Source organism: Misgurnus anguillicaudatus, unplaced genomic scaffold (assembly GCF_027580225.2).
Source record: "Misgurnus anguillicaudatus unplaced genomic scaffold, ASM2758022v2 HiC_scaffold_26, whole genome shotgun sequence".
Lineage (NCBI taxonomy): Eukaryota > Metazoa > Chordata > Actinopteri > Cypriniformes > Cobitidae > Misgurnus > Misgurnus anguillicaudatus.
In genome coordinates, this window is record NW_027395276.1 from 4,023,396 (window position 1) to 4,082,318 (window position 58,923).

The 58,923-nt window shown below is 37.8% G+C and overlaps 2 protein-coding genes across 3 annotated transcripts in view; both read left to right on the forward strand.

Annotated features, from left to right (window-relative positions):
* Positions 1-12,605: 12,605 nt before the first annotated feature.
* On the forward strand, positions 12,606-46,394 carry LOC129443208 (rho GTPase-activating protein 45). 2 transcript variants are annotated; one of them, XM_055203664.2, is made up of 23 exons: positions 12,606-12,872; positions 14,166-14,544; positions 21,464-21,610; positions 22,851-22,935; positions 27,474-27,546; positions 29,785-29,860; positions 30,041-30,175; positions 30,475-30,536; positions 30,808-30,918; positions 32,510-32,590; positions 32,683-32,862; positions 33,009-33,146; positions 33,370-33,560; positions 33,756-33,871; positions 34,121-34,222; positions 36,636-36,734; positions 36,821-36,984; positions 37,237-37,425; positions 37,559-37,696; positions 41,212-41,447; positions 41,930-42,143; positions 43,057-43,108; positions 44,740-46,394. In XM_055203664.2, the coding sequence occupies exons 1-23, from the start codon at positions 12,780-12,782 to the stop codon at positions 44,997-44,999; spliced, it is 3,321 nt and encodes a 1,106-aa protein (XP_055059639.2). In that variant the 5' UTR covers positions 12,606-12,779; the 3' UTR covers positions 45,000-46,394. The 2 variants fall into 2 exon arrangements, with proteins under 2 accessions (XP_055059639.2, XP_055059640.2); XM_055203665.2 differs by having other exon boundaries at positions 12,607-12,872; positions 30,044-30,175.
* A 3,070-nt stretch (positions 46,395-49,464) lies between these two features.
* Positions 49,465-58,923, forward strand: part of LOC141362386 (phospholipid hydroperoxide glutathione peroxidase-like) — a 10,078-nt gene continuing 619 nt past the window's right edge. The window contains exons 1-6 of the mRNA XM_073864383.1: positions 49,465-49,622; positions 53,187-53,281; positions 54,895-55,039; positions 56,575-56,726; positions 56,817-56,841; positions 58,316-58,375. Coding sequence (XP_073720484.1) covers positions 49,557-49,622; positions 53,187-53,281; positions 54,895-55,039; positions 56,575-56,726; positions 56,817-56,841; positions 58,316-58,375 — 543 coding nt within the window. The 5' untranslated portion in view covers positions 49,465-49,556. The remainder of the gene's footprint in view (positions 49,623-53,186; positions 53,282-54,894; positions 55,040-56,574; positions 56,727-56,816; positions 56,842-58,315; positions 58,376-58,923) is intronic.

Below are 58,923 nucleotides of genomic sequence, written 5' to 3' on the forward strand. Positions count from 1 at the left end.
TTTATTACTCCAAAAAGAAAATACTTACAGAATGGGAATCAGGAATCTGCACTCTGCTGGAGACAATGTAATTACTCTATGGCTGATTACTTTCACATATTTTGGAAATGTCCAGCTATTCAATCCTATTGGTTAGAAATAATCACTGAAATAAAATTGATATTGGGTTTTGAAATTGAGAACAGCTTTGGTACTATATTTAGGAAACATACCACCTGATTTTAACACTCAAGACAAGTACCTACTTAAAATATTACTGGTTGCTAGCAAAAAGGCAATAACTAAGAAATGGTTGGATGTGAACCCACCAACAAAAAAAGAATGGATAATGATTGTAAAAAATATGTATGATATGGAGAATCTCACCTTTTCTCTAAGATTAAGCATGGATAAATTTTACAAGTACTGGTCAAAATGGTTAACGTATAGGAGTGTGGATCGAACATAATGAGAGGTTGTAAATGTCTTGCAATGTCTGTGCTTTTTGTTTTATGAGAGGACCTTGAACCTTTTATTTTTTTTTAGACATATAAGGTGCGTTCCATTCGACCGTAAGTGGACTGCGAAGTGGACTTCACAGGGTATTCCGCCATCTTAAGTGAGATTCCAATCCGAAGGGAGCGAACATGTTCAGTTCGAAGGGGACTGCGCACAGCATAGGGAATCAGGGAACATCGATACATCACTTCACAGGAAGTGGAGAGCGATAATCACCCAACTGTCATTGCGCGCATCACGTGATCGCCAATCAGAACGGTCAGACCGATATGCAATTATATGACAATCGTTTAAAAACACATAAATACCACTCCTGTCAAGTATCCCGTTTTGGCCGGGAAAGTCCCGTATTTTACCCTTCTTTCCCGCCGTCCTCCCGTATTAGTATTTTCCCGTAAATCTCCCGTATTTTAACCTGCGTTATTACAAAAATAATAATTCCCGGGCGGAGTAATAAAAAAACATTCCCAATCCCAGATCGCTAAAGATCCACTGATCCCGCTAATCCACTTCGTGTTTTCCCACCCGCTCCGCAGCATCTCTGTGTGCACTCTCTGCCTGGAGAACGAAGACGACAGTTTCTGTCTGAAGTTTGTTGCATTAACAGGTAGATTTATTACATTATATCAGTTGTTAAACCGCAGAATTACTCATTTGGAAGTTTGTTTACGTATTTCTTCGGTAAATGATTTACTGTAGGTGTTCTAAAAGTGCTAACAAGTTAGCAAGCAAACAGCAACAAAATATCCACATTATTATCGTTTCAATGCTTGTCTAATGAATTAAATGTTCCCGGTCAGATCTAAGCTAACATAAACACTAAATTTGCTGTTGTTGGCACACTTTGTAGACAAAAAATACAAAAAACACCAATGCCTTCACAAAATAAAGACAGAGAACAGAAAGGGAGGCTGGTAAAGGCAGTTCAACATTGCAAACATTGATTTAAAGCTCCATCAAGCCAGCAGATAAATCATATTGAATATCTATTGTCACACTTTAATTCTTGTTATTATATTTTCCCATTATAATCACTTGTAACCACTTGTCTAAGTGCCCTTTTTGGTTTGGGCCACTGCCCCATCTAGCATTTTCATTTTCTAAATGACTGTTCTCATTACAAAGAAAAGTGAATGGTTTATAAATAATTTTGGCATTAAGGTATAATGCAAAAGAAGTTAAAATAAGGCTTTTCAGCCTAAGGCCATTGGGTTTTGTACAGATGCAAATTTGTGTGTATAGTATGTACACAGTGTGAGTGTGACTTATGAAATGTAGTTTTTACAGAGCTGTGTGTTTCACTAGTTTTCTTGCTAATGAATTAGTTTGTTTAGTTAATTTTAACACAATTATCAGCACTTAGGTTTAAAAAATATTATCCGGCCCTCACCAGTCTTAAAATGTAAGGAATACTGGAGCTTGTTTGGGTTGGTGGTGGGACTGTTCGCGGTGGGCGCCGGAAAATTTCCCTTATTTTCAAATCCAAAACTTGACAGGTATGATAAATACACATAGTTAACCAAATAAAAGTTTACTTTCATATTTGCATGACAGTTACAGCAGGGCTTCAATTCTGTTAATAGTAATAGCAGCAATAGTCAATTTAAGTGTATAATAAACATACGTTTTTCATTACGTAGTACTCAATGTTTTTTATTATTGTACAGTGTACATATGTGACAGTAAATAAAAATGAATGTAGTCCTATATATATTTATGTTATATCAATCTGCGCGATCCCGTCGTTGACTTTCTTTGATGACGTTTGAAGGCCGTTCCAAATAAGCGGTTATTGTCTGTGAAGTCCACTTCAACTGATATACCGTGCTCAGGGAGTAGGGAGCAGTGAACACTCCGTAGGGACCCTGTCGAATGGAACGCACCTATATTCTCCTGGTGGATGTTTTCATTTTCATTTATTTATATATATATATATATATATATATATATATATATATATATATATATATATATATATATATATATATATATATATATATATATATATATATATATATATATATATATATATATATATTTTTTTTTTTTTTTTTAATTTAAATTCTTTCTTTTTTTTCATTCTCTCTCTTCCGATATTATTTGGAGAGCAACCCCTGACATAAAGTTAATTGTACATGAACATCTTATCTGTATGTGATACCCCAGTGACCTGTCTGTTCTGTTCGTTGGTATGTGTTGCAAAAAAATAAAAAGTATAAATAAAGATATCCCTCAGAATGTCATCACATCGAAAAAGATCCCAGTTCTTTCTTATTACCTGCTGTATGCGTACAGCCTCTGTACTATAACGTGAAGAAAAGTATACCCTCTCTTTCTTCAAAACAGCAGGCTTTCTTTGTAGTAGAGATCTACGCTCAAGAGAAGTGGTTCTTTCAAGTGCCCTATCCAGCGTAATCGCCTGATAACCTCTCTCACTGAAACGACCATACATCTCCTTACTTTTCTTGTTGAATTCTTGATCATCATCACATATTCTCCTTAATCTCTGGAATTGACCAAAAGGAATATTTTTAATCAATGTAGAAGAATGAAAGCTTTTAGCATGAAGTAAAGTGTTTTTATGTGACTCTTTCCTAAATATTGTGGTATGCAAAAAACCTTCTTCATCTTTGTAAATTTCGAAGTCCAGAAAATTGATTTTATGTACATCATATTCAAGAGATAACCTCACATTGGGATTAGCCGCATTCAAATACTCATGGAAACTCTTCAGTTCTTCCTCCGTACCATTCCACCATAAAATCACATCATCAATGTACCTCGCCCACCAGATGATCTTATCTCTGAACACATTCGTATCATTAAAAACAAAGTCCTCCTCCTATTTGCCCATAAAAAGACCTGCATAAGATGGACTAAAGCAAGCCCCCATGGCACAACCCTTGACTTGTTTAAAAATCTTGTCCTGAAATAGAAAAACATTATTATTAAGTGCCCATTCAGTTAGTTTAACAAGAAAATCTGTGGGGGGAAAGGAGTTTGATGGAAGAGGACGTTTGTCCAAAAAATGTCTCAGTGCATCAAGGCCTTGTGTATGTTCAATACTGGTCCAAAAAAATTGGTGTTCATCAATTTTGTAAGCGCTAGGAATGGGTTTTATTATTCTCAACACCTTTTTTGGTCACTTACGGTAATTAAAGCACCTGGTGGTGGCGGAAGAGGTAAAGCATATCATCTGTTCACCTGTGTAGTTCACGAGGGGAGAGAGGGGGTGACTGGGGAAGTTTTATTTTTGTTGACCGCTATACAAACGCAATCTAATGCTGTTCGGGCACGATTTCATATGCAAGTGAAATAATTATGGAATGTATTGGATACATAACCTTGTTTGTTTCTCACGCAAATAAATCTATACAACTAAATCTTTGGATTCATTATCATTGAAGATCAGGAAGCGCGTCTGGCAATAGTTTCCCCTGCTCAGCCTCTCGGCCGACAAATTTGGATTTCGGATTGTCGCCCACATTTGTCAACAAAAACTTTACGATAAACTTGGAAAAGAAACCTCTACTCAATGAGAAACTGGATCATCGGACACACACACGGATCTGGAAGAGAATGGTCTACGAGAAGCATCGCACAAACTGTGGTGGTATGTAACCTTCGTTTTACTGTGTTATGGCTTGTTTTGGAAGATAGTTTTGAACGGGTTACTGCCACTTGTTGAAGTATTGTGTTGCGGTTTGAAGCGGGTGAATCGCCGCTGATCGGTTGTGTGTTTGGAGCAGACAGCTGACTTATGTGTGTGCGGTGTGGTTTCAATGCGTTGGTTATTGTATCGTGCCTGCGTGTAATTGCTGTGGCTATTGCTGTTGTTGGCTTTACGTTGGATTCATACTGCGATGTTCAGTTGCGTTTGACTGTATGTACAAAATGAGTGGATTAACGGTTGATTCAACTTCATCTAATATGGAGAAAAGGAAAATTACGTTGACTGAAGGCTCTGGCAAACAGGATTGAGTCGAATCAAAAGCAACGTAAAAAGGAAGTAAGCAACTTAAAGAGTCAGATATTGTCTCTCAAAAGGCTCATGAGAGATGATCAAAATGCTTCACAATTTGAAGCACAGTTTGATGTTGTGCTGCGATTGTTTGAAAATGCCACTACATTACACAAATCGTTGATGCCTTTAATCCCTCCTGATGAACAAGAGAGACAAAATGCATGGTTCACAAGCATCATTGAATACAGTGAAGGCTTTATTGAGGATGCCAAAATGTGGATTTCAGAAATTAAAATGCCTCGTTCAGAGTTAACTCATAACATTGAGTGTCATCATCAGGAAGTTTTGTCAGGGGATGAAATTGTGATTCAGATTCATGAAGACGCAAAACCGAAACTCCATCCATCTTTTCAACATGATGACATATTGCCATGTGACAGTATATCAAACCTAAGCAGTAGAAAACAAGGTTCAAAATCAAATGTTTCTACTACTTCATCTGCACGTCTAAGAGCAGAGGCTGAAATGGCTGCTCTGCTTGCCCGTCAAAGTTTGCTGAAAGAAAAACATTCTCTTGAGGTGCAGGAAGAGAAACTAAGACAACAAAAGGAACAACTTCAGCTTAAAGCCGATATAGCTGCATCAGTGGCTAAAGTGAATGTCTTAAGGACCTCTGGATCTGGTGTGCGAAGTGCTGTTTCTCATCGGTCTAATGCCATGGAGTCATATTTTGAGAAGAGGGGAGGAACAGTTGAAGCTCTTAACATTGATGCAGAGACTTTTGTTCCACAACTTGGAAGGGATGATTTACGGTGTGGAAGGCCAAGACAGAAAAGGGAAGACAATACCATCCATTGCCCGCAGAGGCCCTCAGAGCTTATGAGACGGAGCACGGTACCACATACAACAACGCCTCCAGTGTCTCATCCTGGAGATGTCCATGCATCATTTCTCACAAACATTAATAGTGACCAGAACCATATGTTGTCTATAATGAAAAAACAGAATGAGATAACATCAATGTTGGTACAACAGCAATGTCTTTTATCGCTTCCTAAAAGAAATATCCAAATATTTGATGGTGACCCTCTACAGTACCATGCTTTCATGCGGTCTTTTGAACAAGTAATTGAGGTAAAGACTGATAATGCTGAAGATAGACTGCATTTTCTGGAACAGTACACCAGGGGGCAACCACAACAGCTTGTTAGGAGCTGTCAACATTTAACTGACGGTTCAGGCTATGTAAAAGCAAAGACTTTACTGCATGAACATTTTGGAAACGAGCATATGATAGCATCTGCCTATTTGGATAAGGTCTCTTCATGGCCAGTGATTAAGCCAGAAGATGGAAAAGCTTTACATGCATACAGTTTGTTCTTGCGTGGATGTTGCAATGCCATGGAAGAGGTTCATAGTCTGTGTGAATTGAATACACCTGCCATTATGATTACTGTGATTAAAAGATTACCCTACAAGCTGAGGGATAAATGGCGAACAGTATCGTGTAACATCCAGGAAACACATCGTCGGAGAGCTATGTTTGCTGATATTGTGACTTTTATGGAGCGGCAAGTGAAGATCATGACAGATCCTTTGTTTGGAAATCTACAGGAAGTACCAGTGTTGGTGGCAAATAAAGAAGGCAGCAGGATAAAATCACTACGTTCAGGGGCTAAAGGAAGTAGCTTTGCCACTACTGCTACTACAGTCGAAAAGACACTAACAGAACATAAGGTTAAAGATGTACATTTACCTGAAAGGACTTGTTTGTACTGTAAAGGTAAACACATGCTGGAGTTTTGTACTCAGCTTGAGAAGAAAGCCCAAAGTGAGAAGATTGAAATCCTGAAAAGGCTGGGAGTTTGTTTTGGCTGTTTGTGTATTGGTCACATCAGTAAGGAGTGCAGGAAACGTCTTTCTTGCAAAACATGTGGCTTAAGTCACCCTAGTATGCTTCATATCCATCGCAAAGATAAGGAAGCAGAAGAAGGAAAGGGTAGGAACAACACAGAGAGTGCAGTGGGCAGTTCTTTGGTTGCAGTCCAAACCAGTGGTCTTACTGGGGCCGGCGAACAAGATTTTAAGCTTGCCATTGTTCCAGTAAAAGTTAAATCAAAGAGTGGGCAAAGGATAGTGGAGACCTATGCCTTTTTGGATCAGGGCAGTTCAGCATCCTTCTGCACAATGGGTTTGATGGATAGATTGAATCTCTCTGGGAGGAAAACAAAAATTCTTTTGCGCACCATGGGCCAGTTGTATTGTGTCGAACTTGGAAGTGGCTGGATTAGATAGTGATTGGTACTGTGAAATGCCAGATATCTTCACACAACCTAAGATGCCTGTGAATAGGAGTAACATCCCACGGCAGGAAGATTTGCATAAATGGCCTCATTTGAAACATGTGTACTTGCCTGAGATAAATACAGATGTGGAGCTTCTGATAGGCATGAATGTGCCCAGAGCTTTGGAACCACTTGAAATCATCCGGAGTGTGGACGAAGGGCCATATGCCATCAAGACAATGCTTGGTTGGACTGTAAATGGACCTCTTGGTGGAGAATGTTGTGATGGATCTGATATGTTTGAGTCTACATTTACCATCAACAGAATTTCTGCTGTAACACTTGATGAACTCTGGAAACAACAGTTCAAGACAGACTTTCCAGAATGCAGTCAGGAGGAACAGCTAGGACTTTCAAGGGATGACTGTAGGTTCTTAGAAATGGCTAACGATACTGTGAAATTAGTTGATGGTCATTACAATATTGCTTTACCTCTGAAGGACAGAAAGATAAGCATGCCTAACAACCGTAACATTGCAGAACAACGCATCCTTAACCTGAAGAAAAGGTTTATCAGAGATGCATTATTCCATAAGGACTATACTGCTTTCATGAATAACCTTATATCCAGTGGCTATGCAGAGAGAGTTCCAACCACAGATCTGGACCGCAGTGATGGTAAGGTTTGGTATATCCCACATCATGGGGTATACCATCCGAAGAAAGGAAAGATCAGAGTTGTCTTTGATTGTGCAGCATCATTTCAAGGCATATCACTCAACGCACAACTACTGAATGGTCCGGATTTGACTAGTTCATTGACTGGAGTCCTGACCAGGTTTAGGAAAGAGCCTGTTGTTTTGATGTCTGATATCGAGGCAATGTTTCATCAGGTTCAAGTACCTGAGGAGGATGCAGACCTGTTGAGATTTCTTTGGTGGTCCAGTGGAGACTTCAGTCAACGTTTGGAGGAGTACAGGATGGTTGTCCATTTGTTTGGGGCAACGTCTTCTCCAAGCTGCGCTAACTTTGCTTTACGGAGGTGTGCAGAAGACAATAAAGACTTCTTCAGCCAGCAAGTGATTGAGACCATTATGTATAGCTTCTATGTGGATGACTGCCTTGCTTCTGTAGTCTCAGAACAGGAAGCTATATCCCTCTATAAAGGCCTTAAATCCATCTGTGCCAGGGGTGGCTTTCATCTAACGAAATGGATAAGCAACAGTCGCAGTGTGTTGGCCTCAATACCTGAGGAGGAGAGAGCAAAAGAAGTTAAAGATTTGGATCTGGACCATGACTCACTACCTGTTGAAAGAGCACTGGGTGTGCGTTGGTGCATCCAGTCTGACACCTTTAAGTTCAGCATAACTATTCAGGAGAGACCATTGACTCGCAGAGGGATCCTTTCAACTGTCAGCTCTTTCTACGACCCTCTGGGGATCCTAGCGCCTGTGGTTTTTACAGCTAAAAGAATTCTTCAGGACCTTTGTCGGAGCAAGCTAGGATGGGATGACTTCATACCAGTAGCAGTTGCCCAGGAATGGATAGACTGGTTGAAGGAGCTTCATCACTTGGAAGGCTTCAGCATCAGACGATGTTTAAAACCTTTGAACTTTGGAAAAGCTGCCACCGCTCAGTTGCATCATTTTGCCGATGCAAGTGAGGAAGGATATGGTACTGTCACCTATTTGCTGCTGCGTAATGAACACTCTCAGATACACAGTGCTTTCATAATGGGAAAATCCAGGGTGGCACCTTTAAAGCCTGTTACTATCCCACGTATGGAGTTGATAGCTGCTGTTGTAGCAGCTCGTATGGATAAACTGTGGAGAAAGGAGCTGAGACTACAGCTTCAAGATTCAGTTTTTTGGACAGATAGCACCTCTGTATTAAAATACATTAAGAATGAAACTTCAAGATTTCGTATCTTTGTGGCAAACAGGGTCTCAGAGATTCTCAAGGTTTCTAATGCATCTCAATGGAGATTTGTGAACACCACACACAATCCAGCAGATCTTGCCTCTAGAGGTGCAAGGGTGGAACCATTCCTAAACAATGAAACTTGGATTTCTGGTCCCTCATTTCTCTTGCAGTCAGAAGAAGACTGGCCTGTTAACCCAGATGAATTACAAGACCTTCCACCTGGAGACCCTGAGGTCAAGGTATCATCTGCAATTGGAGTTTCCGCAATAAAGGATGAAAATGATGCTGTGACTTGTTTGATCAATCGCACCTCATCTTGGACACGCCTAACAAGAGTGATGGGCTGGGTCCGAAGATTCAAGGCTTTGTTTTTGAATCTTAGGAGAATGAAGAAGACCACTGAACATCCCACTCCGCCTGTGTCAGATGCAATTCAACGGGAAGATGCTCTCACCAAGTATGCGTGTGATTTCAAGAATAAGCTCTGTAGTGGTTATCTCTCATTGGGAGAAATTAGAGAAGCTGAAATTGAAATAATTAGGTTTTGTCAGGAGAGAAGGTACTCAGAAGAGTTCTCCCTGCTCCAAAAGGGAAGTAGTGTTAAAGGAAACAGTCATCTATATAAGCTCAATCCAATATTGGAAGATGGTGTGCTAAGAGTTGGAGGACGGTTGAGTAAAGCTGCCATGCCTGAAGAGTCGAAACACCCTGCCATATTAGCTAAAGACCTTCATATATCTGACCTCATTCTACGACATATTCATCAAGAGGTTGGTCATGGAGGTAGAAATTATATGTTGTCAAGACTACGCCAGAAATATTGGATCCCTGGCGTTAGTGGTTCCATAAGGAAAATTTTGGCAAAATGTGTGGTGTGTCGGCGGCTACATGGAGCTGCAGGGCAACAGCAGATGGCAGACTTACCTAAAGACAGACTTTCTCCAGAAGAACCTCCCTTCAGCCATGTTGGAGTCGACTACTTTGGTCCGTTTGAGGTCAAGCGTGGTAGGAGTCTTGTAAAAAGATACGGAGTTATCTTCACATGTTTAGTGATAAGAGCAGTACACATTGAAGTTGCCTCATCACTGGACACAGATTCTTGCATTAATGCATTGCGACGCTTTATCGCAAGAAGAGGACAGGTCAAAGAGTTGAGATCAGACAATGGCACCAACTTTGTCGGCGCAGAGCGTGAGTTGAGACGATCCATTGAAGGATGGAACTTGGAACAGATCAATAATGCACTCTCTTTAAAAGGAATAAAATGGACCTTCAACCCTCCCACAGGATCACATCATGGAGGAGCATGGGAGAGGTTGATTCGTTCTGTCAGAAAGGTCCTTAACTCTACCTTGAGGACACAAAGTCTGGATGAGGAAGCACTTCACACAGTGCTCTGCGAAGTGGAATCAATTCTCAACAGTAGACCCATAACCAAGGAATCCACAGATCCAAATGACCTGGAGGCACTAACTCCGAACCACCTTCTGCTTCTTAAAACTAATCCATGTTTACCTATTGGGCTATTTCAGAAAGAGGACATGTATGCACGGCGAAGATGGAAGCAAGTTCAATACATGGCGGACTTGTTTTGGAAAAGGTGGACTAAGGAATATCTACCACAACTGCAGGTACGACAAAAATGGACAAAGATCAAGCGGAATTTCATTCCTGGAGACATCATTCTTGTAGTAGATGATTCCGCGCCCCGCAACTCCTGGGTCATTGGAAGGATAACTGAAGTGGTGCCAGACAGAAGAGGACTCGTGAGACAAGTCTGGATAAAGACCCAAACTAGCCGTATATGCAGGCCCGTAACCAAGATCTGCCTTCTTCAGGAGTCAGCTGAATTCTGATTGTTGTACTTGATTTTGACTGAATTGATTGGACTATTTTTTTTGCATTGATTGGACTACACTTTTTTTTTCTTTCGAGAGGAGGACCAAGGATCAATTAACTTTATATGATGGACTATAAATAATTTAACCTGTTTTTCTTCCCCTGCATAGGTAATGTATGTGTAATTATTACCATGTATAACTGTAATAATTAGGGGCCGGAATGTAAGCGCTAGGAATGGGTTTTATTATTCTCAACACCTTTTTTGGTCACTTACGGTAATTAAAGCACCTGGTGGTGGCGGAAGAGGTAAAGCATATCATCTGTTCACCTGTGTAGTTCACGAGGGGAGAGAGGGGGTGACTGGGTAAGTTTTATTTTTGTTGACCGCTATACAAACGCAATCTAATGCTGTTCGGGCACGATTTCATATGCAAGTGAAATAATTATGGAATGTATTGGATACATAACCTTGTTTGTTTCTCACGCAAATAAATCTATACAACTAAATCTTTGGATTCATTATCATTGAAGATCAGGAAGCGCGTCTGGCAATAGTTTCCCCTGCTCAGCCTCTCGGCCGACAAATTTGGATTTCGGATTGTCGCCCACAAATTTTACACAAGACATCAGTGGTGTCCTGTATATAAGCCGGTAAAGTTGGAAGTAATGGCTTAATAAAATAGTCCACATATTTAGAGATCGGTTCCATGAGTGTCTCATTGCCCGAAATCACAGGCCGTCCAGGTGGATTAATCATGTCCTTATGTACTTTGGGTAAAAGGTAAAATGTCGCCATCCGAGGGTCAGGTTTAAATAAAAAATCAAATTCTTGTGTAGAAATCAAATGAAGAGTTTCGTTGCAAAACGAGATAACCACCGTTTTTTTAATTGTTCAGAAATCTCGTTTTTTGGTCGTGCATTCCAATTAATTTCAATGCAACTGCAGTTGGTTTGTTTTGATTTAAACCTTCATACCTTAAAAAATACAGCTTAGTAGCACCATAAAACAAAATAATAACATGATAACATAATATTAAACATGTTTTAACAAAAATGTTAAAAAATGGATTTATCTCGTTTTGCAACGAAACTCCTCAAATTATTCTCTACGGCTTGAAGAAGCATTTTGTGAACATCCTGTGTTAATGTTTGTATAGGGTTGCTGGTCAGAGGCATATAAAATGTAGTATCTCCCAGCTGTTTGAAAGCTTCTTGAGTATATTGGTCATAACCCCACACAACTGTAGCACCCCCTCTGTCTGCCTTTTTAATTACAAAGTCCTTCTTATTTGAAAGGTCTTGTAAAATCTTTCTCTCCTCTTTTGTCAAATTCTGATGATGTGTATTCTTCTGTGACAAAATGTTTTCTATTTCATAGTTAACTTAAGGGTAAGTGTAGTGTTTTGTATCATAGGACAAAAGGCAGATTTAGATTTAAATGGGGTACATTGTGATCAATGTTTGCATTTCATCAGCGCATTTGTATTTTAAAGGACACACCCAGAAACAGTAAATTTTTGCTTGCACCTACAATTTTAACTTGCTATAATAAATGATCTGTGGGGTATTTTGAGCTAAAACCTCACATATGTACTCTGGGGATACCAAAGATTTATCTTAATCAAATTTAATGATATGACCCCTTTAACACTTTTGTAAGTCAAAGAAACTCTGGCCTAGTGTTAAATATTTAACTCTGTAGCCTACTGTGTTAAACTAGTACTACCTAAATAGTTAAACCTAACTCTGAACAGTGTGGAATTTCTGAATTTAGTGTTATTTTAACTTTATTATTTATCAAAGACGAAGTTTGTCCTAAACATTTTCTTAAAATCTATAATACTGTTTTCAAGTAACTTACTGTATTTAAAATCTATAATATCGTAAAAGTGTTCATTTAACTCTGACACTGTAAGTGTGGAGCTATAAAGTGTTGAAATCAACTCCGAGAGTTCATTTAACACTGGACTTTCTGCTGTGCATTGTTCTGGTTCGTGTAGTGAATCTCACAGTTAATATGAAGGTTTTTGTGGCGTATAAAAAGTTTCTTTGTTGTGTGATGTTTGTATTGTGATTCTCCGGCAGGTGCCAGCAGCGCTGTGTGCACACAGACTGCGCGTGAATGATAGAAGAGCAGGAAGAGAGCGCGCAACTGAACTCTCATGATGGGGAAGTAAGTGTGTCGCAGAAAAGCGTTAGAAAATTCTGTAAGCCACTGTCTGCCACATTTATAAAGATTATTTCTGCTGGAGTAAACAGCGTGAACAATGTTTTCTCGCAAGAGAAAGGACTTGATAACCAAAGCGCCTTCAGTCTCCAAAAAGAGTAACGCAGGAAACGCCGGAGCGCAAAACCCTTCGGTAAGACGAACTCTTCTTCCTCAGAAAACACACACACACACACACACACACACACACACACACACTGTACTAGTTGAGTTAATACTGAGGGATGCAAACATATAGCGAATGCGTTTAACAACTAGTAACTTGTTTAACCGGCCGTGCGTAAAAGTGTCTCTTCAGTTTTGTGTTTGTTATGTAGCGCGTGCAGGATTATTAGGTTCACGTGCTCGCTCTGGCTCGGTTTTCTGTTTGCATTAAACATCATTCCATGTTTATCATAAACACTGAAGTGTGTGGGAGAAAACATCAGGGAATTAGATTAGATTCTGTGGATTGCACAAAACGTTATATTGCATTTTTTTCAAGTTAACAACATATTTATACGTTTCCACTCATTATAATTGTTTATAATAATATTTAGTCAAATACAATTGATACCAAATGTAGTTTATGATGGTTTTATTACACTTGGACAGTTGACAGATTCATTCTGTACAGTTTGCGAGTCAGTTTTACCGAATCATTTAAAAGAACCGACTCAAACAATGATTCCCATTTGTGTGTGTGTTTATGGGATTTAAAGTAATGTCGTATCTATTCATCATCAGTGTTAAAACAGTTAGTAAATAAAAGCCTTTGTTTCAGTGTTGCTCAGATATGAGTCAGAATGAGGATTAGTTCAGTCTGAATCAGATGAGACAAAAATGAGGAAGGTGTGATGGTTTGAATAAGATCAGATGAGTCAGTCCGCGAAACTGTCCAGTTTATATCCATCATGTCTTCATTTACATCTTCGCAACATGAAATGTGAATTGCAGCATCCATTAGTGAATCAGAACCAAAACTCCACAATGTCTTTAGTCGCACATTCCCAAATGTCATTACACTGGACAACAAAGTCTAAGCATGTGTTCATTTTTAAAAATGTTAGCACTTTTCATAAAACATTTACCACAGTGAAGACAAGATGTTTTGGGACAGTTTGTGTTTAATAAAAAAATAAGTCCTTGTGGTTTGTGCAGTAAGGAGATTTCTGTGTAAACTTAAGGGGAACTAACTTCATACATCTATTATAAAATAAAAAGTCTCAGAAAAGTGAAGTTAGTTCTGAGAAGAGCTCTGTGTGTCTAGAGATGAATGCTGATTTGACCATCTAATGCATTTAAACTTCAAAGTAAAGAAATATTTCTTACTAATGTAAGTTTTTTATATTTATATTGTAAGACTAACATGTAATCGTCTTAATGTTAATTAATTATTTTCTATACAAATTCATTCATTTATTTATTTTCTTTTTCTTGAACACAGCTGTCATTTCTTCAGGAACTCTATTACTATGACACTAACGATGTTCCCTGCACATCGGTCCCTTCAGACTCCGTTACCTCCTCGTGTCCAGGTACCCCGTCCCCCCACTCCAAGCTATCAGCATGCAGCTCACCCGTCGCTCCTGTCAAACGCCCCACGGGTCTCAGCCGTCATGCCAGTGCAGCTGGTTTTCCCTTCCAGACCGCTGGGACGTGGGGTTTTCATAAGGGTTACATCCGCAGCCCTCTTACTCACGGGCATGTGTCCGATGTCATGGAGGGGTCTGTCATCGAGGTGGAGAATATCCCACTGCTCCTCAGAGATGTCGCCCGATTCGCTGAGGCCGTGGAGAAGCTAAAGGACATGGTGATGGGTGACGGTAAGAGAATTTGGTTTAGTTTGTCAGGGAATGTTTAATATTATGAGTATAAATGTATCTCAGAGGTTTTTAAACTCTTGGTCAGGACCCACTTTGGTTATTTATAATATTCATTGACTACAGGTTTGATGGTCAATAAAACGTATATGCAACTTAATTAGATTACAATCTATTTATAAGGACAATATGCAATAAGTAAAGAATAATTGACTCCGGGCCGTTGAATTATTAGAAAAATAATGCACACCCGAGGTGGTGATGGTGATGTTACGCCTCAGGTGTGCATTATTTTTCTAATAATTCAATGGCCCGGAGTCAATTATTCCGCTTATACTACGGTTACCACACCTCAAGACATCCATCACATGATATATTTAATATGATATATTAGGGATTCGTCCGATTTTGTGAGTAGGACTATTTCTTCCGTGTCTCATCCAACGGCTCTTTTGCTTGTTCCAAAAAGTCATTTTAAAGTTGGCAATGGAGGCTTAATGAAGTTATTAGAAGGAGAGCGAGAGTGACAGAGACACAGAGAGAGAGAGAGAGAAAGAGAGAGAGTTAAATATGTGAAGTGATATGGCACTGTAATGCGGTCAAGAGAGCTGCCTGAAACTACGTTCGCCATGCGTTTCCCAGAAAATAATTGCACATCTCAGAACGTTCATCAGCCAATCAAATTCAAGCATTCAATGGACCCGTAGTATAAATTTGAATAAAGTATTATCATTATTATTATGTGTTGCTAAGGATTTCATTTGGACAACTTTAAAGGCGATTTTCTCAATATTTTGATTTTTTTGCAGTCTCACATTACAGATTTTCAAATGGTTGTATCTTATTACTTAAGATACAAGCTTAAGTAGCTTATTTATTCATCTAAATAAAAATTTGACCCTTGTGACTGGTTTTCTGGTCCAGGGTCACAAATATCAACAGAAGTGAGGGTTACATCTACCAGCAATTTTGTTAAAGGGCCATAGCATGAACATGTGACGTTTTCCATGTTTAAGTGCTATAATTGGGTCCCCAGTGCTTCTATTAACCTTGAAAATGTGAAAAAGATCAACCCAGTAACTTAGTTTTGGTAAACCATTCTCTGCAAGCATGTGAAAAATTAGGTCATTGAAATTTGGCTCCCCTTGTGATGTCAGAAGGAGATCTTATTATAACAATACCGCCCCTTAATCTGGACTATCCAATCACAGCACTGACATTTAGTGCAGAGAGAGAGAAAGAGAGAAAATAATTGACGGCACAATTGAGTTTCAATTTCAACAAACTACCATCATTGTGATCAGTGTTTGCATTTCATCAGCTCATTTGCATTTTAAAGGACACGCCCAGAAACGGCACATTTTTCCTCACACCAACAAAGTGTCAATTTTAACATGTTATAATAAATTATCTATGGGGTATTATGAGCTAAATCTTCACATATGTAGTCTGGGGACACCAAAGATTTATTTTACATCTTAAAAAAGTCTTGTTACATGTCCACTTTAACAAATCAATATATATATTCTATTTGTTGCATATATGTTTGAGTAAATATGTTTAATGATAAGAGAAAATGTTTACTATAGGGATTCAGTAATGAGTATTTAGACAACTGGGGCCGGTTGCACCAGCTGTGCGTAAGTTACAACGTAAATGGGCAGTAAGTTACAACTTAGACACTGCTAAATGTTTTTGCGTTGCACCATTAAACTTAGTTTAAACGTAACAATACGTTGTAACTAAATATTTACGTAATAATATATAACGATTGGAATAAGATGTCAGACAGATTATATTACATCGATGAGCTCGTATAAATTATGAAGAGCCGCAAGTTCGTCAACCAGTTTTCAAGAACTGTTTAATTTTCTGTGTATCCAAAAATAAGATTTAAAAAAAAAGTTTAATGTTTTGAGTTCGATAACGTTTGCTTTAACGTCTTTTTTAACTTTAAGTTTAGGCGAGTCAACAATGAGTTTGAAATTACGTACTGTTCAGACTATTTACTGTTTACCCATTATAAGGCTTGTGATTGGGTTAAGAAAAGTAGACGTCATTCTAGGCGACAGAACATTACTTACGGAGAGCTTACGACCTACTAGCTACGTTCTGCCTTAAGAACAAATGGTGCAACTGAATAAAGTAAAGAGTTAGTTATAAACTAGCTAGTAGTTACTAAGCCTCTAGTTTGGACTTTACGTCCCAGTTTAAGTAAGAACTTACGAACGACTGGTGCAACCCTACCCTGGAGTCTGTTTGATATTTACACTAATATTGTATTCACATTTTGGTAACATTGTACAATAAGGATGTATTTATTAACATTATTAAATGCATTACCTGACATTGACAAAGATTTCTCATTGCTAGTTAATGTCATTTAATGGTAATGCAGTTGTTCATGTTAGTTTATGTGCATTAACTAATGTCAACAGATACAACTTTTGATTTTATAAATGTATCAGTAATGCTGAAATTAACATAAACTAAGATGAATAAATGCTGTATTGTAAGTATTGTTCATTGTTAGTTCATGTTAACTCTTAATACATTTTTCTATCTTGCAAACCCTCCTTCAGTATATTCACTAGTGTATGTTGTATGATGTGATAACCGGGTTGAGTGTCTCTTTAGTCTAGCTGTGATCGGCCATTTTTAACACAAGTTACATTTCCATGTTGAAAGAGAGGAAGGAAGAGAAGTGCGTCAGATGTTTTCTTTGTTGCCTTCAGTTTGAGATTACACGTCCGCCAAGTTTCACCCCCCGCCCTTCTTTCAAATGTCTGTAAGAGTTTAATCCTGACACCGGCCAAACACTTTTCACACATTTACACATCATCTCAAACCTGAACACACAAATCTGTTTTATTTGATTCTGTATCGGGGCTTTCAGACGCTCAGAAGTTTGAATAATGACGCAGTTGCTCCGGTGATCTGAATGTTTGTTAGGTGTTTCTGATATTCTAGTAAATATGGCTCATGTCTGTTCAGTAAGTGTTTAATGAGAGTTTTATTATCTATCAAACAAAAGTCATGATACACTAGAGAAGCAATGTGCCACTTCTCCCCAACAAACTGCATTTGTGATCAAATCCCACCACTCTCACAAGCAATAATGTTTTTATGTAAAATCATACATAAACTCTGTTTGGCGGTTTCCCGGACAGGGATTAGACTAGTCCTAGACTAAAATAAATGTAAGAGCTGTCCAAACTGAAAACAACTTGCACTGACATATCTTAAAATACATCAGGGCCTTTTGTTTGTCTCAAAACAGTAATGTTTTTAGTTAGACATGTTTGTTAAAACTAGTTATATTCCTAATTAAATTAAGGTCTAGTCCTGGTTTAAGCTAATCCCTGTCCGGGAAACCAGCCCTGTGTGTTTTACAGATCTGAGAACTGTCTGAACTCTTACGAACTTCCTCAAAGTTACTCGCTTTTCATCAGCTCATCTTCCTGTTTACATTTAGCCTGCTTATAGAGTTTCATTACTGATGTTTCCCAACTCATTTCAAAACACACAAACCTGTACTGAAAAATGCAAAAGTCTGGCACATTGCTGCACTGTAAAAATGCAGCATTTCTGTCAAATCTGTCAAACTTAATTTGTCAACTTATCAAAACCTAAAATTGACTTGCAAAACTAAGTTGTTTTAACTTCATCCTGCATGTGGTTTGTGTTGTAATGTACTCTTATTTGTCTCTGTGGTGATGAAGCTACATGAGATTATTCACACATTTATATTTAGTTATTGAACAGTTACAGTCTGCAGGTCTGCGCAGCTGACGCTGTTTAATCACACTTTATTTGATGAGCAGATGACATGATGTTTGTCACATGACCTGTTGCATCACGTGTGATAGGTGGATGTGTTTTAAGGTGGTCAGGCTGAGTAATGTGATATGAGAGGAAACTGTGGTCAGGTCAGGACATGTGTGAGCCCCCAAAAAATCCCCCTTATGTTCTCCTGTAAAACACTTCGGAGTCTTGCAATCATTACAGTTAATATAACAAACATAGTGTTACATTTCAAATCTGCATTTGTTTAGAGTTTGATGAAATAAACAGGGTAACATGAAGGCAGTACCAACATCTAGAAAGAAGAATATCACAAGGTTTTTTTTTCTTCAGTAAGCAACCTCACAGAATTGCATTGAAACATTATAAACTACCCTCCTGAATTGTTTCAACCCCATGGCTGCTTTAAATATGGACATTTTCTCAGTAAATTTAAACCAACTGTTGGGTTTGTCCATATTTTACCCAATCATAAGTTGAAACAACCTAGTATTTTGTAACATGTTATCTGCTGTATAGCCACACCCTGGTCACGCCCCAGAACGGCCCTCCGGCGTCACAACAAAATCTACAGATATGAGTTCTCAAGCCATCTGACATGCATATTTCCATCATCGATCAGACTAACACAATTTGAGTTATTTTAGAAAATGTTCTGGCTCTTCCAAGCTTTATAAGGGTAGAAAACAGGCTCCACGACTTTTAATCGTAAAAAAGTGCAAAAAGTGAAAAGGTAATCCACTCGACTCCAGTGCGTTAATGAAGGCCTTTTAAATGTAATCGATGCAATTTTGCAAGAAAAATATCCATATTTAAAACTTTTAAAACTATAACTATAGTTTCTGTTAGCAGCTAATGCGAATTATTCATAGTGTATGATGCGAAGATACGGTGAGAATAGACGTTCGCGAAAATCGTGCATTGTGAGTTGTTTTCACAGTAAAATAAATAAATGCAGCACTTTTGTCAAATCAACAAATTTTTATGTAACTTTAACTTTATTTAAGTTAAACAATTTCAACTTGTTTTTATAAGTTAAGTCAACTTATCACAGGTAATCACAGGTAATCTGCAGCAAGATTACTATTATAATAAGTGTTATACATTTTTGTGTAATATTAAACTGTACCTGTCAAAATGATTTGCAGCATTCAGGTTACCGTGTGTTTTGAGCGGTTGTTTTCTCGAAATAACATACCTTGAAATGTTGTGACTGGCCACTCAGAATGTAGCATTTTCGTGTGCAGTGTAATAAAAAGTTTTAGATATGGATATTTTTCTAACAAAACTGCATCGATTACCATCAGAATGCCTTGGTTAAACCCCCTGTAGCCGTGTGGATTACTTTTGTGAAGTATGGATGCACTTTTTGGGCTTAAATATCGTGGACCCTGTTTTCTACCCTTAGGAAGCTTGGAATATTTTCTAAAATATCTCAAATTGTGTTTGTCTGAAAGTTGGTGTCCATGTGTATCTCGGATGGTTTGAGGGTAAGGAAATCATGTTGTAATTCTCATTTTTCGCTTTAATGTCAGATGAAAGTGTATAAATATGTTTGAAGCTTCACCCTCGCTTGTGTTGTTGTGTGTTTGTGCATTTTTAAGAACACCCACAGTCTCAACATACATTGAGAGAGAGAGATACACACACACAAGCACTTTTGTTATACACAACAACAGCTTTCATTGTCCTGCTGAAATGTATGAGATTTCAGGAGCCAAACTCTGGCTATTTTACCCACGATTCCTTTGTTCCTTTCATTTATCATGACTGCTACAGAAAGAGAAAGTGTGGTGAAATCATTTGCATTTATATCAGGACTCTTGTGATATTGAACAAGATATGCAGCTTGATTACTAGCTGTTTAACCTAATAGATAAGAGATGATAAGAGATATGAGTGTTTTAGTGATACTCTTCCTTCTTGTTGTATTAAATGCAGTGTATGTGGTGCAGTGAAGTGTATTATGAGTAGGAAGTGGACAGAAGGCAGTACAGTGTGGTGTCACATGATAACAGCTAAACATAGAGTCATTTTAACCAATGTTTGTATTGTGTGTTATACTCTATCCTCATATAGTGTTTAGGAATGGACCGATATATCGGCGGTCTTCAACCTTTTGTATTCTAAGGACCCCTTAATGGATACAGAGGAATACATGTATCAAATTCATATTGTATTTATTATTAAAGATGCACCGATATATCGGCCAATAATCGGTATCGGACAATAAAAGCGATTTTTCTCACCGTTGGCTATCGGACGATAGTATCAAATCTGCCGATAGTCATGGCCGATATATCCCATCAATCAAAAGAAAACTGGAAAACGCCATGAATTTGAGCCCTGTGTAAAGAAAATTAAAAAAACATTTAGTTTAATGTTTAATATAAATGGTCATTATGTATATGAACAAGATTCACAAAATGTAATCTTCAGAATTTAGTTAGATTGCAAATGATTATAAACACTAAACCATCGGTATCAGCCGATATTAGTCTGAATAATCGGCTATTGGTATTGGTGATTTTTTTTATATCAGTGCATGCATCCGGGACTAGGCCTTAGTTATATTAGGAAATTTAAGTAGTTTTTACCAACAAATGTTACAAAAACCAATACTGGTGTGTGCATTTTGAGACTAAAAAAATGGCACTGATATAAATTAAGATATGTCAATACAAGTTGTTTTTAAATTAACACTCAAACATGCATTTTAGTCTGGGACTAGGATGAGCCATGTCCGGGAAACCACTCCTTTGTGTTTGTGGATGATGTTCATAGTTAATCTGCTGAAGTTCACTTGTGGTTCCTGTAACACATCTCTATGAACTTCATACATCCACTAACAATCTCATAGACACAGACATCAAAGATTCAAAAACATTCCAGCAATGAAATTAGGTCAGAGACTAAAAAAAAAAAAGGTAAACGTTCTCTATTTTGTCATTCACTTTGGATTGAAGCATCTGCTAAATGAACAAATGTAAAGGCTTTGATCTTTTCTCAAACACAATGACATCTGTAACAGTGAAAGTAATGATGACATCATTATTATTAAGGTGACTATAAGACTTCATATTTAAAGTTTGTTTGTTTGTTTGTTTAATCTCTGCAGTGAAAGAAGATACACACAGCAGGTCAGCGGTTCATGAGTGTTTGGGAGAAGTTTTACGAGTGTTACGTCAGGTGATCAGTACATATCCACTACTGAACACTGTAGAAACACTCACGGCAGCGGGAACTCTCATCTCAAAGGTTAAAGGTCAGATCAAACACAAGTCTCTCACATCTTTATGATCACAAACACATCAACATCTAAGTTAGATTAGTTACAAATATCAAAACAGCACACAGCAAAATCCCCAGAATTAAATGAACCCTGCTGGGTGTATATATTGTCCCAACCTTAAAAAGTACCACTGAAGCAGTGGAGTCTAACTTTATCAGAAAAAGATACTTCTGATAAGTATGCAAACACTAAATTAATATATCAGTTTTCTAGATGATGCTGTTAAGACTTTGGCAATTTCAACTAAAACAAACACTGGTCACCATAATGGTGACTTTAAATGAAACAGCCAACATCTAATACTAAGTTAAGAAAATAAATCTACAAGTAAAATGTAAAATGCTATTTTAGTTTTTAAACAGAGATGTGATGAAGAGGATAAAGTTACAGATTGCAGCTTTTAACTCTGCTTCAGTTTTACTTTTTAACACTCTCTTAGATGAAGTCAAATATACACTCAGCAGTTTTCATTTTACTCTGGGGATTAAATACCAAAATGTTTTTCTTATTGTACAGACACAGAATTTAAATTGAAATGATCTTTGAATTTAATATGTAATGTCGCCTGTAATCGTTTCAAGAATCACCCATTCTGATGTAAAGGACATGTCTGATTGACACATTAACCACCAATCACAGATCACTTTATTATTATACAAGCAATAGATCATCCATCACACGTCACAGGTTCCTCTAAAAATATTATTCAGACCAGAAGGCTTTATACTTTAATTTAAAGATATTAAACATAAGAGAACTTTACACAATCATGTGTACGTGTTTGTTTATCTTGTGTTGTTTTCTGGTTGTTGTGTCTCTACATTGAACACACATTAAAGGGACAGTTCACCAAAAAATTAAAATTCTGTCATCATTTACTCCAAACTGATCAGAAGCCCCATTGACATCCATAGTAGGAAAAAATACTATGGAAGTCAATGGAGCTTCTGATTAGTTACAAACATTCCTCAAAATATATTCCTTTGTGTTCATCAGAAGTAATTTATACCGGTTTGAAACAACATGAGAGTAAGTAAATGATGAGAGAATTTTCTTTTTTTTGGTGAACTATCCCTTTAAACTGGTCTGATGGACATTCATACAGGTGTTCCACCTTTGTCTATAAATGTGACATCACTTCTGGTTTTTGTGTGTGATTAAAGCAGAAGTGTGTTTAGATGTTTCAATCGTTTTTCTTCTCCGTGTCGTTCAGGGTTGAGTTATGAAGGCACCACAGATGCTCAGAAGAAAGACTTTGAGAAAGCAATCGAGACCATCGCCGTGGCCTTCAGCAGCAAGTAAGAACAAACAGTTAATTTACTTCAGCCGTTCTGAATGACGATGATGAATGATGTTGAAGGAATAGATAACAACTTCAGTGTGACCATTATCCAAAGCCATTCACACCTTATGTTATCTCTATATTACATACAGTCTTGTTCAAAATAATAGCAGTACAAAGTGACTAACCAGAATAATCAAGGTTTTTAGTATATTTTTTATTGCTACGTGGCAAACAAGTTACCAGTAGGTTCAGTAGATTCTCAGAAAACAAACAAGACCCAGCATTCATGATATGCACGCTCTTAAGGCTGTGCAATTGGGCAATTAGTTGAAAGGGGTGTGTTCAAAAAAATAGCAGTGTGAAATTCAATCACTGAGGTCATCAATTTTGTGAAGAAACAGGTGTGAATCAGGTGGCCCCTATTTAAGGATGAAGCCAACACTTGTTGAACATGCATTTGAAAGCTGAGAAAAATGGGTATTTCAAGACATTGTTCAGAAGAACAGCGTACTTTGATTAAAAAGTTGATTGGAGAGGGGAAAACCTATAAAGAGGTGCAAAAAATGATAGGCTGTTCAGCTAAAATGATCTCCAATGCCTTAAAATGGAGAGCAAAACCAGAGAGACGTGGAAGAAAACGGAAGACAACCATCAAAATGGATAGAAGAATAACCAGAATGGCAAAGGCTCAGCCAATGATCACCTCCAGGATGATCAAAGACAGTCTGGAGTTACCTGTAAGTACTGTGACAGTTAGAAGACGTCTGTGTGAAGCTAATCTATTTTCAAGAATCCCCCGCAAAGTCCCTCTGTTAAAAAAAAGGCATGTGCAGAAGAGGTTACAATTTGCCAAAGAACACATCAACTGGCCTAAAGAGAAATGGAGGAACATTTTGTGGACTGATGAGAGTAAAATTGTTCTTTTTGGGTCCAAGGGCCACAGGCAGTTTGTGAGACGACCCCCAAACTCTGAATTCAAGCCACAGTACACAGTGAAGACAGTGAAGCATGGAGGTGCAAGCATCATGATATGGGCATGATTCTCCTACTATGGTGTTGGGCCTATTTATCACATACCAGGGATCATGGATCAGTTTGCATATGTTAAAATACTTGAAGAGGTCATGTTGCCCTATGCTGAAGAGGACGTGCCCTTGAAATGGTTGTTTCAACAAGACAATGACCCAAAACACACTAGTAAACGGGCAAAGTCTTGGTTCCAAACCAACAAAATTAATGTTATGGAGTGGCCAGCCCAATCTCCAGACCTTAATCCAATTGAGAACTTGTGGGGTAATATCAAAAATGCTGTAAAACCAAGAAATGTGTATGAATTGTGGAATGTTGTTAAAGAATCATGGAGTGGAAAAACAGCTGAGAGGTGCCACAAGTTGGTTGACTCCATGCCACACAGATGTCAAGCAGTTTTAAAAAACTGTGGTCATACAACTAAATATTAGTTTAGTGATTCACAGGATTGCTAAATCCCAGAAAAAAAAATGTTTGTACAAAATAGTTTTGAGTTTGTACAGTCAAAGGTTGACACTGCTATTTTTTTGAACACACCCCTTTCAACTAATTGCCCAATTGCACAGCCTTAAGAGCGTGCATATCATGAATGCTGGGTCTTGTTTGTTTTCTGAGAATCTACTGAACCTACTGGTAACTTGTTTGCCACGTAGCAATAAAAAATATACTAAAAACCTTGATTATTCTGGTTAGTCACTTTGTACTGCTATTATTTTGAACAAGACTGTATGTTCACTAGTACCTGGTAATTAAACCCCTTACTTTGATGTTGCGAGCTCCATGAGCTACATGAATATCATCTAATATATGTGCTCACTGGGTTTACACTGCAAATAGAAAAAAAGATGAAAGTTTTGTCCTGATCTCAGATCTAAAACAAAATAAAGAGATTAGTAAATAATATCTGTTATCTGTACAAGAAACTTAACCCATTAAACAAATCGGGAACTTAAAAAAATTATTCATTTAACTCATGCCATTATCTAAATTAATTTACAGTAATGAGCTTCATATTTCAGCTGAAACATTTCAATTCTGCTGGGTTATTTTAAACCCAATGCTGCATACATATTAAACAGAATTAAAAATAACCAAGCATTGCATTGAAACAACCCAGCAAAGGTTTATTTATAACCCAACATGTGTTCGGTCCAATATTTACCCAGCAGTGGGTTAAAAATAACCCAGCAGAATTAAGAGTGAACATCACTCAGGTTTCTTCTAGAATTATAAAAATGAAATAATGCTCTGATTTTAAATAAATGTGTTCATACGAAAGTAAATGTGACCCTGGAGCACAAAACCAGTCAAAAGTCACATGGATATATTTGTAGCAATAGCCAATAATACATAGTATAAGTCAAATATATATTTTTATGACAAAAATCATTAGGATATTAACCTCCTAAGACCCAAGTTTTAGTTTGTCTTTTTCAGATTTCTTCCAACTATTTGGGGTTAGGAACAACCAATAAATATAATAACCAAATATTTTTCTTTGAACATAAAGCAGTGTAATTGTCCATGTTTGTGTACAATAGGTCTTACTGTGTGGGTTCACACCAGACGCACTTGAGGCGTCAAATTCGCGTCTAACGTGCGTAGTTGGATGCTTGAACATTTTGAGTGTTCTCGCTTCATTCGTGTGTAAAAGCTGCGTGAGAAATTCTAGTCATCGAGATATTCACACGGAAATTCGCATTATGGGGAGGGGCTTCTGCGACCTGTAATCATGTCACTACTAGAGCAAACTCCTGATTGGTTAACACAATCACATTTTTAAACTGTCGCGTTTCCTGCGGCAACGCTCAATTCGCGTCATTCGCCCGATTAGACACGCGAATGAGGCGGAATCACGTCTACAGTGCTGCGCTAAACGCCTCATTCGCGCCGCACAACCTACAAACGCGTGTCAACACGTCTTTACATTGACTTAACATTGAAATCACTCGCACTTGACGCCTTTATCGCGGCTGGTGTGAACACAGCATTAGGAGGTTAAAGGTGCAGTGTGTAGATTTTAGCAGCGTCTAGTGGTGAGGTTGTGAATTGCACCCCTCCCTTTTGAAGCACATAGAGAATCTACAGTAGCCACCACAGGACAAACTTGTCATCGTCTGAGACAACATATATATATTCTTGATGCGGCTTTCACATAGGACGCAGTGCGCGCTGTGCTGCGCTATGAAACCCATTCATTTCAATGGCTTGTGCCGCGCAAGGGCGGTTTGTTGTTGCATCGAGCAAAGCACGGGCGCAGCGAGCGCAGCTTGCGCTCACGCCGCGGTCAAAGTTAAAAATAGTTTAACTTTTGCGCTGCGCTCTGTGACGATTACCCACGCAGCCAATAGAAACGGGGCTTATACTCGGGTCTGGCCAACAGAGCACAAGCGGCGAGCGCAGTGCACACCGCTTCCTATGTGAAAGCCGCATTAGGCATCGTCAGTGTTTAGTGTGTGACCTCTCTTGGCACTAAACACATCTTGAGCGTTTTTGAGCTGAATGAAGTAAAAAGACTCATTTCTTTAAAATGAGAAATTAGGATTTAATTTTATTTAGGTTTAAGAGATCCTGCAGTTTCCTGCTATTGGTCAAGTGGAAGGGGAGTTTACCCTAAAAACTTGACACATCAGTTTACATTTTTATACAGTTTTTAATACTATATGCAAATTTCTTGCATTTTCTGGATGGATTCTGTTAAAGAGACTAAGAAACAATTATATATGATCACTATACAATTGTAAAACATCAAATCTAATTCTGGCATGGTGGCTTAAAGGTGCAGTGGGTAAATTTTAGCGGCATCTAGTGGTAAGGTTGGGAATTGCAACCAATGGCTCAGTCCACTGCTCACCTCTTGCTTTTGAAACACATAGAGAAGCTACGGTAGCCTCCACCGGACAAACATGTCATTGTTGGAGACAACTTAGTAATAAAGTTTGTCCGTTAAGGGCTTCTGTAGAAACATGGCGGCACAAAATGGCGGCTTCCATGTAAGGGGACCCTCGATGTATGTAGATAAAAATTCTCATTCTAAGGCAATAAACACATAACGGTTCATTATGAAAGGTCTTTATACACCCCTAGTAATTTAGTTTTTTATATTATTTTGTATTTCTGTCAAGAGATCCTTCTAAAAATTACACACTGCACCTTTAAGACTTTTGCACAGTACTGTATATATTACATTTCTGTCAAAAGATCCTTCTAAAATGTACACACTGCGCCTTTACCTAAAGTTTATGTTCCATGAAGATATTTTGTACATTTCCTACTGTGAATATTTAAAAAATATATATTTAGCATTCGTAATATGTGTTGCTTAGGACTTCATTTGGACTAGTTTTGTAGTTTAGGGTCACATATCTGATCATTTCAGGATGAAGTGATCTGAGCAATACACACCACGTGATCTTTATAGCTCTTATAATGCTACTTTAATAAGAGTTTCTGTGTTTATTTCTCCTAAACTAATGAACATCATCATCATCATCTGATCCAGCCCGTCTTCCTTTTTTTCAGTGTTTCAGAGCTGTTGATGGGTGAGATTGACAGCTCGACTCTTCTGTCACTGCCACCAACAGAGAAGAGCAGAGTGAGTAAACTTTGTGTGTTTGTGTGTGTGTGTGTGTATTTGTGTGGGTTGCTTCCTGCTTTGTTATGCGAGCATTTTGTTTCCTTAGCACCTCTGTACAGTCTAACGGTTGCTCTGTCGACACACTTGTGTAAAAAACTCTTTATAATGACGCACAGGATTATTTTTATCATCTTCAGAAGGGTCATTACACACACATAATGCAACTCTAAGTCTCGTTTGTCTCCTTTGTGTCTGGTGTACAAGTGTTAAATGCATTTGGTTCAGATAGTGAGAGATATTGACCGTTTCAGACACAGAAAAGTGAAGTAATATACAGCAAGAGGACGACTGAATGTCCTGACAGCTTTAGAAAAGGAAGTCATGTAGAGTATTACAATCTCACCACATGATGTTTCTGATAAAACTATTATAGACTCTGTTAATTTACTATATACATAATGTTAAACCTTATTCATAAGTGAACCAATATTACTAAGATTATTACTTTTAAGAATTCATTTATATTTGTGCGCCGGTCTGTGTAAGTATGTAATGTATTTGTGATTTACTGTTTTCTACATCAAAACATCAAACATAATGTAAAGATTATTCTGTGAAAATATGTGACCCTGGCCCAGAAATCCAGTCATAAGCGTCAAGTTTAAGATTGAATTGAGATACTAAAAAGCAGAATAAATAGGTTTTCCATTGATGTGTTAAAAAATGTAAAGATCTCCAAATGAAGTCCTATATTTACGATAATCAATTTACAAAATATCTTCATGTAACAAGATCTCTACTTAATAAACTCTAAAAATGTCTGGGTTTGACCCATTATGGGTAAATATTGGACAGAACACGTACTGGGTTAAAAATTGACCCAATGCTGGGTTATTTTAACCCAACTGCGGGGTTATTATACCCCATGGTTGCATAACAACAACCCAACATTGGGTCATTTTTAACTCGTGTTCTGTCCAATATTTACCCATTATGGGTCAAACCCAACCATTTTTAGAGTGTATCCTAATGATAATAAATAAATAAATAATTTTGACCCATACAACGTATTGTTGGCTATTGTTACAAATATATCTGTGACTTATGAGTGGTTTTGTGGTCCAGGGTCACATATAGCCTTGATATCTTTAATATTGTCTGAGTAAAATCATGTCAAAGATTAAAATCAATGTGAAATCAAACTTTGATGCTCCAAATCTCATCATTAGATTATGAGACTTTTAAAGGGTTAATTCACACCAAAATGACAAATTTATCATAAATCACTTCCTATTATTGAACAAATGATTGCACTTGGACCTTTTTAACAATGTCTTTCATTCATCTCTTGGCTTATTTGCGTCAAACTGCAGTTTATGGGACAGTCACAAGTCTCCTGGTTTTCATCATAAATATTTAAAAATGGGTTCTGAAGACAATCAAAGGCCTTGGTGGTTTAGAACGACACAGGATAAAATTGTAATTTTAGGGTGAACTAACCCTTTAACCTGAATTTCACAGACAGGGTCACAAATTATTTTATGCTACATTATGTTACATTATACCACAGGGCTGTTGAATACTTTATTCTGATTGGTTGAGAATTGTTCCACAGGTATGCATTATTTTGTAATTAACGCACAGCTAACCTGTCAAATGTCTTAAAGGGGACATGTGATGAAAATCAGACTTTTTCTATGTTTAAGTGCTATAATTGGGTCCCCAGTGCTTCTATTAATCTAGAAAATGTGTTAATGGGTCAACCCAGTATCTTAGTTTTGGTAAACCATTCTCTGCAAGCATGTGAAAAAAATAGCTAATTGAAATTTGGCCCCATTTGTGATGTCAGAAGGGGATCTTATTATAATAACACCGCCCCTTAATCTGCACTATCCAACCACAGCACTGCCATTTAGTGCAGAGATCAGCTCATTTGCATTTAAAGGGAAACACCCAAAAACAGCCCATTTTTGATCACATATAGAAAGTGTCAATTTTAACATGTTATAATAAATTATCTGTGCGGTATTTTGAGCTAAAACTTCACATACGTACTCTGGGGACACCAAAGAATTATTTTACATCTTAAAAAAGTCTTGTGAAATGTCCCCTTTAAAATAACCACCAGATCAATGTCTGTGGTAACCGTGGTATAAGTAGAAAAATTGACTCCAGTCCTTTGAATTATTTGAAAATAATATATTGTGTGTGTGTGTGTGTGTGTGTGTGTGTGTGTGTGTGTGTGTGTGTGTGTAGTCTATGGAGGATCTGTACAGGGTTTCATCATCACAGGGATCTGATGGAGGAGGAGAATTCAGTCATCATGACTGCAGTGAGTATGCGTGTTGTGTATTGTTCATATAAAGTTGTGCATTTATGACTCTTTATGGGCTTGTGTAGCTCAGCTGATAGATGTTAACACACACAGGTCATGGGTTTGAGTTTCATATATACGCTGACGATGATCATATAATCTGATGTCTGTTTAATATAATGTGTTATGTTGTGTTAGCAGTGAGTGCACAAGAAGTTGATATTCTCCTACAGCGCAGTGAAGGTGGAGTCGACTCGGCTCTCAGTTACACCAAATCTATCGCCAAATACATGAAAGACATCATTGGATACGTAGACAAGAGAATTGCTCTCGGTAACATCATGCATTTATTTACTGATTCTGATAAAGAAACTTTATCAAACGTGTGTACAACTTTTTGATCTACTGTATTGTGATTGGCCAGTCAATATTTCATGTCCATTTGTTTATTTGTAAAGTGGATTAATGTAATGTACAGTCATTATACCCACCTTAACAATATTTAACCTCTCTGATGATGATGATAATAACAAACACAAACCTTTGAATGTCATCGTCTCTTTACAACCATGAGAAATAAAGCGGATATGTTTGTTTGTACTGAGGTTGTGATTATTTTGTCTCTGTGACAGAAAATGAGTTCTCCAAAGGTCTTCAGAGACTCTATCAGTCCTGTAAACAAAACATTATTCAGGTACTGTAGATTTACAACATCTGTACAGTTATTATGATATATCTACATGTATGTGATGAATGTGATAAAGTCAGATGCACAAGCACACTTCTCCAGCAAAACACATTTGTAGGTTTAAAATAAATCAATATCTAGTGTTGTTGAACATGAAGACACTTTGTGTTTGATAGATGATAGGTTTGTGCTGTAAAGAACACACTTGTGTTGATATTTGATGTGTTGTTGTGTATGTTTAAAGTAGTGTATTAATTTCTGTTTCTGTCTGTTTCAGGAAAACATGCCGTTATTGTCGATCTTCTCATTGGCTCTTGAGCAGGACTCAGAGCAGAGCAGTGGTTTACAACAGGCCACAAACAACATCTATACACACTCATTTCTGCAGGTAACACACACAACACAACACACAAATAACATACTAACTGAAAGATGTTGGTCTGAAAGTTCAAAAAAGTTGCTTTTTCAAATAATAGTTGAATGTCATGCATATATTTCACCCCAAAATCAACACAAAGAAAAAATGTTTTATATGTTGCATGAAGACAATGTCTTTGCCTGTCTGTCTGTCTCTGTCTGACTGTCTGACTGTCTGTCTCTGTCTGTCTCTGTCTGTCTGTCTGTCTGTCTGTCTCTCTGTCTCTGCATGTCTATCTGTCTCTGTCTGTCTGTATCTGTCTGTCTGTCTGTCTCTGCCTGTCTCTGTCTGTCTGTCTCTCTGTCTGCCTGTCTCTGCATGTCTATCTGTCTCTGTCTGTCTGTCTCTCTGTCTGCCTGTCTCTGCATGTCTATCTGTCTCTGTCTGTCTGTCTCTCTGTCTGCCTGTCTCTGCATGTCTATCTGTCTCTGCATGTCTATCTGTCTCTGTCTGTCTGTCTGTCTGTCTCTCTGTCTCTGCATGTCTATCTGTCTCTGTCTGTCTGTATCTGTCTGTCTCTGCATGTCTCTGTCTGTCTCTGTCTGTCTGTCTCTCTGTCTGTCTGTCTCTGCTTGTCTATCTGTCTCTGTCTGTCTATATCTGTCTGTCTGTTTGTCTGCCTGTCTCTCTCTGTCTGTCTCTGCCTGCCTGTCTGTCTGTCTGCCTGCCACTCTGTTTGTGTCTGTGTGTCTGTATCTGTCTGTATGTATGTCTGTCTGTCTGTCTGCCTGTCTCTCTCTGTCTGTCTATCTGTCTCTGTCTGTCTGTATCTGTCTGTCTGTCTGTCTCTCTCTGTCTGTCTCTGCCTGTCTGTCTGCCTGTCTGTCTCTGCATGCCTATCTGTCTCTGTCTGTCTGTCTCTGTCTGTCTGTATCTGTCTGTCTGTATCTGTCTGTCTGTCTGTCTGTCTGTCTGTCTGTCTGTCTCTGCCTGTCTCTGTCTGTCTGTCTCTCTGTCTGTCTGTCTCTGCATGTCTATCTGTCTCTGTCTGTCTATATCTGTCTGTTTGTTTGTCTGTTTGTCTGCCTGTCTCTCTATGTCTGTCTCTGTCTGTCTGTCTGTCTGTCTGTCTGTCTGTCTGTCTGTCTGTCTGCCTGACTCTGTTTGTGTCTGTCTGTCTGTCTGTATCTGTCTCTGCCTGTCTGTTTGTTTGTCTGTCTGTTCTTTTGTCTGTCTCTGCATGTCTATCTGTCTCTGTCTGTCTGTATCTATCTGTCTGTCTGTCTGTCTGTCTCTGCCTGTCTCTGTCTGTCTGTCTGTCTGTCTCTCTGTCTGTCTGTCTCTGCATGTCTGTCTGTCTCTGTCTGTCTATATCTGTCTGTTTGTTTGTCTGTTTGTCTGCCTGTCTCTCTCTGTCTGTCTCTGTCTGTCTGTCTGTCTGTCTGTCTGTCTGTTTCTTTCTGACTGACTGTCTGTTTCTGTCTGTCTCTGTCTCTGCCTGCCTGTCTGTCGGTCTGTCTCTGTTTGTGTCTGTCTGTCTGTCTGTATATGTATGTCTGTCTGTCTGTCTATATGTGTGTCTGTCTCACTCTCTCACTGTCTGTCTGTCTCTCTCTGTCAGCCTATGACACAGCGCAGACAGGAACATGAGAAGAAACGTCGAGATATAAAAGAGCAGTGGCAGAGAGCCAGAAGAAAGCTGGTACTTTACATTGACTTATAGTATTTGTTTTCTCATTTGTAAATGTGTGTGTTTTTGAGGTTTGTGTATTGTTGTGTATTTGTGTGGGTTAGGCCGAGGCAGAGTCAAATCTACGCAAGGCTCGTCAACTTTACATGGGTCGATGTGAAGAGTATGAGAGAGCTCGCACGGCCGCCAATAGAGCTGAAGAGGAACAAAGCGGAACGGGAAGCAACTCGACCACTAAAGTCCTGGACAAGAAGAGACGACTGGAGGAGGAAGCACGAAATAAAGTCAGACAATACACAACAACACACTCTTCTTAACAACAGCACAATATATACATCAATGCTATACTTCTGAGTTCAGTTTGATGTGTCATGTTATGACCTCATGTTAAACGGAAATAGATCAAGACTTGTGGTTGTGTTGTACACAGGCAGAGGAGGCGGAGGCGACATATCGCACCTGCATAGCTGATGCAACGACTCAACATCAGGAACTGGAGGACATGAAGGTGAATGTGTTAAAACAGATCCAGGAACTCATCAAACAGACCGATCAGATCTTACGAGCGGTAAGACAGAGATGAGTTTACATCACACGCCTGAAGATCATATATGTTACTTTATTATCTTGATAACATGACTGAAACTGTCAGCAGCCAAGATCACAATCTGTTTTTAAAACTCAAGTGAAGTTGACAGTTCTAGATATTGGCATTGATAACCAGCACCTGTGGGTAAACACCGCAAACTATACAAATGGTTTAATTCATTCTGTTGATTTTCTTTGTCCAGTGCACAATCTCATACTATCAGACGATGCATGTGCAGACAGCAGCACTCCCGGTTCATTTCCAGACGCTGTGTGAAAGCTGTAAGCTGTATGATCCGGCTCAACAGTACGCCGCATACGTCAAAAACCTGCAGCTCAGGCCAGAAGTCCCAGTACAATACCAGTTTGAGAAGTATTCTGCATCCAGCCACCAGTAAGACATCTGCTTATTATAACAGAATGCAGATTCTGTGCAGTACATACACAATGATGTCCAGTTTTCAACTTGTAAACAAAAAACACTGTTTTGCATTAAATATTTAGTTTTGTGTTAAATGGCTGATGTCTTAAATTTATTATTTACATTTGTTTTAAATCTGTAACGATAAACAATTTTTACTCCATTCAGACCTACTCGGACCCGGAACAACAGCCTCTGTAGAGAAAACAGCTCTGATGCTCCACCCATTCCAGAAGGGGCGGGGCTGGTAGAAGGGGGCGTGGTTAAACAAAGACGTGGTCAAGGTCTGTGTCAATTACATGTTGCTAATAAATATGATTATTTAAAAAAAAAAGTTTTAAATTAAAAATGTTAGAAATGTCCCAAGCAGACCAAGTTCAATAGTTATATGTAATATAAGCCAAAAACAGATAGTATGCCTAATATAGATTAAAGATGTGTGGAGACAATTTTATATGTTTTAGATATTTTTAGAGACTAAAAGAATAATTATAGTAGATAATTTGAAGTCTGATGTGTTGCTGTGTTCACAGGCAGAGATCACCAGCAGGCTCATAAGTCCTGGCCATCCACACTGAGTGACACAGACAGTATTGGGCCAGGGAGTGGACTTGGCTCTCCAACATCCAGCACAGGTGACCAACATAACTGACACGTGCAGAACTGACTCATGGAGAGCTGACACACGGAGAACTGACACGCGTAGAACTGACATGCACAGAACTGACTCATGTAGAACTGACACGCGTAGAACTGACACACAGAGAACAGACATGTGCAGAACTGACACACGCAGAATTGACAGATGGAGAACTGATATGCGCAGAACTGACACACAGAGAACTGACACGCATAGAACTAAGACAGGCAGAACTCACACGCGAAGAACTGACACACGCAGAACTGACACACAGAGAACTGACATGCAAAGAAATGATACATGCAGAACTGACAGATGGATAACTGACACGCACAGAACTGACACACAGAGAACAGACATAAGGAAAACTGACACACTGACATGTGCAGAACCATTTACATCTACATTTAGTTAAATGCCTGACACTTTTATTTACTAACTGACTCATGGAGAGCTGACACACAAAGAACTGACACACGTAGAACTGACATGCGCAGAACTGAATCATGGAGAACTGACCCGCATAGAACTAACACATGAATAATTGACAGATGGTGAACTGACACATGCACACTTGACAGATGGAGAACTGATATGCGCAGAACTGACACGTTTAGAACTAAGACAGGCAGAATTGACACACAGAGTACTGACACCAGAGAAACGACACGCGCAGAACTGACACACAGAGAAAAGACACACAGAGAACTGACACGCGCAGAACCAACACACACAAAACTGACAGATGAAGAACTGACACACGCAGAAATGACACACAGAGAACTGACACGCACAGAACTGACACACAGAGATAGACATACGGAGAACTGAAACAGAGAACTGACAGATGGATAACTGACACGTGCAGAACTGACACACGGAGAACAGACATACAGAGAACTGACACACTGACATTTGCAGAACCATTTACATCTATATTTATGTAAATGCCTGACACTTTTATTTACTAACTGACTCATGGAGAGCTGACACAGAAAGAACTGACACACGTAGAACTGACATGCACAGAACTGACTCATGGAGAACTGACAAGCATAGAACTGACACACGGAGAACAGACATGTGCAGAACTGACACATACATGATTTGACAGATGGAGAACTGATATGCGCAGAACTGATACACAGAGAACTGACACGTGTAGAACTAAGACAGGCAGAACTGACACACAGAGAACAGATACGTGCAGAACTGACACACAGACAACTGAAATGCGAAGAAAATATACATGCAGAACTGACAAGCGCAGAACTGACACACGAAGAAAATACACACCGAGAACTGACACGCGCAGAACCGACACACACAAAACTGACAGATGAAGAACTGACTTGCGCAGAACTGACACACAGAGAACTGACACGCACAGAACTGACACATGGAGATAGACATACGGAGAACTGAAACAGAGAACTGACAGATGGATAACTGACAGAGGCAGACCTGACATGCGCAGAACTGACACATGGAGAACTGACACGCACAGAACTGACACACAGAGAACAGACATACGGAGAACTGACACACTGACAAGTGCAGAACCATTTACATCTACATTTATGTAAATGCCTGACACTTTTATTTACTAATTGACTCATGGAGAGTTGACACACAAAGAACTGACACACGTTGAACTGACATGCACAGAACTGACATGCGCAGAACTGACTCATGAAGAACTGACTCATAAAGAACTGACACGCATAGAACTAACACATGAATAATTGACAGATGGAGAACTGACACACGCACAATTGACAGATGGAGAACTGATATGCGCAGAACTGACACGCGTAGAACTAAGACAGGCAGAACTGACACACAGATAACAGACACGTGCAGAACTGAGACAGAGAACTGAAACGCGAAGAAATGACACGTGCAGAACTGACACACGAAGAAAAGACACACAGAGAACTGACACGCGCAGAACCGACACACACAAAACTGACAGATGAAGAACTGACTTGCGCAGAACTGACACGCACAGAACTGACACATGGAGATGGACATACGGAGAACTGAAACAGAGAACTGACAGATGGATAACTGACACGCGCAGAACTAACACATGCAGAACTGACAGATGGATAACTGACAGGCACATAACTGACACACAGAGAACAGACATACGGAGAACTGACACGGGCAGAACCATTTACATCTACATTTATGTAAATGCCTGACACTTTTATTTAAAGCGTCACACAGTGCATTACACCGTATACATTTTCCAGCATGTGTGTTCCCTGGGATTGATCCCACAACCTTTTTGCTGCTATGAAATGCTCTACCAATGAGTTGCAGGCACTGACACACATCAGTACAGTAATAAAATATTTGATGATGTATGATATTGTATTGATATTGTATTGTTTTGGTTACAGGAGACATCTCGAAACCTTCGAGGCCAGTGTCTGCCACCACTTTGTCATCCAATGAAGACTTAGAAGATAGAGACAGTGCCATGACTCCATTTGTACAAAGTGAGAGACAGATCTAACACTTATATAAAAAGCCTTATACCCAAACATCTAAACAAAGTAAATATCTGTGTTTTTATTGTGTTTAGGTATAAATGGCATTGAGCCTGAAAGCGCAGCCCCTACCGGACCTTTCAGAAATGTGGGATTATCAAAAGCTGCAAAAACGCATCGACTGCGCAAACTGCGAACACCTTCGAAGTGCAGAGAATGTGACAGCTATGTTTATTTCCAGGGTGCAGAATGTGAGGAGGTGAGAGACATCTCTATGTTTAGATATTAAAACTGGTTGCTTTATATATTGTTGAGATGATCGGATGAATTGATATTGATACATTGATATTAGCATTTTCAGCGATCACGTAATTCTGTTCTGATTTTAGGATTTGATATGTAATATCAAGGAATTATAGTTAAAAAAAAAGTATTATTAAGCTTGTTACTGTACATTAATGAAAGTTTAAGTGAGATAATTGTTATAATATGATGATATGTTGTGTGTCAGTGTTTTCTGGCGTGTCATAAGAAGTGTTTAGAGTCGCTGGCGATTCAGTGCGGTCATAAGAAACTTCAGGGTCGTCTGCAGTTGTTCGGCCGTGATTTCTCTCACGTCCTGCAGGGTGATGATGATGGTGTACCCTTCATTATCCGAAAATGCATCACAGAGATCGAGAGGAGAGCGCTTGGAATGAAAGTAAGATGTTTTCTTTTGAATTATTTGTGTGATTTTTTTTTTAATGTTTCTTAATGCAAGTTGAATGAATGAATCACTGTTTGTTTATAGAGAATCATTAGTGTATAAATGTCATGTGTCTATGTGTCTACAGGGGATCTATCGTGTGAATGGAGTCAAGACTCGTGTAGAGAAGTTATGTCAGGCATTTGAGAACGGTAAAGAGCTGGTGGAGCTTTCACAGGCGTCTCCACATGACATCAGCAATGTGTTAAAACTCTACCTCAGACAGGTGAGATACATCACAAACACGCCGCTGAAAACATCACCATAGACCGTTATGAATCATTTTCATGCTGGTTTATGTTTGGTTAATGTTGGTCTAGATTTGCGTTTCCCACTGGGGGTGTGGGGATTAAAAACATGTCACCAAATAACACAGGGTGTCTCTCTATATTATGTCAATTTGGTCCTTCTGTTATACTACACTGTAGGTAAAACAACTTGGTTTTTTTCAAGTCAATTCATCCTACTATTTTAAGTTTTGACCTGTGATGAGTTGACATAACTTATAAAAACAAGTTGAAATTGTAACACAAAAATTTATATTGATTTAACAAAAATGCTGCATTTTTAACAGTGTAGTTTTGAGAGCTCTATTTAGGTCATATGAACAGTACTACAAGTCTCCACAACGGTAACTTAAAAAACGCATTTAGAATAAAGAAAAAAATAAAATTTAACGCATTATCACACAAAACGTAATACAACCCCAAATCAGAAAAAGTTGGGACACTGTAGAAATTGTGAGTAAAAAAGGAATGGAATTATTTACAAATCTCATAAACTTTTTATTATTATTATTATTTTATTCACAATAGGATATAAATAACAAATCAAATGTTGAAAGTGATACATTTTGAAATGTCATGCCAAATATTGGCTCATTTTGGATTTCATGAGAGCTACACATTCTAAAAAAAGTTGGGACAGGTAGCAATAAGAGGCCAGAAAATTTAAATGTACATATAAAGGAACAGCTGGAGGAGGACCAATGTTTAGGAATAAGAATGTTGTCCCATTCTTGTCTAAAACAGGCTTCTAGTTGCTCAACTGTCTTAGGTCTTCTTTGTCGCATCTTCCGCTTTATGATGCACCAAATCTTTTCTATGGGTGAAAGATCTGGACTGCAGGTTGGCCATTTCAGTACCCGGATCCTTCTTCTAAGCAGTCTTGATGTTGTAATTGATGCAGTATGTGGTCTGGCATTGTCATGTTGGAAAATGCAAGGTCGTCCCTGAAAGAGACGACGTCTGAATGGGAGCATATGTTGTTTTAGAACTTGGATAAACCTTTCATCATTGATGGTGCCTTTCCAGATGTGTAAGCTGCCCATGCCACACGCACTCATGCAACCCCATACCATCAGAGATGCAGGCTTCTGAACTGAGCACTAATAACAACTTTGGTTGTCCTTGTCCTCTTTAGTCCGGATGAAATGGCGTCCCAGTTTTCCAAAAAGAACTTCAAATTTAGATTTGTCTGACCACAGAACAGTTTTCCACTTTGCCAAAGTCCATTTTAAATAAGCCTTGGCCCAGAGAAAACGCCTGCGCTTCTGGATCATGTTTAGATATGGCTTCCTTTTTGACCTATAGAGTTCCCTACTGAAAAATCCAGCTAAAACCAGCATAAGCTGGTAGCTGGATTTAGCTGGTTTAAGATGGTTTACGCTGGTCCTCCCAGCTTGACAAAGCTGGTCATGCTAGTGGGCCAGCTGGTATTCCAGCATGACCAGCTAAGTCCAGCTAGACCAGCTTAAAATGTAACCAAAACACAGCTAGACCAGCTTGCTACACCAGCAAAACCAGCTTTCTACACCAGCAAAACCAGCTAAAACCAAGCTGGGGACCAGCTAAAACCAGCTCACCAGCATATGCTGGTCTTAGCTGGATTTTTCAGTAGGGTTTTAGCTGGCAACGGCGAATGACACGGTGGATTGTGTTTTCTGGAAGTATTCCAGAGCCCATGTTGTGATTTCCATTACAGTAGCATTCCTAAATATGATGTAGTGCCGTCTAAGAGCCCGAAGATCACGGGCATCCAGTATGGTTTTCCAGCTTTGACCCTTACGCACAGAGATTGTTCCAGATTCTCTAAACCTTTGAATGATATTATGCACTGTAGATGATGACAACTTCAAACTCTTTGCAATTTTTCTCTGAGAAACTCTTTTTCGCTGCAGCATTGGGGGAATTGGTGATTATCTGCCCATCTTGACCTTTGAGAGACACTGCCACTCTGACAGGCTTTTTTATACCCAATCATGTTGCCAATTGACCTAATAAGTTGCAAATTAGTCCTTAAGCTGTTCCTTGTATGTACATTTAAATCTGGCTTCTTATTGCTACCTGTCCCAACTTTTTTTGGAATGTGTAGCTCTAATGAAATCCAAAATGAGCCAATATTTGGCAGGACATTTCAAAATGTCTCACTTTCAACATTTGATATGTTATTTTTATACCACGGGTCTGTTGAATGCTGCATTCTGATTGGCTGAGAAATGTTCTATGGGTGTTGATTATTTTTCTGTAAACCGCACACCTAACTTTTCAAATGTCTTAAAAGTAGGCACCAGAGCAATGTTTGTGGTAACCGTGGTATAAGCGGAATAATTGACTCCGGTCCTTTGAATTATTTGAAAATAATGCACACCTGCGGTGTAACGGCACTCCGCTTCGCGTCGTGCCGCATTACCACCTTGGTGTGCATTATTTTCTTATAATTCAATGGCCCGTCGTCAATTATTCCTTACATATTCTATTGTAAATAAAATATAAGTTTATGAGATTTGTAAATTATTCCATTCCTTTTTTACTCACAATTTCTACAGTGGCCCAACTTTTTCTGATTTGGGGTTGTAAAATAAAACATAATAATAATATGAAACAATTATATTTATAATAAATTAGCGCCCAAAATAACCCCCAATTCTTTCATAGACTCACCTCAAAACACATTTATGTTTAAACACCTCGTAAAAGTGGATTTTGTATAATAGGTGGCCTTTAAGGACAAGCGAAGGCCTTTTAAAACATATTTTCCATTACAACATATCTGGTGACGCTGGCTTGCAAGCTTAAAATTCACCAACACTTTTGATCCACTCAAAATGCTTTGCTACGTGGACTTTCAATGAAAGTGTTTTACTGCAGACAGTGTTGGGGGTAACGCATAACAAGTAATATGCATTACGTAATAATATTACTTTCTGAAGTAATAAGTGAAGTAACGCATTACTTTTTAAATGTACACATTAATATTTTAGTTACTTTTTCAAAAAAGTAATGCAAGTTACTTTTTTAGTTTAATTAATTTGATTTAAAAAATTATGTACTGAATTAAGTTAAAAGTAGTCACATTATGCACTCTACACGCCTGTGTGGGAATAGTTTGAGTCAGAAAAGAGATGGCAGGCCAGAGCTCAACATTTTTGTGATGAAATATGCAGAACTTTTCAGTCATAAAAACACCTACAAGGCCTGAAAGAGATCAAGCCTCAGCCAAGAAAAAGTAACTAAAAAGTAACGTAAGCATTACTTTCCATGAAAAGTAACTAACGCAATTAGTTACTTTTTTTGGAGTAACTAATATTGTAATGCATTACTTTTAAAAGTAACTTTCCCCAACACTGACTGTAGATGTGTTTGCAGTCTTTAGTAATAGACATGAGCCACGGAATATTTTTATAATAGACCCATGTTGTGGATCAGCACTTTTAATGCATGATTTTTTTTCTTCGATCAGCTTCCAGAACCCATCATGCCGTTTCGTATGTATCATGAGCTGATGGGTTTAGCAAAGGAAAGTCTGATCTCAAACACAGAGGCAGGCGAGGGGCTGAAGGGGCCAGAGATAGTTGATCGTGGGTCAGAAACAGAAGCAGAAGTGTTGACCCTGGTGGAGAAACTCAGAGATCTGCTGAAACGGCTGCCACAAGCTAACATCGCTATACTGAACTACATCATACAACACCTGCGCAGGTAAGAAACAGCGCTTCCTAACCGACTGCTATCAGAAATGTCAAAGACAAATAAAATGCTATAAAATCATTATACATGGATATGTATAAATTGTCATTTACCCAAACTGCAGGTCCTTACCCTACAAAAACGTGTATGTGGGGCTCACATGAGGTACAGAGTGGGCTCAAAATTGGCATCTTATCTGTGACCTAGTTAGTACCCACATGGGTAATCCCAGGTGGGCTCCCTATTTGCTTCCAGTTGGGACATTAATAGGAAACGTGTCCATGGGCTCAAAATAGGCTACACAAGGGACTTAATCATAGATGTGTATATTTGATAAAAACAAATTAACACATGTGGGGCCACCATGAAAACTGAGGACAAAATTAGCTGGGTCCCAGTTGGGTAGCCCCACAGGGGTTTGTCGGCTGGGAAAGATTACGAGGTTTGTCATAGTTTGCTGTATAATGTCAGAATTATTGATTTGTGTCTTTCAGAGTGTCTGAATTGGAGCAGGATAACAAAATGAGTGTGAGTAATTTGGGTATCGTGTTTGGACCAACACTGATGAGACCCAAACCCACCGGAGCGACGGTGTCTCTCTCATCTCTAGTGGATTATCCACACCAGGCTCGAATCGTCGAGGCTCTGATCATCTTCCAGCATAACATCTTCATCTCTGCTGATAGATCGTCATCTTCAGTCAGCCAGGTCTGCAAAAACTCATTCATAAAGAAGATAAAAAGCAATAAACCCACAACATTAACACACATTATTGTGTGTTTTCACATATAGTTCATTTTAAAAGAACCAAACCCAGTTCACTTAAAGTGAAACAGAAAAGGTACTAGGCGAATGTGAACTCAGTCCTTTTGGTGTTCACAATATAGTGGACTCAAAAGAGGACCCAGTTCTTTTTTGGTCCTTTTCAGAACTGAAGTGATCTCAGACCCTTTCTTGTTCACATCACAACTTTATAAGAACTCAGATCCCAGCTTTCTGTGCAGCAGTTTATTTTGATACAATGTCAAAACCACACGCGAAACGGACCGGGACCTCATTGATTTCACATGTCAAAAAGAAATCGAACCACAAAAGAACCCAAAAGTGAATCATACTCAGACCACCTCCAGAAGTGTTCAGTTCGCTTTTGGTTCCTTTTAGGGGGGTCTGAGATTACTTGGTTTGTTTAAATATACACCCTGAACTGCTCTGAGAGCGTTTGGAGGGCTCAAAGGAACTAGGTGTAAAAAAACACCCTTATAAACACATTTATCTTCATCAGAATGTCTTATCTGGCTTTACCTATGACATGAGTTTTTATCTAAGTCTGATTTTGACTAGCCAATAAACTTTGTCATTTCTTTGTCACTTGACTTACTTTTCAGAATGTGTAGACAGTGTTGTACTAAAGTCTGAGTCAAGGTCAACACCAGCGATCAACTGTCGAGTCCATGTCAAGACCGAATCCAATCCAGCTTTATCTGGACTCGGATTTGACACTTGATCTTTGGTCTTTACTTGAACTTGAGTTTGACTCAATTACAACACTGTGTGTAGGTTTCTATAAGTGAGATTAGTGTGGTTTTATTTACAGCTTATTGTTTATTTCTCCGTCATGCAGGATCATGAGGCTGGATCTCATGAAGAAGAGAACAGACCAGATGTAGAATGTGGTGAGATAAAACTTCTGCACATGCTCAATGGGACACTTCTTCTGCACATGCTCAGTGTGACACTTCTTCTGCTCATGCTCAGCGTGACACTTCTTCTGCTCATGCTCAGTGTGACACTTCTTCTGCACATGCTCAGTGTGACACTTCTTCTGCACATGCTCAGTGTGACACTTCTTCTGCTCATGCTCAGTGTGACACTTCTTCTGCACATGCTCAGAGTCACACTTCTTCTGCACATGCTCAGTGTGACACTTCTTCTGCACATGCTCAGTGGTTGTTTCTCAAACAGAAGGCTGCATCCTTCGGAGGGCACATTTGTAGACTGCATACAGCATCTTATTTCAAAATATTAACAATTCTAAAGTTTACTATTATTCTTGGTTGATCCTTAGTTGTTGTAATATGTTTATGCCTTGCGAATGTAATAATTAGCTAACTGATATAAACCAGGCTTGATGACGTATGAAGCCTGCATATGCGACCTCCGGAGGAAGCAGCCTTCTGTTTGAGAAATGGCCTGGGGTGCGTTTCCAAAGCAATGATGTATCTCGTTGCCAACCCACCATAGTACGGTCTATAGTTGGAGAAACTAACTACCTAGTCAAGACCATTTCCTGAAAACTTAGTAACTTTGTCGCACATCCGTCTTTTGAACCATGTTGGTTCAACAATATAGTTGATGATGTCACGTGATAGGTGGAGTACTAATTAATCTGTTCAAATCGATTTAATGCCAGATTACTGCTTTAAATTTCGAACATTGCATCGGAAGATTTTGTTATCGTGATTTAGTTCTCTGTTGTTTTATTTTAAGATATTTTATTCATGCACAAGTACCTTCTTACATCACTCCTCCCAGGGATTCCCCAGGGTCATAAACCCCTTAGGGCTCCATGCATGCAAACTTTTCAAAAACAGCGCTTTAATTCTGTTTACAAACTAAAATTCGTAAAATGGACTGTACATATTTATAATGATGGATATAGAAGGCACTTCATGTTTGCTTATTTTGTTCAAAAGCATAATCAATGCCAGTCTACATGTCATAATAACAAGGAACTACACTTCTAACCTCAGCTCGACAGCCACACAACTTTGCGATGTATTTTGCGAATGTTCGTTTGAACTATGGTTTCATGAAACACCAAATCGTTGAACTACGTATGTTAGTAATGACGGAACGTGCGATATTAGTTGGCAAACTATGCTTTTGGGAAACACAACCCTGTGTGACACTTCTTCTGCACATGCTCAATGTGACACTTCTTCTGCACATATTATTAAAGGCATGGTGCATGATCTCTGAAAGCCAATGTTGACGTTTGAAATCACCTAAACAAACACACCCCTACCCTAATAGAATCTGGACCTTCTTTTGATAGACACGCCCCACACATACGCAACCCAGGTACAGATGTTGGTTAGTATTAAAATCACAGACTACCTTACATCCCCATGAGAAACAATTACCATCCAAATAGGGCTTATGATACTATTAATATAATAAAAAGACTATAATAAAGACATGCAATATACTGTAGATAAAAAGAAAATTATTATGAGTTTTATAGAAATTGTAACATTTGTTATCTCCTATCAAGTATTGTATTTGATTTCTGAATGTTCCTCAGGTGACTCGCTGGGATCTTCAGGTTCTCATGAGCGTTGCCCAGATTCAGACTCTGATGGAGAGGAACTAATCGAAGGAGGAACACAGCGCCCCCCTCTGCTCAGTCAAGAGAGTGAGACCAGCACTGATGATGACCAGCTGAGTCCCAGAGCGAGTCTGGACCTGAGCGGATTCGTACCAGAGACCATCCCAGAACAGACCACCGGTACTGACTCGCAGTCAGATCATACAGAAGACCCTGAACAGCTCTCAGATCAGTGAGCTTAAACGATAGTTCACCAAAAATAAAAGTTCTCTCATTATTTACTCACCCTCATGTTGTTATTACCATTATTTATCAGAAGAAGATATTTTTGACGGTATCCATTGACTTCCATAGTATTTGTTTTTCCAACTATGAAAGTCAAAGGCACAGCCAATATCATTTATCAAAATATCTTCTTATAAATAATAAAGAAACAACATGAGGATGAATAACTTAATTTTTTTGGTGAATTATCCCTTTAATGTGTCATGACTTTGAAGAGAGAGGATTGTTTATTTTATATCTATTTTTTATGCTTTTGGGCCATTTTTGCCATTATTAGATAAACAGTATAGGAGATGATAAGAAAGTATAGGGTGGAGAGAGGGATACGGGGATTTCGTCAAAGGACCTCGAGGCGGGATTTGAACTCGGGTTGCAGAAAGTCCATCTGCTCCATATGTCGGAGCACCGCCCAATACATCATCGGCTTCGACATTTATTTTATATCTATAAATGAATGAATAAAAGTTTGAGAAGTAACATCAGATTAGATGCGTATTAGACTGAGGACAGAAAGAAAGGGACAGTTCACCCCAAAAATTTATCTTCTACCTATCATCATTTAATCATTACAAAACCCATCTGACTTATATTTAAGGTTATGTTTTTATAAAGGAAGCTCTGTGTTATTTATTCATTTACACACTTTCTATGTTTTCGTGGTTTTACATCAACTAAAATGTCTGAATAAGACCAACATGTTGAGTACATTATACTGTAGAGTGTTTGGGAGATGAAATGTAGCTGATGATGGAGGATATTTCTGTTTATATTCTCAGAAAAATATTTCAATGCACTAGTCTATAAAGAAAGAGAATGATGTTCATTTCAACACATAAAGTAATATTGCAAAGAATGTCACATACAAGAACAACAAAAATATACGTTTATTATTTAATAACGTCTTAAGGTGATTTACTGTATTGTAAATATGAAACGTTTTTTGCAGAAAGACCCCCATCTTTTTTTTGATACATTAAAAGCTCAGAGAATTTGTATAAATATTTGTTTTATGTTAGCACTGGATGAGATCTAATGAAATCGCTTTACTGATGTGTGGTGAATGTTTATGAGTCTCACACTGCTGGTCAGTGTGGTGTTTGAATGGTTAATACACAACTAGTGGTTTAGAAAGAAAGAGATTGTTGAGTGTCATCGGGATATCATTTCACCTGTTAACATTTCTTGTCTGTACATTTCACGGATGCAGGAGGGTTGAATATTAGTTCTGTAACTGTATTAACAACCCTGTGACTGTATGACTGCTTACTTAACACAATATTCATATTTACATATAATGTAAATATATTTGCTGAACCAAAAATATTCAATAAAATATTTAGAGAATGGTTGCGTTTTTGCTGTTTTGCTTTTCATTAACACATAAAAATATTAACAAAAATCTCATTTATTTTGAAATTTGAATTCAAAAATTATTGTAAAACATAAATCTTAAATTCTTATCATAATTATGATTTTATAAGAAGTTCATCCTCCGAGTCTGTGTAAAAAAACTGAAAACTTGGTAATCCCAAAATATCTTCAACAGAATATAAACACCAATAACAACCAATCCCTTTGTTTTCAATGACATCAAGGTTGATCTTATTCTCAAACAGTCGATTTATTGTCCATATTGTATGTGTTACCTGTTTAGCAGAGGGTGTCATGCCTGTTTGGACTACAATAATGGCCTGGGTGATGTTCTCCTCCTGCATTCGTTGACAATACATCTTTATGGTTTTGAAGCCCACTTTGACTTCCTCTTCACATTCACAAAAACACTTAAGCACATCCAAACACATCCTTCTGTTCAAACATAACATTATATATAATCTAGAAAGCAACTTTTGCAAAATTTCAGGAATTTTCAAGGCTGGAAACTTCCCATGGGAGTTTTTTTTTTAATGAGTTGCCTATAACAGCTAGGGAACATAAATGTAGGTGTGTTTGTGTGTTACTCAATGAAAGAATCAATTAAAATTGTACTTACAATTAAATTAGTCAAGAGGTAATTAAAAAAAATTGTATTCCCTTGCATGCAGGTCTGCTTATGACCAAACAAAATGTTTATTTATGTCTGTATATGATAAAAATGTATGGGTATTTCTCCAAATTGGGTTACTGCAATTTTGAAAATTAAAATTCCAAATTTGACGAATTGGTATACATCAATTTATCAGTCAGGAGCGACGTAATGAGCTTGGTTGAGACCATAAGATAAGGGAATTTATGATTTGTTTGCCATTTTCTTAACTATGTCAAGTAAATATGTCTTTACCATCACATCATCCAATATATGTAAAAAATAAAACTTAAATGATAAATCAGTGCTTTTTAAAACATTTTGTGGTTTCACATGGAATCTAATTTATCTTGAACCTAATGAGATTTTTACTTGCAAGATGAATTATAGTCATTTACGTATCTACATTTCTAATTCATCAATCCACCCTGGCTTGGAATATAAGCTTATTTTAAGTGAATGCCATATATCAAAACTTTTTAATACAGTGATCATTTAGACTGTCCAACATTGTCAGAATTGAAATGTATAATTGAAGGATGCTTTTGTAATTTATACATAATTTATTGGCAAAAATTATGTATGGTGCTGGTAATGACTGTGCTGGTAATGACATTTTTGTCAAAAAACTAGCCCTACTAGCTAAGATGATGACTAAGCAAGTTTTTTACATGTAATGTACACCATTTTAACTATTAAAGTGATAAAAATATTTCAAAAATGTTTAAAAATACAGAAATACAACACATATGGTAATGACACATAAGTGTACATGCACAACACAAAGAATAAAGAGTAGATTTACTTACTTTTCTGGACATCAAGGCATCAGGCTTGCAGCTTGAAATCCATGTGCTCCACTATGTCATTAGGTTACCATGGCTACCAAATAAACTTTTGATGAAAAACATTGGGAAAGGCCCTTTAATGCAGAGCGTGTTGGTAATGACAGGTAGAAATTAAGCAAAATAAAGTACAAAATGCATATATATGCTTAATATGTGCATGTAGTTTATTAGTTCAAGTAACATTTAATTCATATGCATATATTTTTATTAATTTGAAATTGTGATAAATAATGTTTGAGATATGGCACGACATGTGAAAACTCTGGTGAAGGACAACACCAAAACACAGATATTGTACCACAAAACACTAATAAAATGGGATAAAATTATTAGTAAGAGCAGCAATAAAAAAGTCTAGGTGTGTTTTTGTTTATACTATTTAATGGTGCTCAAATTTATTAGATTTAATTAGTTTTTACACCCTGTGGACATAAATAGGCCTGAATTCTGGGAAATACCCATATACATTTCCCTAAATTTCCATATATTTCCCATAAATTCTTGTTAAGTTGTCAATTTGAAATATTTCCAAAATTCCCTTTGCATGGTGAGGTGAGAATTCCTGTCAGAAAGTCACGTCCATAATATCAAATGCTGCTCGCGTTGTCTGTGTATAAATGAAAGACAGCTGGGTTTCCATCCAAACGTGAATCTTTTAAAAAATCCTCAAAAAAATAAAAACAACGAAATGCGAATTAGGTGCGTTTCCATCGAGTTGTTTTGAACGAGTGACGGTGGTATTGGTAACCTAGTAACCAATAGTAAACAAAATGATGTAGGCCTACGCTTGGAAAATGTAGACAGGACTGCATGTAGTCACAATGGTGCAATTTATTAATGTATTTGCCGTGCAGCTTGTAATTGACAAACGGAATGCTGTACAGAAGAAGAAATGCAGACTTTATGAAGGCACGAGCAGCGAGGACGACGACGACGTCGAGCCCCATATATGGTAACGGCAACTTCAGCGGAAACAGCTAGAAGGTCAGTCCCGTGGTTTTAATGTTCACTACGTCAGAAATTCGGCAAATGCTGTCCCATCTCGCAAGAATCAAAAACCACACCAAGAGATTTTCAATCGAAATTTGTCGTTTCCAGCACTTGTTTTCGATGCGATACTAAATGCGCATAAAATCATGGTGATGGAAACATGGCACATGTCACATCTCACCTGGCAGTGAAATCTGTGCGTCTGGGTCTTCATTCACTGGGCTTATCTCCAAACTGACTTTTAAACTGAGATAAATACAAATATGGAATTTTTTTAATACAATACAGGGTGAATTTAGGTTCTTCGCGATACTTTCTCCACGTTATTTTAATGTGAAAAAGAAAGTGCGTCTTTTTGCATTTGTTTGAACATTAGGCTTGTTCGACTTCCTGCGGCGTTGCGCAGACCTATCGATATATGACATAAAGTATCGTGAGAGCAATTCAGAGGCCTACGGAGCGATCTACTTTCGAAACGCTCTCGCGGTAGTTTAGTGTCATACACTGAGCAATTTTGCCCAGCACAAGTCGTTTACCTCGTGATTCGTATATTTCGGTTGCATCAGCGCGGTGCCTGATTGGTTAACACTGACAGAAGAGGCGTGTCATTGGTTCGGTGGGCGGGTCTACTTCACTGCAGCAGTAGTATGTGGTTATTACAGAGAGCGCTGCTGATCGGTGTGCTGGGGAACAGGAGCTTTGCTAGAGCCATGGTAAGACATTATTACCTCGTCACCTGCTATTTTACACCTTTATGTGAGTTTTTAGAGATTTTAGGGTGGTTTCATAGTTAGTTTAAACAGCTGACGCTTACGTAAGTGTAAATAAATAGGTCAATGGCTGACGAGATTGTTTATGAGCACATGTGTCTCAGTTAATGCATTCCGATAGAACAACATTAGCTTGTTAGCTTTAACAGTATCATATTTTTTCAGTAGGAGTTAAAGTTAAACGTTTACGAAACGACTCGGTCAAGCTCGTTAGCTGACGCTAGTTATTTTAGGCCTGGTTTGTCGTTTGGATTTTGCCGTTGTAACGTGCAGATGAATTAATAATCATAAATGTATGAGCTTAATATTTATTGTTTATAATAAATCTTAAAATGAATTAGTCAGAAATGCGTCACATCTTCGTTTCTAATGAAGATTGTATGTCAGTTGTGGTGCAGGTGCTTCGCGAGTATCTGAGAATGTTACGTGTTAAATTAAAAAGATACGTAACTAAACAGGTTAAAATAAAATCAGTTTAAATTTGAAGATTGAGGAAAAGTTTGTGAATGGGTTAAATTGCACAATGCGTCTCCACACCTCGCGTCTGTAGCAAAAGGAGGGCTTGTGTCGTGATAGCCAATTGAAATTGATAATTTTCATTCATTATTAATGAACCTATTACCATCCCTATTATGTGTTTTATTCGGATGGTATTTGGTTATTTAAGTTCTAACCAAAGCTGTCCAATCATACTGAATGTAATGTGTGATGATGTAATGTGCTGTTAAAGCTTATCATGTATTTATGATCTGTAGTTAAATACTGTTGGGCAATCTTCCCATCTCTTTGATAAAGCCAATACGGAAGGGACTTAAACGACAATTCATCGACTGGCCGCAAAAGGCTGTCTCAAAAAGGTTAATTCCCATAGACTGCATGTTAAAATGCCCAAATCTACAGCAGAAAATAATGTGTCTAGCCTGGTACAAAACGTTTTTTTGGTCTATATAGCTAGACCAAAACTCATCCGTTTAATAATTAAGCCTTAAAGTTCTGCATAATTAAGGGCGTGGCCTTTTGAGTGACGGGTGAACTGTCACCTAGAATCGAGCTAGGCGGGTGTGGTTTCAGCAACCAGACACTTCAGCTTTACCCACGTCCCCCTCTTTACCCATTTTTGATTAACCCCAAGTGATGTGCAGTGACCCGTGGCCAAGATGGTGATGACAGGCACCGCCTAATATTGGCTTTAAAAAAACTCTTCACAAACCTATGGGTGACGTCACAGACACTACATCCATATTTTTTACAATCTATGTTAAAGATGCAATTTGTATTATCTGCGCCGCTAGATGGCGCCAGATCAAATCAATAACAATGACGTTGTTTAATGACCCTCTGAATTATGGGATTTGTAGTCTTTAACTCAACCGCTGATGGCCATCAATCAGACACGAACGAGAAATCATGTTGACGGATAAGGTATTCAAGTTTTATAAATGTTGCGTTTGATGACATTGTTTATTTCATTATGTAAGTTTAAATGTGATGTTCAAAACGAAATTGTTAGTCATAAATGTTACAGTATTAGTCCAAATTTGATGGTTAACACAGCACAGAATTAAGTTTTCAATTTACAATCTACAATGATTTTTTACATGTATTGACAGTACAAATCTTATTGTGAAGTGTCTTAAAATGACCATTTATATTGCTGTACAATACCTTTGATGTGCATATCGTCCGCGGGAAGATGCGCTGATTACAATCTACATACTAATGTTGTGATCAATATAATAGCATACGTTTTTTGAAGGGTTACGAATCAAAACAACTCGCCCATTGCGTAAAACACAATCAGGATAAGAATCTTGGTCTAGTTAAATGTTGTTGCGAAGCTCTCTCTATCCAGCAACACCAAATTGATCCTCATTCTTTCTCTCGTTTTGTTCCAAACTCTTCTTGGGTCGTTTGGTTGGCCCGTACGCTTACGGGAGCTGTCTTTGCCGACAGACGGTAAAGAGTAATCCATACTTCCATAAGCAAGCACGTAGCCCGACAGGCACTATCGCATAGTTCCGCATTTGTCCACGACACTGGCTGCGTCCGAAAACTGAAGGCAGTGACTTGTTGCCTCGCTGCCTCATGAGGACATGACTTCGGAGGCATGTAGGCAGCTCAGAGAAAGGCTTTCACGCACTTCAAAGGCAGCGTGTTTGAAATATAAACAGAGAGCGCCTTTGTGATAACTAATCACATATTTGAAAACTACAATACTAATTTCTTGCTAGAAATGCAATTAAAATGTGTAAAAAGTGAAAATATACCTTTATTTACACAACATTTCTGCTCCAGTCACTTCCTTGGCCACCATTTTATTTTTTCGTACTCGACCAGTGTTGTCATGTGGGTTACGTCAGTAAAGGCGGTGACAAAGGGTCACATGGATATTAACGTCATTGACAGGAGACTGCACTGCCCCGTGTCAATGTTTTGAATGGAAATTTTCTCACGATTTACAAGTAGTAGAAAACATTACAGATAAGTAATCAGCTGGACAAAATAAATAACACTGTCCTAGTGGTTTTTGGACATTTTACTGCAAATATCTTTCAAATTGCACCTTTAAGTACATGCTGTTAATATTGCCCTGAATATCACATGCAAAATAATAACATGCCATGGAAACTCAAACATTATAATGATTAATTAAATTCTGCCGCTAAATATTAAATCTCTCCATGAATAGTTGGAACATATTAAACATATGCCTGAATAAGTTAAATACAGTAAATATAGTGTTAAAACCTGTTTGTATATCGATTTATAAATACTTTAAGCTTAGCTAGCATTGCTCCACAAATATGACTTTATGCGTCTCACCTGCGCTCCATGAGCTAACGTCCTTACTTTTTGACAGCTATTATTGTTTTATGTGACGACGTTGACCTGTAAATGCAGATACGATGGCTGGATTGCGTTTACATTACACTGAGATCCGATCACAAAGCTTCCTCGACTACCTCTTCATCAGGACACACAGATCAGATAACATTCCGGTCACAGACGCGTTTACACTTGTCTTTTCAATGTGTATGTGGACAACATCCGGATACAGGTCGCATGTTAATGCCAAGTGTAAACGCAGCCTATATATATTATGCAAATGCAAACTTTTATTTTGTATGTGATTAATCGTGATTATCGTTTGACAGCCCTCTATGTGAGAACACATGATAGAATTACCGATATAAACACGGATGATGTCAGAACGCGCTCACAACTTCGGGCCAATCATAACGTGCAATTCTGTTTACAGAAGTTTCTTCAAGAGTTGTTTGAAATTGTTTACGGTTTAGAGGAAACTTCCTCTTTCTGACAGAGTTGATGGGTATTTTGATACTGATGTGTGAATGATATCTGGTTAAAAGATGTAACTGCTGCGTGTGTGAATAACACATTTTTGTATTCACTGGTAAAGTCGTTCTGGTAAATTTATGGTAATTACTGTGTAAAAGAGGCTGCTGTGGAATCAGACATGACCTTTCACCTTTCTTTCTATTGCAGTGTGCACAGGCCCACGACTGGCAGTCGGCAAAGTCTATATACGAGTTCACAGCCAAAGACATTGATGGAAATGAAGTGTCTCTAGAGAAATACAGGTGTGTGTGTGTCTGATATGATGTGCACATTTCAATTCAATTTTTTTCAATTTAATTTTTATTTATATAGCGATTTTCACAAGTGTTAATTGTTTCAAAGCAGCTTTACATTAATAGATGTAGAAAAAGCATAGAAAAGTGATAATTAGTAATAATGTAACGTATACAGTAAAGTAGTAGGTTAAGCCAAAGATGGCGGACTCTCCAGGGGATGAGAAAAACCCTCCTGGCTAGTCCAGGGGGAGAACTCCTAGGAGGAGAAAAACCCCTGAGAGAGATACATATATATTTTTATATATAAAAATATTATATATACCCGTTCACACTTACCCATTTATATACTATCGAGGTATGTTAATACTATCAAGGTATGTGAACGGGTAAGCGAATTAAACTGGTTCCGCCAGTGGTCATTGGACAGGCATCTGCTGGGCATCACGTTGAAGGTTGGTCCGTAGATCAGTGGTGTGTGACCTTCACAGCAGCAGGAACTGGGTCTGTTTGTCTCATTGTCCTTGGGGTCGGGGATTAATCCAGGACTAGGCCTTAGTTATATTAGGACATAATATAGTTTTTACAAACAAACCTTACAAAAAAACATTCTGTTGTTCGTCTTGAGACAAAACAATGGCAACTAATATAAATGAAAAGATATGTCAGTGCAAGATGTTTTTAAATTAGGACAGCTCAAACATGCATTTTAGTAAAAATAAAAATAAGTCACTAGAGGAATTTTATGTTCTTGTAAACACTGTTAAATGTCTTGGTTGCATATACGAATGATGATAATATGGCACACAAGAACTATAGAATAAGTGGTGAGGGCATTTAATATTGATTACTAAACAGCTCAATTAAAGTTACTGCCTTTAAAATTCCTTGGTGTTTCGAAAGGAGGTCAAGAGAGGTTTGTTTGTCATTTGCATAGCTTCGTGTTTTACACACGCACTCGCGTATGTGTGTTTGTTCATCTTGATGCACTGCTCCTCCCAAATCTCTGCCTACGGTTTTAGCATAGGCAAAAATGCTCTCTTTTCCCTTTTTTTTGTTGATCAAAGCATAACACACGTTCTGCATTCTTGTTTATCATCTTATTTTTAGTCATAGACTAAGCAGAATCTATGTCTAGTATAGTGTCTAAACTGATTACAATCTACTTACTAATGTTGTGATCAATATAATAGCATACGTTTTTTGAAGGGTTACGAATCAAAACAACTCGCCCATTGCATAAAACACAATCGGGATGAGAATCTTGGTCTAGTTAAATGTTGTCGCGAAGCTCTCTCTATCCAGCAACACCAAATTGATCCTCATTCTTTCTCTCGTTTTGTTCCAAACTCTTCTTGGGTCGTTTGGTTGGCCCGTACGCTTACGGGAGCTGTCTTTGCCGACAGACGGTAAAGAGTAATCCATACTTCCATAAGCAAGCGCGTAGCCCGACAGGCGCTATCGCATAGTTCCACATTTGTCCACGACACTGGCTGCGTCCGAAAACTCAAGGCAGTGACTTTTCAGTGCAGTGCATTCTTGTTTATCATCTTATTTTTAAGCAGAATCTTTGTCTAGTATAGTGTCTAAACTAGTTTGTTTGTTTTTTTGTTTGTTTTCAGAGGTTATGTGTGTATTATCACTAATGTCGCCTCTAAATGAGGCAAGACCCCAGTAAACTACACTCAGTTTGCGGAAATGCACGTCACGTACGCTGAGAAGGGTTTACGAATTCTGGGTTTTCCCTGCAACCAGTTTGGAAAGCAGGTATGTACAAGTCAAAACTATTTCTCGCACCACACACTATTGCAAGGGTCTCTACCACAATATATACAACAACCGGGAGGGCTACTTTTTTATATAGTGTACGCAAAATGTTTTGTTTTACTTATGTTTTATCATTGTTTGAAATGTTAACCTTTATAAATGAAAGCCAAGCTAATATAAAATATGTAATAAATAAATATTAAAATTGAGGCTATTAATAGAATGTGCTTTGGCAGGCAACTCACAGACTCCATGTTAAAGACCACTACTTTACTGTCATATGGTAGGAAGTTTGCATAGTATGCAATGCAGAAGTGGTCTGTGTAGCATGCTGATTGATTGATTAAATGTCAACTAAAAATATTAAGTGCAACTATTGAGAATAGACATTGAGATAATTCATAAGTATCTTAAGTGTTAGTAGGTCACAGAAGACTGAGTAATTGGATTAGATTGATGGGTCAACTTCAATACTTGAACATTTCTACCTTGCAGTTTAATATTACATGGTTTACTACATTTTATTTTGTTCTTTATATATTAGACTGTTGATGTAGTATTTATCTTGTGGAAAGATGGAATTGAGTAACATTTTATAATGCACAAATTGAGGCTGACATGTCTGCAATTTTATTGTACTTACACAGTGACAAAGTTGTAAAAGAATCATTTTATACATTATTAATGTATTATTAATGATATAATATATTATATTAATTGAATTGAATAAATATACTTCAAAGGGATAGTTCACATTTTTTTCATTTCTGTCATTTATTCACCCTCATATTGTTTCAAACTTGTATAAATTTCCTTGTTCTGTTGATCACACAAAGATATTTTGAAAAATCTTCACAACAAAACTGATCTGGGGCACCATTTACTTCTATCAGAGGTGTATAATACTTAAGTATTTTAGTTACATTTTCCAAGCATCTGTGCTGTGTTTGTCTTGGGAAAAAATTTACTTTTCTTTACTAAAAAAATATTCACTACATTCTAAAGCATAAAATCATACTGTGTATTCATTATATATTGCATATTAAAATTGATTTAATACCTAATTACATAAAAATTGTGTACTTTTACTTTCTTGAGTAAAAGTACGAAAAAATTTTTTACTTAAGTAAAAGTAAAAAACTTGAAATTATGAAATGTAGTGGAGTAAAAATTATGATAATATGTTTTGGAATGTTTGTTTTCCAAAGAAAAACACTAATAAAATACGAATAATTGAAAGTTTACTTTTATGTATAAAGTAAAAATACTTAAGTACTATAAGACTCTGACTTCTATAGTATTGCTTTGGAATTCAATGGTGCCCCAGATCTGCTTGGTTACAAACAGGTTTCAACAAGTTAGGAACAACTTGGAATATGTAAATGATGACAAAATATTCAGTTTTCGTTGAAATGTGTCTAACCCTTTTTAGCACTAGATGTCATGGGTTGTTGTTGTGCAGTTTCTAAGCTGTTGTGAGTGGGTTACTGGGTCATAAGTCGTGAAACTAAACACTTGTTTGATGTGTTTTACAGGAACCTGGAACAGAGGAAGAAATCAAAGCGTTTGCTAAAGGCTACAATGCAGAGTTTGATCTTTTCAGTAAGATCGATGTGAATGGAGATGGAGCTCATCCTCTATGGAAATGGATGAAGGAACAGCCTAAAGGGAGAGGCACTCTGGGAAAGTGAGTTGATCCATACATGAGCTATATTTAACTGTTATTCTGTAATACTTTCATAGCTCTGTCTCATCAATACTGAATTTTTTTTTATAGCAACATAAAGTGGAATTTCACTAAGGTAACTTGTGTTTTAATTCTTTATGAACAAATATGGGGGTGTTATATTAGGAAATATAACTAGTTAACTAGTTTGAACAAACAGGCTTTACTAAAAACATTACTTGTGTGCATTTTGAGGCAAAACGAAGTAGTGCTGCCTCACGATTGGGTGATTTTCACGAAAACTTGGTTTTAAAAATGTCAAACATGAAAATGTAAAAGTTGCTTAAATTTACTTTTTTCCCACCAGACATTGAAAAACAAAGTCTGGAGTAAATGGGAACATTAATTTAAAAACTTTTACTTATCATTTAACACTTTTTTGTAACATAATTTAAAAAATTAGTCCTAAAAATCTCATTACCGCAACAGTCAGAAAACATCAACACTGACATATTTTCAAAATGACATGACAAACCTGAAAGAACATAATTTGGAGATTCTGCACATGCATTTAAAATCAAAGTATTATGCTTCTATTAATTAAATTAACATTTAATAAGCATCTGTTGCGGTAATGATAATCAAAATGTCGTGTAAGCATTCTGACAAGACAATATTTTAAATTAACTGTAAAAAAATGATCTTACCTGGTAGCCATCTTGAAGTAACTGGTCCATGTGCTTGGTCACTCAAAATCAAACTTTATTAAAATTCTGTATGTGTGCTTAAACTGTTCTCAAAAAGTGTTGCGGAGGATGAGAACATCAGGCATGGACACATCATTTTCCTAATTTTTCTTCATTATTATTATACATGAATATTCAGTAAATATTTTTTCTGTCATCTAAAGTAGTCTAGCAAAACATCCATTTATTTTTTTTCTTAATATTTTTGTGTTCATTTGATTAAATTACAACATAACGCATGTTCAAACACAGCCGGACACATTGCGGTAATGAGAATTTCAGCAGAAAATTAGATAAAATTTACAATTACAAATTCTTATGTTGAAATCACACATTTTGCAAGGTAGAACACAGTATTGTGTTAATTCTGATGCTTTTTAATGTTACTATATTACACATTTTAAAGCTAAAATCATTAGTGCCGTGGTGTTTCAATGGTTTCGTGAGAATCACCCGATTAGTCGCGACTAATTGTTTGCAGAATAAAAGTTTTTGTTTACAATATCAATATAATATTGTATATCGTATATACGCATACAAATGTTTATTTATTGTGTGTGTGTGTGTGTGTGTGTGTGTGTGTGTGTATTTATACATAATTATTATACACAGTACACACACATATATTATATAAACAAAAACTTTTATTCTGCAAACGATTAGTCGTAACTAATCATGAGGCAGCCCTTAAATGAAGGGCACTGATGTATTTTAAGATATGTCAGTGCAAGTTGTTTTCAGTTTGGACTGCTCTTACATTTATTTTAGTCTAGGACTAATCTAATCCCTGTCTGGGAAACCGACCCATAGACATTTAAGCCGTAGTCTCTGCTGTTGTTAATAAAGTTGTTGTTTTTATTGTAGTTCCTCATTGACAAAGAAGGTCAGGTTGTGAAGAGATACGGGCCAATGGATGATCCAAGTGTAAGTTAATAAGGGTTTACTGTCATATTTTGCAATCACATTTCAATCTATAATGACAAACTATATATCAATGGAAAGGTCTAAGAATGTAGTTCTTATATTCCAAAACGTTTTAGCAGTAATAATAATGCAGTGACAGTAATTAATTAATTTGTGAGAAGTATGCAGCAATCTTTTGACATCTAGTGGCCGTTGTTGGTAAAACCACTAAAAGTGTAATGCTGCGTTCACACCAGCCACGGTAGAGGCTTCAAGCGTGAGTTATTTTTTTATGTTAAGTCAATGTGAAGATGTCTAATGGAGGTCTCGCGGCGCGAATAAGGCGTTTAGATGGCGTGGTAGACGTGATTCCACATTATTTGTACGTCTAGTTCACACGAATAGCGTGAATGGAGCGTTGCTGCAGCAAAAGAAAATGAAAAATTTGAACTTTGGTGGAAAATGCGTCGCGTTAACCAATCAGGAGCTTGCTCTAGTAGTGACGTGATTACAGGAAGTGAGCAGAGTCGCAGAAGCCCCTCACATGACACGAATATCCGCGTGAATGT

What these genes read in the sequence shown, in the direction of transcription:
- LOC129443208 (XM_055203664.2), top strand. Translation starts at nt 12,780, where the DNA reads ATGTTTTCTCGCAAGAGAAAGGACTTGATAACCAAAGCGCCTTCAGTC. An exon ending in GCCGTGGCCTTCAGCAGCAA is followed by an intron (nt 22,936 to 27,473) that starts GTAAGAACAAAC and finishes CCTTTTTTTCAG; the next exon opens with TGTTTCAGAGCTGTTGATGG. An exon ending in GGAGAGCGCTTGGAATGAAA is followed by an intron (nt 37,426 to 37,558) that starts GTAAGATGTTTT and finishes ATGTGTCTACAG; the next exon opens with GGGATCTATCGTGTGAATGG.